At 42.8% G+C, this 65524-nt stretch overlaps 1 protein-coding gene across 8 annotated transcripts; it reads left to right on the plus strand.

Annotated features, from left to right (window-relative positions):
• Positions 1 to 5330: 5330 nt before the first annotated feature.
• On the plus strand, positions 5331 to 54613 carry TRIM36 (tripartite motif containing 36). Of its 8 annotated transcripts, none has more exons than XM_081880421.1 (11): positions 5331 to 5471; positions 20831 to 21068; positions 31496 to 31839; positions 38088 to 38234; positions 40407 to 40502; positions 43243 to 43496; positions 44390 to 44514; positions 45411 to 45704; positions 47879 to 48176; positions 49287 to 49379; positions 52718 to 54613. In XM_081880421.1, exons 1-11 carry the CDS (start codon positions 5409 to 5411, stop codon positions 53082 to 53084), a joined length of 2319 nt encoding a protein of 772 aa, XP_081736547.1. In that variant the 5' UTR covers positions 5331 to 5408; the 3' UTR covers positions 53085 to 54613. The 8 variants fall into 8 exon arrangements, with proteins under 8 accessions (XP_081736547.1, XP_081736551.1, XP_081736548.1 ...); XM_081880422.1 differs by having other exon boundaries at positions 5334 to 5471; positions 31514 to 31839; XM_081880423.1 differs by lacking the exon at positions 5331 to 5471 and adding an exon at positions 18063 to 18246.
• The last annotated feature ends 10911 nt before the right edge of the window (positions 54614 to 65524 follow it).

Here is a 65524-nt window from a genome sequence, read left to right on the forward strand (position 1 = left end):
GATGGTTGTGCTGGGGAGCTTCTGGTTAACACCTCGGCTGTGGACCTGTGGTCTCCACAGAGTTTCTACTCTGTCTCCTTCAAGACTTAATTTCCTGCAGCAGTTGAATGTAGAAGTTATCTAGAGTTTGGAGCCATCAGTATGCAGAGAAAACCCAACTCTATCGCTCCTTTCCATCACAATTAAGGAAACTCAATGTTCTGAATCAACTTCAGTGAACAGTAACAGACTAGATGAGAACAAATTAAAACTTAATTCATACAAGATGGGCTGCTTGAAGGATTGATTTATTTTATATGAGCCTGCCCAGCTGTTTGTTGAGAACAGAAGTGCGTTTGTAGGGAATTTTGTTTGTTGTCTGCAGAACATTTGGGAGACAACATAAAAATTGTATATCTCACCTACAGTCTGACATGATACATCCCTTCGTTTGTTCTATGAGTCCATCACCTCTAAGCTCAGCCTTGGTGATGGTTCCTATCTCCAACACTTTTTTTAAAAAAGCAGATTATTTGCAGCAAAACCAATGATGACAAGTAACTGCATTATAGGATAAGCTTTTATGGACTCGTACTCACTTTGTCAGATGCATGTGATCAGGTAGGCCTGAGTCCATGAAAGCTTATGTATGTCCCAATACATTTTCAGGTGCTACCTCTGAAGAGGTGGGCTTAAGACAACAAAAGCTTAGACCACAATAAATGTGTTAGTCTTGAAGGTGCTGTTATCTTGTTATCAATACCAGTGTCTTTTACCAACCTAGTTATATTTTGCTTACATGATGCGTATTTGGTTCAGCTTTGCTCTTGATGCGTATTTGGTTCAGCTTTGCTCTTGATGTCTGGAAACTTCTGAGTGTTGCTAAAGTGCAAATAATAATAATAATAATAATAATAATAATAATAATAATATACTTATACCCCACCCATCTGTCCAGGCCTCCCCAGCCACTCTGGGCAGCTCCCAACAGAATATGAAAAACACCATAAAACATCAAACATTAAAAACTTCCCTAAACATGGCTGCCTTCAGATGTCTTCTAAAAGTCGGATAGTTGTTTATTTCCTTGACTTCTGATGGGAGGGCATTCCACAGGGCGGGTGCCACTACTGAGAAGGTCCTCTGCCTGGTTCCCTGTAACTTGGCTTCTCGTAGTGGGGGAACCGCCAGAAGGCCCTCGGCGCTGGACCCCAGTGTCTGGGCTGAACAATGGGGGTGGAGATGCTCTTCAGGTATACTGGACTGAGGCCATTTAGGGCCTTATTATTTACACAAACACCTCTGAATTCTAGTTCTGCAAATTTGCAGGGTACTCCTTTGGATGCAAATATCTTTCAAATAAAACAAATGCAGTTTGATTTGCAAATCTGAAAAAGAGAAGAGGAAATTACCTCAGGGACAGGGCACCTTTCAACATAACATTCAAATACAGCTGAAGTATTGATGTAAACCCCACAACACAATGGATTTGTGTGCTTAAAGGATAATATTATGAGGAGTCATCCTTACTGTGCAGTTCAAACATGTGTATCTGTAAGTAAGCACCATTGTATACAATAGGGCCTTCTCATAAGGTAAGTGACCAGCCTCTTTGAGATGGCCTTGGCTTAGTTCTACAGATTCCTCCTCGTTAGTAAGGAATGCCCACTGAATCAGTGCTAGCCATCCATGATAACTGAATGGCAAGTGCACAAAGAAGAACATTTTCAGCAGCTGCTCCACAGCTCCATGCTTTCTTCTCTATGAGGGTCACAGCAGCCTTAACAAACTACAGTAACCAGGATGCTTTGGGGGAAGTTGTTATTTTAAAGTGATATAACAGACCCTCCAAGTGTCCCTATTTTCCAGGGACTGTCCTGGATTTACAGAAGCCATCCCAGTTTCTGATTTGATCCCACTTTTCCTTTGGATGTCCCTATTTTCATTGGAAAAGCTGAGACTCCAATACTTTGGCCACCTCATGAGAAGAGAAGACTCCCGGGAAAAGACCCTGATGTTGGGAAAGATGGAGGGCACAAGGAGAAGGGGACGACAGAGGACGAGATGGTGGGACAGTGTTCTCGAAGCTACCAGCATGAGTTTGACCAAACTGCGGGAGGCAGTGGAAGACAGGAGTGCCTAGCGTGCTCTGGTCCATGGGGTCACGAAGAGTCGGACACGACTAAACAACAACAAAAGGCTGAACGTGGGCATTTTCTAGTCACAGTCTTGATATCTAGGGAGTTCATTTTTAAAAGCGAACAACCCACTCTGGGGCTTTAATCCAAAATACCAACAACCTTGCAATTGCTTATAAGTTGCATGCATTTTGGGAGGATGAAAACACTCATTTATTGGAATGCACGGTTCATATAACCATCTGCTTGATATTGCTCAATACACTGGCTACTTTTCCTGTGGGTCATGTACAACTGATATCATTTGCATGCTATTTGCATACTTCTGCAAACCTGCATTCTAGAATGTTAACAGTCGTATACAAGCAACAAAACCAGTTCTGCATGTGGCAACATCTGTGTGCAACCTTCAGGTTGCAGGCAGGGAGCTAACCTATGCATCCATTTCAAGAATCCACCATGAGCCTTACTGGTTATTATGGGAATCAATCCACACACACCCCTTATGTGCAGTGAAAACTAAGGATGTCCTCCAAAGTATAGTAGAAGAGGATGTCCTCCTCTTCTACTATAATCCTGTTCCTAGGACTGAAGCTGTAGCTGAACAGATTAAGAATATAAATTAGGGCAGGGATGGGAACCTGCAGTCCTTCAGACGTTTCTGGACTCCAGATCCCCTCATCTCTGTCCTCTGGGTATGCTGGTTGCGGAAAATAGGAGCAACATCTGGAAGGGTTCCTCAACCTGTTTTATGGCATTGAGTTACAGTTCTTCTGTTATCTGGGTAATTCCAGCAATGTTGCATATATAAATCTGAGGCTGCAAATTTACCTGGGAACAGGTCCCATCAGTGGGATTTGCCTCTGAGTAAACATAGGTAGGGTTGGGCTGCAACACTATTTTTGAGCGCTGTCTCCATTTTGATGTAGTGCAGAGACAAAATCATTACACCCAGCAGCAGATAATTCTATAAAAGCCATTTGCTACAGTATGTGTGCCTTAAAAAAAAAAAAAAAGGACAAACCACTTTCAGCTCCCAACCATTAAAAGATCTATTCAATCAATACAATGCTAGTTTGACTGCCGTTAAGTGCCTCGTCATTCATTGTGACCTTGTTGTTATTTACTGAATCTTGTCACAGAGCCAGCTTTTGGGGGATGGTTGGACAACTTGTGGCATGGTACCCCTGCTTCTGTGTCTGTGGTGGGCAGCAGCACCATCACACACACACACACACACACACACACACACACACACACCCCGCGTGGCTGAGGGCTCTATTTTCATTTCCTACAGTGCCCCAGGCTGATGCTACACCAGGGAAACTGAACAGTGGGGAATTAAAATACCAGCTAGCTTCAGCAGTCTGGTGCTGCTCAGATCACTAGGCCGCCAGGAAGAGGGGTGGGGCGCAGGACAGACATTAGCCGTGGGCCCTGGCAACTGCCCCGCTTGTCATCCTTAAACTAGGACTCCTGAGGTAATCTACAAATTCTGAACTAATCCAGAGGGGCAGGGGAAGGCCTTGTCAATGTCCAAGGCTGGAATCCTATGCGCATCCCTTACCATATGATGTTAGGCGCTCTGAACCTGGCCTCGGCAGGGGAGGGTGGGATACAAATTAATAACAACAACAACAACAACAACAACCTGGGAGTAGGGTGGCGCTGTGGGTTAGACCACAGAGTCTAGGACTTGCCCATCAGAAGGTCGGCAGTTCTAATTGCCACGACGGAGTGAGCTCCCGTTGCTCGGTCCCTGCTCCTGCCAACTTAGCAGTTCGAAAGCACGTCAAAGTGCAAGTAGATAAATAGGTACCACTCCAGCGGGAAGGTAAACGGCGTTTCCGTGCGTTGCTCTGGTTCGCCAGAAGCGGCTTAGTCATGCTGGCCACATGACCCAGAAGCTGTCTGTGGACAAATGCCAGCTCCCTTGGCCTATAGAGTGAGATGACCACGCAACCCCAGAGTCGTCCGTGACTGGACCTAATGGTCAGGGGTCCCTTTACCTTTTACCTAGGGTGACCATACGCAAAGGGGCTTCTGCATCTTTAACAGCTGAGTCATGGAAGCCACCAAACCCTGGTTTCTGTTTTGATCCTGAAATGTCCCACTTTTCCTTAAGAGGTCCCTATTTTCATTGGAGTGTATGGAGTTATGCAAAATGCACCCACCCCCCAGCCAAGGTTATAAGTAACCATATAAGACATCTGAAGGTAGCCCTGTATAGGGAAGTTTTTTTAAAAAAATAAATAAATGTTTTATTTTTTTATATATATGTTGGAAGCTGCCCAGATCGGGAGGGAGGATAAATAATAATAATAATAATAATAATAATAATAATAATAATAATATGCCCTTTTTAAATGTGTATTTTTTGGGGGGGGGGCTATTGGGTTGTTGTTTTTATTTTTATTATGTATTTTGTGCTTTTATATCTTGATTTTATTCTGTGAACTGCCCTGAGACCCCTGGGGAATAGGGCGGTATATAAATTCAATAAACAATAATGCAATAGGACATCCCTATTATCATCGGGAAAATGTTGGAAGGTATAGGGCTGTAGACCTATGCACATCCCTTACCTGGGAGGAGAGTGGCCAGATCCAATGGGGCTTCTGCACCTTTAACAGCTGAGCCATAGAAGCCTCACCTGCCGAAATTCCCCGCTTTCTTAAGGCGCCTGTTCCGCCTCTGGGCTACCCCTACCTGGAAGGAAGATCCCCCCCAGACTTAAGAGTGAAAGTTGCTTAGGAGTAAACATGAATCGGATCGGGCCGATTTAGGTTCTATATAAATGGGCGCCTATAGATGGGATGCCTCGACCCTCCTCGCCGCCCCCCTCCGCTTGATCCCCGCTTGGCGAGCCCTCTGCCAGGCTGGCGGGGCAGCGAAGAGGATCCATCATCTCGTCGCCTCGAGGCGGAGCTTAAATATCCCGAGATGGGAGTTCAGCTTATGAAAAATTCACATCCCTCCAGCCTCTCGTGTGTTCCTTCTTTCCGTTAGCTCAGCCTTGACCGGCTCGCAAATAGAATCAATTAAGGCAACGGCGTCTGGTTTCCCTCGGAGCGCCCGGGGCGCGCGCGCGCGCGCTCTCTTCCGACGGCGGGGGTGGCTGGGTGGGAAGGAGAGAAAAGAAAAGGGAGAGAAAAAGAAAAGAAGAAAGAAAGAAAGAAAGCCCCGCCAAGTGAAAGGGACGGAGGAGCCTGACTACAATATATTTATTTTTGTGTTGGGGAAGGACGTCGGGGTTGTTTCCTAGCCGCCCCCTCGTTTCTTTCGCTGACGATGTCCGAGCCAGAGGAAGGGAGCGAGTTTGGCTACATAGTGGATCTGCTAGAAAAAGGCAAGGTAAGGCGACGAAACCAGGAACCCCGATTCCTCTTCTTTCCGAGTCGGGAACCTTGCAGACACTCCCCCTTGCAAAGGCGGGACTGGGCGCGCGCCTTTCTTGCTGCTCCGGCCGGGATCGGGCGCAATGGTTTATTTCCTTCCAGTTTGCAATGTGCGGCGGGAGCGGCCGGACTTGCCGAGTTGTTCCCTCTGTATCCCCCCCCCCCCCGTCGAGGCTGCGAATACAACCCGAGAGGAGGACGGGAGGTCTGTCTGGGTGCAAAAGAACGACTTGTTCCTCGTTGTCGCTTTTGTCTTCTTTTTTTTTTTTTTTTGCCGGGCTGCAAGGGGGCGATTTGCATTTGCAAGGGGGCTGGCAGTGGGCGGAAAAACCGGGCGGCGGGCGTGGCAGGCGAAAGGAGAGCGGCGGCCGGTCCCGTGCAAAGCGAGGGGATCAAGCGAGGCCGCGCTGCTCCCTGGGGCAACAGGTTGGGCGCTGCCAAGGAATCGATAAGCCGCCAGACTGCAGCCCAAGCCCCGGCTCGTCTCCCTGCTGCGCCCCGCTCGGCCCAGCCGGGGACTAGACGCGCGGTGGCGCCTTGAAAGCCAAGGAAAAGGATCCGGCCAGTCGAGTTCCTTTATAGATATGGATATATTTGCATGAAATAACCTGGTGGATATATGCACCAGGAGCAATTTCCAAAGTTTGTGTGTGTGTGTGTGTGTGGAGCTTTGCTAATCTGTTGGAGCGGAGGTTTTGAGGCACTTGCTGAAGTCTTTTCGCTCACGGAGTTTATTCCATAAGAAAAGGTGTTCTGTCTTTAAGGCAGCCTTCCCCGACGTGGCGCCTTCTAGAGGCATTTACACATTTGTCGACTTGCCACCCCGTTTTCCATTGTGTTTTTTTAAATATTTTCCCCTCTTTTCTGCACCCTTTCTTCTATTATACCATAACAATACTATAATCTCGAATCCCATCTGTTGTTTATAGTTCAAATCCTGCTCTCGAGTTCATCATAGAGTACATTGGTACCTCGGGTTACATACACTTCAGGTTACATACTCCGCTAACCCAGAAATAGTACCTCGGGTTAAGAACTGTGCTTCAGGATGAGAACAGAAATCGTGCTCCGGTGGCGCAGCAGCAACAGGAGGCCCCATTAGCTAAAGTGGTGCTTCAGGTTAAGAACAGTTTCAGGTTAAGAATGGACCTCGGGGTGGCGCTGTGGGTTAGACCACAGAGCCTAGGACTTGCTGATCAGAAGGTCGGTGGTTCGAATCCCTGCCACGGGGTGAGCTCCCGTTGCTTGGTCCCTGCTCCTGCCAATCTGGCAGTTCAAAAGCCCGTCAAAGTGCAAGTAGATAAATAGGTACCACTCTGGCGGGAAGGTAAACAGCGTTTCCGTGCGCAGCTCTGGTTCTCCAGAAGCGGCTTAGACATGCTGGCCGCATGACCCGGAAGCTGTATGCCGGCTCCCTCGGCCAATAAAGCGAGATGAGCGCCGCAACCCCAGAGTCGACCATGACTGGACCTAATGGTCAGGGGTCCCTTTACCTTTGCCACTGTATTTAAGTAGTCCGGGGGAAAAGGCTTCCATTCTTCCGCCAAACAACCATCGTTCGGGTCTCTTATTTTGGCTGTTAATTTTGCCAATTCCGAATAGTCCATAGGCTATAATTCTCAACGTGCTTGGCTGTTTGGCCATGCCAACAAGTTGATGGGATTTGTAGTGCAAAGTATATGGAGGGCACTGGTTGAGGAAGGCTGCTTTAGAGTGTACCAAACTCTCTGTTATATCCAGAGCCAGCCCAAGACATTTTGCTGTAGGCAAAACACACCGTGCTGCCCCTGCCCCCACGATGCCCCACATGCAGACGTGGGCCCCCTCTACTCAGTGTAGCAGCCGCACTACCACCAGGCCGGTTGCTACAACTGTACCCTCACCTGTGGATGCAGTGATGAGAGTGAAGCCCTGGTGGGGCTGGCAGTGGTGCGATGGCAAGGGTTGGATCCGCCGCCTGAGGCAGAAGGCTTCAACTCACCTCATGCAGGGGTCAGATTTGGGGGTGGAGACAACCTGAAAAGCGGATAAGAACATAATATCTTCATAATAAGATCTTCATTGGCTCCCTGTACGTTTCCGAGCACAATTCAAAGTGTTGGTGCTGACCTTTAAAGCCCTCAACGGCCTCGTTCCTGTATACCTGAAGGAGCATCTTCACCCCGATCGTTCTGCCCGGACACTGAGGTCCAGCGCCGAGGGCCTTCTGGCAGTTCCCTCGCTGCAAGAAGTGAGGTTACAGGGAACCAGGCAGAGGGCCTTCTTGGTAGTGGCGCCTGCCCTGTGGAACGCCCTCCCAGCAGATGTCAAGGAAATAAACAACTATCTGACTTTTAGAAGACATCTGAAGGTAGCCCAGTTTAGGGAAGTTTTTAATGTTTCATGTTTTATTGTGTTTTTCATATTCTGTTGGGAGCTGCCCAGAGTGCAATCATGCATTCAGATGGGCAGGGTATAAATAAATTATTATTATTATTATTATTATTATTATTATTATTATTATTAAATTGAACAATTTGGTTGTTGCCAACTCACAGGGTTAGTATGGTTAGTATCCCTGAGAATAAGCCACTTAGTTCATGCTACAGAGGTATAGACTGTGATTGACAGAGAAAAGCAGACCACTTGGATCCATTTGAGAGAGAAATCTGGGTGCCAGGTCTGCTCTCTTGTACTGGGAGGGCTTTGGTCAGAGAAAAGTGTCAAGGAAGGTGGCTGCTGTCTCTATAGTCTTGGTTTATAGTACAATGGTACCTTGGTAGTCAAATGGCGTGGCTTCTGAAAAAATCGGCTCCCGATTGCCTCAAACCCGGAAGTGAGTGTTCTGGTTTGTGAACGTTTTTCAGAAGCTGAACGGCTGACGCGGCTTCTGATTGAGTCAGGAAGCTCCTGCAGCCAATCGGAAGCTGCGCCTTGGTTTCTGAACAGTTTTGGGAGTCGAACGTACTCCCAGAATGGATTAAATTCAAGAACCAAGGTACCACTGTATTTTCTCCAGCACCCCAGAATTATCTCACCTGAGGGGGTGGTGGAGGAAGCAGCAGCGATTACTGGATAGTTTTGGGGTGGGAGCGGCCTACCTTTCAATATGGTTGTTGTGCGAGGAACGTTGCAAGCAGCTTCTCCCAGCCTCTCTCTTCCATTATTGGGGCTATTGGGGTGTTAGCTACTGCATGGTTTCTTCACCTTCCCTGCTAGTCAGAGCCTGTTCTGTGCTTTTCATGCATTCAAATCAGCACGAGGCAGACTTGCGCTAACCGACAAACTGCTTTCTCCTGGGCCCATACTTAATTCCTCTGTTCTAAAGTGTTGACGGTGACTGCTGAGATTAAATTAGAATTAAGCAGCAATAGATGTAGTTTATGTAGAGAACAAGTTGATTTGAACATGTCTGGGGTAGAGGTTGAGAGAGAATATTCCTGAGCTATCCAGCTGTATTGTGTGTGCCCCCTTTCAAATCTGACTGGCTGGTTAAGTCCAGTCAAAGGCAAAAGAAAAACCAAAAACAAGTCAAACTACAGTGGTACCTTGGTTTGCATACATCTTGGTTTGCATACGTTTTGGATTACAAACACATCAAACCCGGAAGTGCGTGTCCCGGTTTGCAACCTTTTTTTGGATTACAACCCATTTTTTTTATTATTACGAACAATTTTTTTTTTTGAGGCCCTATTGGCGAAAGTGTGCCTTGGGTTACAACCTGTTTTGGTTTACAAGCGGACCTCCGGAATGGATAATGATTGTAAACCAAGATACCACTGTATTGCATGACACAGGGGTTGCCACCCTTTTAGGGCACATTTGTATAAAGCTACGCAGGTGGTGCTGTGGGTTAAACCACAAAGCCTAGGACTTGCTGATCAGAAGGTTGGCGGTTCGAATCTCCGCGACGGGGTGAGCTCCCGTTGCTCGGTCCCTGCTCCTGCCAACCTAGCAGTTCGAAAGCACGTCAAAGTGCAAGTAGATAAATAGGTACTGCTTCGGCGGGAAGGTAAATGGCGTTTCCGTGCGCTGCTCTGGTTCACCAGAAGCGGCTTAGTCATGCTGGCCACATGGCCCGGAAGCTGTACGCCGGCTCCCTCAGCCAATAAAGTGAGATGAGCGTCGCAACCCCAGAGTCGGCCATGACTGGACCTTTACCTTTACCTTTACCTTTACCTTTACCTTTACTAGTGAGGAACTCAAACTATATCATTGTTCTTCCTGTGTGTGGCAGTCATACTGTCTGTGATATTACTTCCTGTCCTTGTAAAATGTTATGTCTCTCTTTTCCTGGTTGTTGCTGTTCTCCATCATGCCTTGGGCAGAGCTAATATCCCATTGTTGTTTTAGAGATTTCTCCATTGCTCCGACATTTGTAAACCAGAGGGGTTGTCATGGTCACAACAAACATGATACAACTCTCTCACATCCCACCTGTAACACCCACTCACCCCAAATTACCTTCTGTGCCGCAATGAGGCTTGAAGAAAAGTCTTCTGTATGCTACGGAAGGCTTCTTTCAAGTGTAATTTCAGCAGGATTTGACCCTCTGGGTGCTTGGAAGGGATACATACATGCTCACAAGCAGCATGTTGATGACCCATAGCACAATTTGTCTCAAGCGCCCTTGAGACAATACCGTTCATTGAGCAAGATTACGTTTACAAAGTTTCTGTTGATAAAGATGACTCTGCTCGAAAACCTATCTGTCCTAATGCTTCCCTGAACACAACTTGATTTCCACAGAATATTTATGAGGTAAAAAGGGTGTGTTGGGCGCAGCAGAAACGCTGTAGACTTAAAACTTTTCTGGCTGGCTAAATTTTCTGTTATTTTCATGCCTACAAATTGGTCTTAGCCTGCGGAGGAGTTGTGTATAAGTTTTGTTAGCACTTACCACTCCCAATGGAAGTTAATTATGGCTATCATGAGGATCAGTGTATGCATAAGCAATAGTCCCATGTTGCTAAGTGACACTCCTAAAAATAATTTCTCATTCTGTGGCAACAGATAGGGAATATGCTAGGGAAAAGTTGTCATCTTTCAGGAAATGATTTGTAAATGGAGCTCAGGGGGGAAACTGAGGGTGTTTGCATCTTCTTCACACTCTGAAAACCAAACTCCTCCTAGTGTGATATCACTTGTTATAGTAACTAGGGTTTTCTCTCTTCGCTGCTTCACAAAGTGTGCAACCAGCAGCCTATAAAACCTGGGGGAATTGAAGTTGCTTTCAATAGTTCAATACTGCATCACTGCCCCTGACTCTGTTCTTGCTCCTATTGCTTGGCCAGAGAATGGACTCCACCAGGGAAGGGACTCAACCTATTATCCCTATTAACTCCTTTTAACCCTGACCATTGGCTATACTGGTGGGGTTGATGGAACTTGGGAGTCCAGCAACATCTCCAGGGCCCACCCCTGAACCAAACATTTCTTGTCGAGGCTCAACCACCTCCATTGGGGCTCTTCATCATTCCCAAAGGGTGTGTTTGTCCTATGAGGGCATTCTACACTAGTTCTGCTGACTCTAGTGAAGCGTAGGTGTCCTAGCGATTGGACTAGCCTTGGTGCAGTGGCTGTGGTCAGTGGACTAAGGGGGCTAGGCTAGTCCCCTAAATGTTCCTGGTAAATTAAAGTATTAAAGCATGGTGCCTCCTTTCCAAAGTCTGGGAAACTTGTGCCCAGCTTAGGGAGGGAGGCGTGATGCTTATGCACATAGAAGAAGGACATTGTGAGGTCAGCTCTCTCCCCTCCCATCGCCCCCATAAGCTGGTTCCTCTGGCCCTGTCACCCTACGCCACTGCTGGTGAGAATGTGAAAAAGGGCAGCAGTGCACCCCGGTCTAGAAAGCGGTTGAAGCACTTCCCCCTGCCCAGTTTAATAAACAAAGTCCATTGGTAATTGTTTGGTAATTGCTCCTTTAGTAATTAAATTTAAAAAAATGAAGTTTGTTGGGGGGGAGGAGTCCTTTGAGCATCCTCTTAAATTGCCAAATTAAACATGCCTCAACTGCACAAATTCATGTAAAAGAGGCAGCAGGAGAGACTGCCTGTAACTAAATGGGAATGAAGCTCTCGGCTAAAATAACCAAAGTGATTACATTTCAAGGTAGCATAATGATATTGCTGACGTTAATTTCTTTGATATTTTTGTGTGCTGTTAAAATCTGGCTCTATATATCCTGTCATCTCTTCTGTGCCGCTCTGAGTTGTCTGTCCATTGTCTAAAAGGCTAGGATTTTGGATCAAGGGGTTGTAATAGATGGTGGTACTCTGTAGAGCAGGGGTCCCAAAACTTGGGTCTTCAGCTGTTTTTGGACTGCAATCCCATTGTCCCAGACCACTGGTCCTGCTAGCTAGGGATGCTGGGAGTTGGAGTCCAAAAACAGCTGGATACCCAAGTTTGGGGAACCCTGCTGTAGAGAAACTAAGACCCAAAATAAAAGACAAGCAAAGTCTTGCTTCATGTTGGAGAGAACTTGTCTCTGATGCTGCTTTGAAGCCTTAGTTTTTTGATGTTAGTCTTCAATGTGAATTGTGGCTAAGAGGGCTAAGGGAGAAACCACTTCCTCAGCTTATTCATAAAGTATACTTGCAGGGGAAAAAAGTTTGCTTGTCTGGAATGTTGTTTAAAATTAACGCTGCTCTTTGTGTTGCAGCAGGAGTTTAAAATGCACACCATATGATATGCACTGTCTTGTGGAATGACAGCTCATATTCCGGTGCACTTCAGGATAGAGTGTTTAACTTTGCAGCACAGAGAGCAAAAGAAAAGTTTTGCATAATGTCACCAGCAAAAATGCAACATATTTCATTTATTATTATTATTATTATTATTATTATTATTATTATTATTTAACTAAGATTTTACACCCGCAAGAAAATTCTGTCCACTTCTGCCAGAGAGAGAAGCTGCTTCCAAGTTTTCCATATCAAGATTGGGCATGGGCTTATGGGGTTATGATTCCGGAAGTAAAACTCTTGACAAAATATTTTATTTAGGGCATGTGTTAACCACAAGCTTAACTCTATCCAGTAGGAGCCAGAAACAACAGTAGCAGAGAAGCAGAAAAAAAGTTGTTTCAAATACAGGAAGCTTGGTTAAGGCTTCTGGGCTATAACTGCTTCCCCAGTATTATGCAATCAATTTAAATATTTTTAGCCGACGTATTGTGAAATGTTGATTCCAAATTATTTTAGCAACTTCATATTAGAGAAATATGATGTATTCTAAAATACCTGTGTACTCAATTTGACAAACAAGGGTAATAAACAAAGAGCATAGTAAACTGGCTACAAATAGAAATGATGTCTACTCCGAGTTCTCTGATGACATTTAGATTAATATTTCAAAATCCAGCTGAATATATGAATGCAGAATCTCTTCTTGAGTGAAAGTCAGAGACGCAAGATAGAGATTTCCCCCCTTCCGACTTATGTCAAAATGGAAAGTTTATTTATCAAAGGCATTTTAAATAATTTCTTGCTTACTCTTTGTGACAATATAATATATCCGAATATATAATAAAATAAAATAAAATAATAAAATAAAATAATATATCCAAATAAATATATTGCCTGACAGTAGATCTTGGATTTTTTTCCTCATGAACCAACACAGCTACCTTTGCTTATTGTTCCTGTAAATAATTAAGTTATAGATACAGCTCTCGTCAAGAATCTCTTTCTCCCTCAAATGGCTAGTGCCCTGAGACTTTTGAGTAAAGATGGACAGATTGTGCTGTCTGTGTGTCTTCTGCCCTGGATGGTGTGTGTATTCTGTGGTTTCCTGTGTCTTCTTACGCCAGCCTTCCCTTCCCCCAAGGGATACAAATGCTGCTCTTAATGTAATAATTACAACAGAACAATCAGTGTATGTCTCCAGGACCTTTGCTGAATCAGAATTGCTTTGTCGAATCCCAATAGAAATTAGATGTGTGTGTCCAGGGTGGGGGTGGGAGCTGAACTTTAGCCTGCAATTCTGTATATCTATGCTTACCTCTGAGTAAGCCTCATTGACCTCGGAGGGGCTTGTTTCTTTTTGTAGGATTGCACCATTCATTGTATTCTTAAAGCTTTTGCAGGATTGTATTGACCTCACTGGTTTTACAGCTGCTGCTCTGATATTTTGTATTATTTTGGGGGGAGGGGTTATTGTACAGTGGTACCTTGGTTCTCGAACTTAATCCGTTCCGGGAGACAGTTTGATTCCCAAAACGGTTCGAAAGCGAAGGTGCAGCTTCCAATTGGCTGCAGGAGTTTCCTGCACTCAATTGGAAGCCATGGAAAGCCGCATTGGGTGTTCTGCTTCCAAAAAACGTTCGCAAACCAGAACACTCACTTCCAGGTTTGCTGCATTCGGGAGCTGATTTGTTTGGGAGCCAAGCCATTTGAGTACCAAGGTACCACTGTATTTGTTCTGCTATTTTAAATTACTGTATACATCTTCCTGGGAGTCTTGTGCTGAAAGGTGGTTTTAGTTATCCCTACATAACAGTCAGAAGTCACCTGGTGTGGACTAGAAGATCAACCTGCTGATTAAAACCCTGAATTGGTTTCAAATATGACACTAAACAATAGACAATAGAAATATTCCATCAAAATGCAACCCAAGGATTGTGCCTTTGTTCTTCTTAGGGAAGTTTTGTAGGTGCTTTGTTCTCCTGGGGCAAAACAGGATAATTGACTATCTGGCGCATCTGAGAACAAGAAAAGAATTTGTAACTACTTGGTTTGTGCTTAGTCTTTCTGCTGAGATAATAGTGGATTGCCAAACTTTTCAAGGTATTATATTACAAGTAGCTTTGCAATTTAAATTATATTACTGCTAAAACAGTTAAGAAGAGTAGATACACAATTGCCCTGGTCCTACCTAGGCGGTTTAAAATATGCTTCTGTTACCTATGAAAGTAAAATGACCTTTAATTCATTGTGGTTTTAATCTGCGTAGTAGAGCAAGATAATTGAACTCTTCGTTTGAAAGCTCCTTAAATCCAAAACAAACAAACAAACATATCAACAGGTTAATCCTTTTGATCTGTTAGTGAAAGGACTGAGCAAGCAGTTTTTCACAAAGGAGTCATGACAATAACAAAAGTTGGGAGGGACCGCCAAGAAATCTGCCAGTTTTATAATGAATCTACTTTGTGCCTGTGTGCGTGCAAAAGCAGCTATTGTTGCCTTGTGGTCAGTGAATAGATAGATACTGGTTGTGTTAGTCTCAAGCAGCCTTTGTGCACCTACCCACCCTGCAGTCTAAGAAAGACTTGTTTTTAATGGTCCCTAACAACTGAGCAATGATTCTATATCTATTAATTGTTGCTGTTAACCTTGAATATTATTGGTAGATCAGCAAAAACTAATAGGCGGCGTATGGTATCTATGGGTACTACTTATGTACAGTGGTACCTCGGGTTAAGTACTTGTTCCGGAGGTCCGTTCTTAACCTGAAACACCACTTTAGCTAATAGGGCCTCCCGCTGCTGCTGCGCCGCTGGAGCACAATTTCTGTTCTCATCCTGAAGCAAAGTTCTTAACCCAAGGTACTATTTCTGGGTTAGCGGAGTCTGTAACCTGAAGTGTATGCAACCTGAAGCATATGTAACCCGAGGTACCACTGTACTATGAAATAATCCCACTGGAATACTCTGGCTATTGGAATACTCTAGCATTCTCAAACTTCTGGCAAGTTTACAAGTAAGACTATATATGCACTGGATTTTTTGGGAATGGGCTGCTTGTTTTTCTTGAAATAAGACATAAACTAATTCATTTTTGCATATGAAAGATTAAAACTACGAGGCTTAATGTGGAAAGTCTGTTCCCCCAACCTCTTCAGCCCCTTCCCCCATTATTTTGAAGCAGTGGTGACTAATTTCATTCTTCTGAGACTGAACATGGCTCTGGAGCCAGTAATATTTTTAGTTCATCTCTTTATATGTATGTAAACTTTCAAAAACAAACACTGTGCTGGACAGGGAAGCTTTGCCAAACAGACAAAATGTTAATAAGAAAGTTGAAGTGCTTTGTTGCAGTGTGGAAAATATATAAAAAAAACTACGCTATCTCTTGTGACCCTAAACAATGTATTTTTAAAAAATCATCGTCCTGTGGTCTGGGTAGGAATTGCAAAGCAATGGTGGAATCAAGCACCCCTACAATTTAAATACTTCACGGAGCAGGCCCTGATTGAGTGGGGCAAGGGGGGGCATTTGCCTCAGGCGGCAGGTTGTGGGCGGCAGCAAAAACAGCATCCTGTTCTAATAGGCAGAACCCAGCTGGAATGTCGCTGACCATGTATTGCAGGCCAATGGAGTGCCACTCTCACACGCTGTAGTGCTCCTTTCTTGCTGAAGCAACAGGAACGTAAAGGGGAAGTGAGAGGGTGGCTGGTGCTTAAAAGGGGTGGGCTGCCCCCTGCCATGCTGAAGATGCCAGGCATGCAGCCTTTAATGTCTGCCATGCAGGAGGTAGCCGCCCCTTCTACCACCTGGGTCACAAAAATGTCCCACAGCCTGACACCTGTCCCTCCCAGCATCTGTCCTGTCAGGATTCCCACAAGCTCAACTGTCTTGCCCTGGGTCTCATCTGTGAAAACAATGAAGGCAAGAAAGAGTTTCTTCCTTTGCCCACCCCACTTTGCTGCTGCTGCTGGCAGCTTCTTGCCTTCCTGTTCCTCTTTTATGAAAGCCTGCATCTCCAGCCCTCCCCTTCTATGCTTCTTTCAGGGGCAGACGGTGGAGGGCAGCTATGCAGAGCTTTGCTCCTTAAGGCAAAATTTGTTGATCCAGCACGGCCAAGGAGCGTGAACAATCTGAATAGTTGTAGAAGGAAAAGAGAAAACTGGCAAAGGAAAATGCAACGCTATCAAAACAATGAATTCCATAAAGAAATGTCTAAGTCAAGATGAGTAGTCAAGTCCGCTTTGTGTTAAGACTCTAATTCAACATGCTTTAATTAAGCCTTTCCCAAAAATGTGAGTCAAATACAATGGCTCTCAGTCTAAAAAGAAAATCTAGCCAATGTGATTTTAGAAGCTGGACCCTATGGAAGCACAGATGGTATTTCCTTCTCCTCCTGATGGAGAGACTCAGTTTGCTGGATGTAGATAAAGGAGAGGTCTGCTGCCTAGTTTCAGATAGAGTTCCCTGAATTTGTTTCCCTCTGTTCTGAATGGTTAATGATAGCTTAAGAATTAATCTAATTGAACTGACAGTGATAGAAACAGACAAGTACAGCCCATTTGCTCCTTATTCTCTTTTTGGGCTCTCTGAAGTTGGTAGCCCTGCAAAACTATGTATGTTTACTTAGAGGCAGGTCACTAGATACAGTAGGGATCATTCCCCGGGAAGCATTGTTGAGAATACAGTCTTATCAATCTTACGTTTGTGTGACTCACTTGAACCAACTCATTACTCTTGTGCAGACACAGCACAAACTGTTAATAAGGTGATTTAAAAAGCTTCACCTTTGCCTCCATGGTTCCATGATCATTCTTTTGTGCCTGGAAAACAGGCTTGCCAAAATAATTTGACTTCATTTGCAGAGGAACTACAGCAAAGATAACCCGCCACCTGGGATATATTGTCTTGAATGAAGGGGAAGAATCCCCATTGCCCCTAAGGCAACCGAGCCCTTGTGGTGCTTTCCAGCCAAGCAAAGTCGATGGCTCACCATGCCCAGAAGCACCCATTTTGCATGGGGCTTTCAGGGCTGCGCCGATTTTCCCAAAGCCCAAACACTACAACACCCTCCCCCTTGCAAGTTCCAAGCCTAGAGGCTGGACTCTCCTGGGCCCCTAAACCCTAAACTGTAGTAGTAACGACTGCAGCTCAGTTCACGTTTATATATCGCTTTTATATGTATATCACGTTTATATATCGCAAAGCAACCTGAAAGCAGTTTATGTGGCTTGAAAAGCTCCAGCCCCCTCTGGGTCCCAGCTCAGCTCCCCTGCAGTTAACCCATCTGCACGTGGCGTCAACTCAACAGGTGAAGCAGCAGCCCTCCCTGTTGCAACTCAAGGCCGGGGAGAAGCAAGACTGGCCGGCATCTTGCTTTGGCTACGAGTCGCGTGTGCACGTGCGTTTGGTGATTTGAGAGCAAGAAAGAGCGAACAAGCCACTTTTCTCCGGAGTGAACGTGATTCTGGCACTTGTTTTTTTGCGAAAGGGGACAGACGGGGCGGGGCGCAGCTCGCTTCCCCTTTCCGCCACCCATTTGGCTCCTGCGTGTGTACGCGCGTACACGTGTCGTCCCCGCCCCGCCTGCCTCATTTCCCCTCTCGAGGAGTCCAGTCCCTCAGCCGCCGACGCCAACCCGCCTCCCGGCGGAGGTGGCCAACAAAGGTGCCAGGTGCCGCCCCGCCCACATTGTGTCGTGGGCGTGGTTGCCAGGCGGCCCCCGCCCCCGCCACCGCCCTGCTCCCCGCCCCCCTCCCGCGCCAGGCCCCTCCCCCTCCCCTCGCGCCCCGCCCTCCAGGCCAGCGCCGGAGTTTCCTCAGGGGGGTAGGCAGCAGTCGGTGTGGCAGCTGCTGGGCGCCTCGTAGCTGCTTCGCGCGCGCGCCCCTCTCTCCCCCTCTGTCTTCCTCCCAAAGCGGGGAGGGCGGACCTCGCCGGTCCCGAGAAAGGCAGCGAAGCGAGCAGAGAGAGAAGCAGGCACACGCGCGCGCCGGGCACCCTTCGGGAGCAGCGGAGGCGGCGGCGGGGCGGTGGCGTGTCCAGGATGGAAGGGGACCGGCTGGAACCCGCCGTGAGTAGCCCTGAGAGAGGGAGGGAGGGAGGCAGGGTGGGGGGCACGTATGTATGTGTGCGCGCGCGTGTGTGTGAGGGAGATTTGCAGGGACTGAGGAGGAAATGCTCTTCTCCAGTTTTAGAGTAGTTGAGCTACCTACCTAGGTGCCTCCCCCAAAGCCATGGGCAAGGGGGGGGCCCTCAAAGGGACAGCTGCCCTTCTACCCCCAAATCAAGTGAATAAATAAAAAATACTTAGGTTCTGCCCCCGCCCTAATATGAATCCTGCCCCCCCACCCCACGACATAAACCCCAGCTACGCCCACGTGCCTTGCTTCTTGATCAGGAGTGCCAACTTGAATAAAACATGGGGGGTAGGGATGACCTGCATAACCCATCACAAGACACAGCACATACTATTTAAAAGGGAATAATGACCATCAACCTGGGGGGGGGGGAGGTGCTCCCATCAAATATTTTATTTGAGGTGGGGCTGGAGGGATCTAGGCCCCTCGGAGTTGTGTTGGGTCCTCTGCTCTTGATGCAGGAGGAGAAGCCCACTCCTCAGGTGGAGTCGTATTTTGTCAAGCGAATCTCTTCCTTGTCTCCTTTTAGTGCTTCAGCCTTCCTGGTCTGCCTGCAAAAAGATATCCCAGCCTCCTCCTCTGTCCTCTTTCAGCATTTGCTTTACAGCTGCTGGTTTTGTCATTTATATATATATATATATATTCATTCTCTCCTACGTGGGACGTGACTTCTCCCCCTCCATCTCTTCTTCGATTTGACACATACAATAAGCAGTACTTGGGTGTGTAACCTCTCGCTATATGTACCGTGCGCCCAGAGCGTTGTGCAAACTCATGCTTGCTGCAGTTGACCGCTGGGTGGACTCTGCCCCCAAGGAGGAGCTGTCAGCTGCTGCAGTCTGGCCAGGGGTCTCTTCAGATCTCTTAAGGGATTTCTGGGTGTGGGTGGGATCAGACAATGGTGCGCATTGGAGAGGACGAGGGGCGTGCCAAAGGTGCTCGCTGCACATGCTGAGAAGCTGTGAACAACCCCTGCTTTTCTCTGTGTGCGGAATAAAATAGATGCATTTGTGTTAGGGTCACCTGTGGAAGCTTCGTAATTGAGAGTGGCAGGCATGGGGAAAACATAGCAGTGATAATGCGCCTGATCTGGTATCCATGGGCTGATGTCTGTCATCCACGTTAATTTGGAATGTCCTGTACAGGCTGCATTGTCTCCCCTCTGCCCCCTTTCTGGGATGTACTGAAAATGTAGAGGGGGGAGAACACCTCAAAGAGCGGGAAAGTATTTTGACTAATGAATCCATATTAAATTATCTTGTGTACCTTGATAGATGGGTGGTAGCTTAGTAGTCACTTACAGTTGGATCTGGAATCATCAGTGTTGAACTATGACTCTGGAATGCTTCACAAATCTTTTTAGCTAGAACAATAGTACCACAAGAGAAATGAGTCTGTGCAGCATAAGCAATGCTACTCCATTCAGACCACTTTCAGCTGGCTTAAAAACTACTCTCTCTCCAGTCAGTGTGTTACGACTAATGTTCAGCGCCATCTCTCTTCTCCCTCTTCTTTGGATGAGAGGAAGGTGCAGCTTTTGTTTCTGAAGAATGAATGGAGGGTTGATCATCACTCACTGTGCTTTGGCAGCACAGTTCGCAAAGCCCTATTCCCCAAAGGCGAAGAGCCGGGCATTGCGGAGTCTGTCTCCTAATTTATTCAACCAGGCTATAACTTATTCTGACTGAGCTGCAACTGGGACAAACATCTCTTCTCTCTTACCTAACAATGTGCTTTTTTGTTCTTCAGAGTCCTTTTGGAAGAGAGGCAAAGCAAACTGCAGCATGCACAGTAGAGTCTATTTAAGGGGCAGTTTTATTTCAAGTGCTTTGGTTACCAAATACAACTTGCCTTGCAAGGAAATAAAATTTAATGAGATAATTTACTATAATTGCATAAATGGAATATTTGAAGAGTAATTGATTATACAACTGCTTTAATATATAAAGTTGTTCCTATATGTAAAAACATTTTGGTAGTACGTACAGTAACTTCTTATGGTATTTACTGACATACCATGGCATCACTGAAAGTGCAACCCTCAGAATACATAGGAATTGCTGAGATTTTCCTTTGGATATTTGTCCTGTCTGTGGCATTAAGATTTATTTTAGTGCACTCATATCCATAAGTTCAAGGGACGCGGGTGGCACTGTGGGTTAAACTACAGAGCCTAGGACTTGCCGATCAGAAGGTCGGCGGTTCGAATCCCCATGACGTGGTGAGCTCCCATTGCTCGGTCCCTGCTCCTGCCCACCTAGCAGTTTGAAAGCACGTCAAAGTGCAAGTAGATAAATAGGTACTGCTCTGGCAGGAAGGTAAACGGTGTTTCCGTGCGCTGCTCTGGTTCGCCAGAAGCAGCTTAGTCATGCTGGCCACATGACCTGGAAGCTGTACGCCGGCTCCCTCGGCCAATAAAGCGAATAGCAAATGAAATGGGTATATGTATTTTGTTTGTTTATGTAGTTGCCTCACTGCTGCTTATAATTTTTTTCATTCCTTGTTGTTTGCTTCCAGGTTACCATTAAGAATATTGAACGAGAGCTCATCTGCCCAGCATGCAAGGAGTTATTTACCCATCCACTTATACTCCCTTGTCAACATAGTATCTGCCACAAATGCGTAAAAGAAATCCTCTACTTTACGCTTGAAGATTCGTTCAATGATGCTGCCTCAGAGACCTCCAATCAAAGTAGCCCTCGCAACCGAATACATTCCCCTAGCTTGGATAGAATTGACAGGGTTAATAGATCAGGTATGTAAAAGTAACGCTGTGATTAGTGGATTGCAAAAATTATTTGGAACAAGCCAAGTCTTTTTTTTTAAAATTGTAACATCCATTAGTGTTCTATAGGTAGTTCTTATTATAGTCAAGATGTATAATATTATTATTAGATTTGCAGTGAAGTGGGCTGGATCACATATGTAGTGGTGGCTGGTCCCCAAAGGAACAGAAGGCAGGGAGACCAAAAGTAATGAAGTCAAGGCCAATGACAGGCCAATTTTGTCCCCATCCTCCTCCCTGCTGAAATTTACAAGAGCATTGCTGCGACTTAAGGAGGAGGACTGGTTGTAGGTAAGAAGATAGGCAGGTAGAGACTGACTGGGGGCAGTCCATTTTGGCAATTCCCCATTTGCCCTAATAAACCAGAGCCCACTGTATATTTCTAGTAGTATTTTAATTGGGTTTACATTCCCTATAATTGACTTTGCTAAGCATATATTTTGTTACAGATAGGTAGCCGTGTTGGTCTGCCATGGTCAAAACAAAATAAAAAAATTCCTTCCAGTAGCACCTTAAAGACCAACTGAGTTAGTTCTCTTTAAGGTGCTACTGGAAGGAATTTTTTTATTTTGTTTTGACCATATATTTTGTGTTTGTGCTGATTAAATTTCTAGACCCTTTATAGCACCTCTAAATCCATCTTCCTGGAAATAAGCCCTGCTCATCAGTTATTCGAAAAAGGAGTGTTTAGGATCATGGCTTTAATGCCCCACTCAGTTCTACGCTCCGCTATATCTGGTTTGCCGTGTGATGCTGGAATTGTTCACAAAGCCAACTAAAATTGCCAGATACATTTTAGACATGTACTGTACTGGGTAAGACAATTTGTCCACCTGCCATTTATGTAGACAACAGTTTTGCCTACTTTGATTTGCAACAGTTCTTCAGGATCTGAGGCAGAGGTCTTTCCCATCACCTGCTATCTGATCCTTTTAACTGGAGATTTCCCAGGGATCTTGTGTTCTTCCTTGTACTTTTGGTAGTTGCACTCCCGACACACCGGAAACTAAATTTTACTAGTATTGTTACTGGGGTGGATGCCATAACTGGAATACCTTGTGTTTTCAAAAGGGCTTATATGACTGTTTGCATATGTTAAACTTTTACTTAATAAATCTATATGTGCTGCTGCTGTTATAAAGTGCCTAAGTAGGGCTATGAACTAATGGCTAGTTTAACTGGTTCTGGGTTTGTGTTTGGATATAGAGTTATGAATAATCTCCTTATGGTAAGTACGTCTGAGGTTACATTGATTGTCCAAGACAATATAAATGGTATTATAAGTAACCAATAATAAATGCTTCAAAATGTAACAGTTATTAAAAGAAACAAGATCTGTACTGTATTAAAATAAACCCTCATCTTTTAATTAGAGATATTGACAACTTGATATTAGTAGTCATGATAAGATGAAATCAAGCTCTCTTCCCCGCAATGCCTCATAACAATTGTGCAGCCTGATCTGGTCCTTATTTACTCAGAAGTAAGTCCCCTCAAACACAGTGGAACAAGTAAGTGTGCATGCAGTTACAACCTAATCCATTTTTCTGTTCTGCAGTGGGAAGAAGGGGACCTGATCCATTATTTTAAGTATACCGTAGTAAACCAGCTTCTAAAAACAATTTTTTGTTCATTGTTTACAGCCTCACAGAGGAGGTCTCTTGGGTGCAGAGGTAGAAATGCTTCACTTTTGTATGGCAGTAGTTAGTATTTGGCTCTTGTAATAAATATGTTTGCCTATACTTCTCTTAGACATCAGTGGTCAAGTCCAAGCTTAGTGGGTGGATAAAGGTAATATTGTTGAGGACCTATTTACTCTCATCTTTGCGGAACAGATATGAAGGTCAACTGGATTCAAGAGTGCAACTTGGTAGCTCTTATTGCATGATCTAAAAAAAATCAATACAAATAAAAGAATATCCTTTAGGAATAACTATAACCACAATGCAATTCTCTGTGTTTCTATACCGAGGAGTAAGTCCCATTGAATTTAATGGAGTTTACTGCTGGATAAATGGTATAGTATTGCAGCCCCATTGGCAAGGTCACACTTAGATTGCTGGCTAAACTGGAAATCGTATTATTGTTTGTTGGACAAACTCTGCTTAATCTTAACTATTTTTAGTGTACACAAGCCAACTTAAAGGGTGGAATTCAGCATAGCACTAAGGAAATCATTCCATCAGAATGGAAGCATTTCTGCTTGCCCAGTGCAATGTCCTCCGCCAGCATGCTATATTGGGGCTTCTCCTCCTGAGCAGATCTGGGGAGGGTGCAGGGGGAGCTTGTTTCACTAACCCCACCTTCTCCACAAGAGGTCTGGAGGGTAGCAACAGGAGAACAGGCATTTTCTGCTGTGGCTCTCTGTTTGTGGAATGCTCCCCCCCCCCAGAGGCTCGCCTGACACCTTTGTTACATATCTGTAGGCTAACAATTTTTCTCCAAACAAGAGAATTGCTTGTTCTTCAGTCTCCCCTTCTCATTAAAGACTGTCAGAAGTACCGTATTCTTCCGTGTATAAGACGATGCTTTTTGCTTAAAAAAAAAAAAAGAGAGGAAAAATTGGGTGTCGTCTTATACACGGATAGTGAATGCGGAGGGAGGATGTGCGATTAATGGGAGCAGCAAGCAGGAGATTGGCAGCGGCGATTGGGCGGGTGATTGGTGGCTGCGGTAAGGCCTGCTGGTGATTGGATGTGGCTGTGGTGATTGGGGGCTGTGGCGAGGCAGGCAGGCGATTGGCTGTGGGCGGGTGGGCTGTTGGTGGTGGCGAGCGGGCAGACTGTTGGCGGCTGTGGCGAGGTGTGCGATCGGCAGTGGCTGTGGCAAGCGATTGGCAGTGGCGGGCAGGCGGGCAAGCGATTGGCAGAAGTGACCCCCCCCCCAGCTAAACAACTTAATTTCTTAATTTTGGGTTTAAAAAACCAGGGGTTTTCTTATACATGGGGGCATCTTATACACAGAAAAATATGGTACTTTCTACTTCACTGATATCCCATGTTGTGCTTGAAAATACAGATTACAAAATATTTGACTTACCGATACATATATATTCTCCTTTTAAAGTGCATCTTGTGAGGATGAATGCATTCCAGAGTGACATGAATGGAACTGGAAAAGGGTTCCAATGCTAGATCGATTAGTAAAATTTATTAACCGTCAAGGAAAACAACATTGCCATAATGTAAATAAAGGTTTCTCAAAGTTTGATTCCTAAATTGTCACTGAATACCTGCGTATCCTAAAGGGAAATATTTTATCTGAGGAGAGCAAGCATTCATTTTTGAACTTGAATCCAGCTGACCTTAAAACATAGTTTTGTTTCAAAACACACCATGGAAATTTAAAACAAAAAAAATTCCTTCCAGTAGCACCTTAAAGACCAACTAAGTCAGTTCTTGGTATGAGCTTTCGTGTGCATGCACACTTCTTCAGATACGAAAGCTCATACCAAGAACTGACTTAGTTGGTCTTTAAGGTGCTACTGGAAGGAATTTTTTTTGTTTTGACTATGGCAGACCAACACGGCTACCTATCTGTAACATGGAAATTTACTCTTTATTCTTCATTATGCTGGTGATATTGCTTATTAAAAAATGTAAGTTGAATTAAAAGATGTGTTATCCCTTTTCTAGTTCTTCTGGCTTTTGCTGTAGGAAATCATACTTTTAAACAGCGAGAATGTTTTTTCTTGAGAAAAACACCCACCCACCCACAAACCTATTGTGGGGACGAGAAGGCTCTGTTACTCACGTGAAACTCATTGCATATGTGTAAAAGAGCATGAATTGCAGCTATTAATACTACCCTTGCCATGCATGTGGGAAGAAGATTAAAGTAGGTGGTAGTAAGGACCTATCTGCAGCAAAAAAAAAAATTTTTTTGTCAAATTCTGCATTTATATTTGCATGGAGGAAAAAAGTGGGCAGAGTACAGTTATTGCAATATTTTTCCCCTGTGTTTAAAATACGCACATAGTACTTTTCTAATCAAATTTCCAAAGCAATTTACAGCAAAATTAATTATAAAAAATAATAAAATTGGCGAAACAAAACCCTGTAAAAAGTGATTTTAAATCATATAAAGCAGAGCAAGGCAATAAAAGTAGTACCGTATTTTTCGCCCTATAGGACGCACTTTTCCCCCTCCAAAAATGAAGGGGAAATGTGTATGCGTCCTATGGGGCAAATGCAGGCATTCGCTGAAGCCTGGAGAGCGAGAGGGGTCGGTGCGCACCAACCCCTCTCCCTCTCCAGGCTTCAGGAAGCTCTGTGCAAGCCGTGGGAGCCCGCAGGAGTTCCCCCCGGGCTCCCATGGCTTGCGCAGAGCTGCCTGCACCCCGAAGCCCCGGTGCGCTCAGCAGTTGCGCTGGGGTTTCGGGTAGCTCCGCGCAAGCCGCGGGAGGGCTCCCCCGGCTTGCGCAGAGCTGCCTGTTCTGGGGGCTGGGGTCAGGGGAAGCTCGGGTTTTCCCCGCCCCAGCCTCGTGCCTTGGGGGGGAAATAATTTTTTTCCTTTATTCCCCCCCCCAAAAAAAAACTAGGTGCGCCTTATGGGCCGGTGTGCCCTATGGGGCGAAAAATACGGTAGTCACTGAAACTTTGGAAAATAAAAAGGTCTTAGCTTGTTGCCTAATGATAAAACATTTGTTGCCGGCCAAATCTGCCTGCAAAAAGTGATGACCTTTGAAAACTTCCTCCCTGGTTGTTACTTACTTAACCCCTTGAAGGTTGGTGCACCTGAGGATACCTAACAGAGTAACTGTACTCATAAATTTTAGACAGGTCCATACGTATGAAAATAGTCCTTCATGTACCAAGATCCCAATATGACATGGCTTGCCTAAGTTAAAAATAGGGCTGCTGTGTTCTGAACCAGTTGAAGTTTCTGAACTCTCATCAACCAGATATGAAAAACGTTTAGCCTTGTTTTGGACTACAACTTGCATAGTCCTCGCAATTGGCCATGCTGCCTGGGGCTGATGGGAGTTGTAGTCCAAAGCACCTGGAGGGCATGACATTGGCTAGCCCTGGTCTGCAACAAAAGTCATGTGATACTTAAAGAAAAATGTACCCATTTGTTATGGCATAAGGATTTGTGGATTAATGCCCACTTTGCCATTAAGGTGTTACAGACGCTTCTGTTTTTGGATGTGAAATATGATTGAAGGCACATAAGGCTAATATAACATGAGCACTGCATATTAACATTAAATTCTACCACATTAATCATATCATATTCTCAAAAGCAAATAACGAAGCAAAGGAAGTAGCCAGTGCCTTCCCTACTAAAAGTGGAGGATTGCCAATTTTGGTGCTTTTCCCCAATTTTTTTTTTTAATGGGCTCTTTTGCAGCTGTGTGAACCAGAGTAAAATGCTATGTAAAAGTTTTGTCTAAGCAACGATAAATAGACTACATGAAAAGGGATGGAACATCTTAGATCTTTTATATTTACAAATCATCAACATGGTGTCATCAGTATGTATGTAAAAGCATGCCTTCATTATCATGCTTCTCCTTATTTTTAATTAATTGATATAAAGACCACATAACTGTGTTATCTAACTCTGTATTTTAGCCTGAACTATAGGGTTCACACCTGCCAACACTTCAGAAGCATGCTGCTGGCTACGCATTTCAGATAGCATTGTTTAAACTTGACCACTGCATTGCAGTTATTTATTTTTAAAAATTTGATTCTGTTTTTTTTACATTTGCCTGCTTAATTGCCATTTTAAATAGTCAATAGTTTGAATATAAGTGGTATTAGTTGCCTGCCGCACTAGCCAACACATGACTGCTGCTTTTAATTGCATGTTGCATGTTACATTCTTTTTTTACTTTAAAGGTCTTGAGTTATTCAGTGTCTGCAATTAATATATTGCATGTATGCCTTGTTGTAGGGCATGTGGCTTTTGAAATTAAACTTGTTTAATGTACGGGCATGCTTTAGGGTTCTGTGATCAAATTATAATGCACTCATCACTATAATTGCATATTTTTCTATGAATCTAAGGGTAGACATCTTTCTCTGGAGTGCGGTCTTGGATGAGCTGCATTCACCTCTTTACCCTTGATAATTCACATAAAGGGAGTTTTGAGTTCTGAAGTATACCTACAGCTAATAGAAAATATTGTTTTGAGGAGTAACTTTCTACTAAAAAATATTTCATACGGCCAATTCTCTGTTATAGGGTTGGATCCAGATCTCTTTTTGTGTCAGGGACGAAGGAGTCCTCAAGATAAAGCCTAATGTTCTTAAAATATAGCTTTAGAACTAGGAGAAAGTTATATTGGCTTCTACTCTGCGTACTTTAACCAACTAATTTAGAGGTAGCCACTTTGTGGCTGTGATACTAGTATGCGTAGGGGTGACAGTATGTTTCCTGTATATAGGGTTGCTGCAGAGTCACAGAAGCCAATCCTGAATTTTATTTACTTTTACTATTTATTTTTACAATTTATATACCACTTTTATTTAAAGTAATGTCTAAGCGGGTTGGAACCTAGATTTAAGACATTTTAAATAAAAAACTTAACACAAAAAATACCAGAGAATTTACACATTATGTAAGACACAATTAACTAAACGGAGTGTCTTCTTTAGCATAGAAATCAGCCGCAAAATACAAAGAAAAGTGCATATTGTAAAACATAGTAATGCTAAATAAAGTATTTTCTAAACATCAGCAGATAGATTGCATCTGAAAATAAATATAATGTCCAATAATGATATTTAGGCAAAAGAAAAATCAACTCATACTTCCCAACCACCATACGCCAAATCAGTTAAACGATTAAACAAACCAATCCCATCTAATTCCCAGCCCCATGGAATCTAAATACAGTTTTGTCCAGCTTCCTTGCAGGATCAATGCACTTGCATCAAACACATAAACACTCGAATTCACGATTCTAGCACATCCTCAGTTTGCACTGCACACAGCAACGACTTACATAATTCACTCTTGCATCCCAGAAGCGGTAGCAGCAGTCAACTCAGCCCTATGATAACAACGATGTGTCTCCTGAATCCAGTGTAATATCACCTTCATTTTCAGTTGGTTGAATCACATGATTTTTGTATAAAGTTGTATCTTGTTTTTGAGAAATGGCTCCTCATTTTTGAGAGATTGCTCCTATGCAGAAGAAGCAGAATTGCAAAGCATCTGCACTCTTCTCAGTACCTCAGCTTGCTTTCGAGAAAGATTCTTATACAGAAATGCTCTATATCTGAAAAATATTTCCTGCCACGTTTTGACATCCCGAGACCCCATAATTTCATGGTTTAAGAAAATAGAGCCCTTACGATTAAAGAATGGCTAGTTAATTTTTGGAAACTGGTAGAAATGTATAAACTCAGAGTTGGTTCGACTGCATAATGGAAGACAAAAGAGGAATTATTTTAAAAATGAATGGATCCTGTTGATTGAATATATGAAAAATAGATATAATATGGATATTGAAAAATATAATAGCATCTCTATATGGTAAGAATACATTGTCAAAACTGTATTGATTATTGACTGTGATAGTGGATTTGTATATATGCTGAGTTGATATTTATTTTAAATGTGAAATAGTGTTATATTTATTTTTTATATCTTGAGATTTTTATAAATATTTGGAAAAAGAAAAATAGAACTTAAGTGCTATGGGAAAAGCATAGAGAATGAAAAATAGGACTCCACAGGGCTTTTGGTGTCTGACAACTTCCTGATTTATTTTCATAGTATACATCATTCATTTTAATATTAATTTATATTCTTCTGTTCTCCTAGTCCCTCCCCCCCATCAAAATTCTTTGAAAGCCTTGATCTTGGAAACAAATTGTTTGAAATGTGTGAAAGTTGGTGACACTTATATAAATCTGCTTATAGAATTTAGATGTTTGTTATGTGTGTTGGAAAAAGTCAGGGTTTTATCTTTGCGTAGAGAACATGTGTAAAGAGCTTAATACTGAAGAGGGCTCTGTTGCAGTTTGTTCCAAGTCACTATTATTATTGCCGAGCCAGAACGTAGTCATGAAAGCGACATATGAATATTTCTCACTCATGTATAAAAGTCTATTATCAGTTGAGGTGACTGAGACATCCAATAATCTGGATTAATGCTAGGAAGGCATGACAAGCATTTGGGCCAGCCATGTAATCCTAAGCTCATCCCTCAGTTGGTTCCCTGCCTTGACCCAGGACCCATTTTCCTTGCTGCTCCTTTCTCTCTCAGCACTTAACTATTATCTTTACTCTTTTCTGATTACCGTCTCATGGCTTGCTCATTTGCCTAGCCTACTTCCATGTTCCTTTCTTCAAAAGGAATAGTTCTTTTCCTTTTTGCTCTGTTCCTCCTCCTCCTCCTCTTTCCTTCCTCTTCCACAGCTCCCTCAGCCAAGCAATTAACGTGAGCTACAAAGAATATATTAAGTAAATTAAGAGTAGTGATGCAGGAAAGATAAAAGATGCCTACTTCAGCCACAGTGGAGCCAGCAGCTGAGATTTTCTTTCATAGATACAGTAGGTATCAAACGTGCCTTTTCCCAGCAGATCCTCAGTGGGCCACAAAAACTTCTGAGGGCCCTTTATGGACTACAGGCTTTAGCCTTCTTCGTCTTCCTTATGGATAAGTGTTTTGTTCAGTGCATGAAATAGGCAGCAAACTAATACAAGCGAAGGAAATGGGATGTCATTAGAGGTGAAGAAACTGTCCTGTTGGTTCTAAACCTTCTTCCTCCCACCAGTAGATACCAGCTGTTCCAAAGCTTTAGGATCCCATCCACACCTATGACGCTTCATGAAGGAGGCATCTCTCCCCTGCCCTCTGGTGGTGCACAGATTTCCCACTTGTACCTGCATATGATTGTCAAGGCTCTCACAGCACCTCCCTTTGCAACTTTGAAGGATGATCCATTAAGACTGCTGTCCCCAAAGGTCTCCTTTTCTAATGGCAATTACCACCACTTGCAAGTTCTTAGATCTGGAAGTTCTTTTGATCAAAGAACATTGAGCACATTTTTCAGATCTTTCAAATGGATCCACTGATGGTTAACTCTGCCTTCCTTAGGGAACAAGAGCTGAACTTGCCTGCAACCCTCTCACCTAAGGGAGAGAATCTGGCACTAGCTAGGCATTAGGAGGGGCCTACAAACTTCTATTGAACAAAAACAGCCAATCAAACCTGCTCTTTGTCTCTTTCCACTAAAGGTCATTGGGGGAAAAAAATATCTAGTACTGCGGTTGACCAGATGGTGCAAAGCATGCATCTTTTTGCCTTACAGTTCACAGCACCTCCCAAAACCTCAACATATCATGGTCCACTCCAGCAGGATAGCATACTCTTTGGCGACATTTTACACTAATGACCCCTACCTAGAAATCTGCTGGAATTTTACACTAATGACCCCTACCTAGAAATCTGACCATGGAAGTCCCTACTGCCTTTACTAAACATTACATATCTCAGTGGTCATTGTCCCTCAATCTCCAGCTTGTATTGGGTATTCTCCTGTGAACGAGGATTCTGCATCACCTGTTTTTTCTAGGTTCACATTGTGGTTTTGTTTCTTTTTTGTTCTGGACTCTTCTCGGCACTTCTGTCTCAAACATTGCTATGAGATGGAACTGGTGGAGAAGCTTAGGGTGACATGGCTGGCCCAAATGTTTGTCACGTATTCCCTGCCTTCCAGGGTGATAGGAATAGGAGAATAGGATAGGAGGAATTAAACCCTGCCAGCATATTGGATGCCTGTTCAACATAACTAGAAAGAACCTTCAAGGTAAGTGTCCAGTGTTCCTTTTCTCTTTTGTAGTTGCAATTGTTTTTATTATGCTTCAGCCAAGATTTGCAGTTGGGAATGAATTTAAACTTAAGCCTGCTGAGCATGTTGGAGGAGCTAGCCTCTTCTTGCTATTCAGGATATTTTTACAGTTGGGTTTTTTTAAAATTAGATTTGCATCCTGCCCTGTCTTGCACTCAGCATGTGCTATAGCAATATATTCATCAACTCATCAAAACAGTAATGGATTATGGTGGGAGACAGTGAGTTACAGAGGATGTTAAGTGAAATTCAGGCTGAGCAAAAATTGAACAGAGACTTGCCATTCCCAGACCTCTCTCCCTTGAATTATAATGTCTCTTCCAGTAAGGTTCTTACTGAACAAAAAAACAACTCCAGCATTTTTCAAGTTGGTCCATGGATTGTCAAAAGATGAAATATCAAACATTTTGCTCTAGCTTCCATATTATCTTTCTTTTGCAAAGTTGTGCAATTTATTTACAAACATTACTAAGTATGGCAGCCACATGGCATATGCATTAAAGGAAATTCTAAATAAAGATCTAGTAGCTTATCGTTTATTCACCTGCCAAATCATTTTCCTTATCAACATTGCAACTAAATCAGGTCCTGCCATCTGCACAGGTTGGAAACGCAATTCCTTGACTCCTAAGACAACTACCTTCCCTTGTCCTGGATGCCGGCATGACATAGACCTGGGAGAGCGTGGCATCAATGGCCTATTTCGCAACTTCACTTTGGAAACTATTGTAGAACGATATAGGCAGGCAGCAAGGGCAGCTACAGCCATTATGTGTGATCTCTGTAAACCTCCACCGCAAGAATCCACAAAGAGCTGCATGGATTGTAGTGCAAGTTATTGCAACGAATGCTTCAAAATACATCATCCCTGGGGAACTGTAAAAGCGCAACATGAATATGTGGGACCAACTACGAACTTCAGGCCTAAAGTAAGTGAGTTTGTTTAATGTGTAATAGAACTGGCTTGCCTTTGTGCACATACAATATGTATGCTAGCTGTTGCTGCATAACAATTACTTAAGTATTCTTGATTTTAAATTCCTGAATTTTTGTCTTCTGATTCTGTTGCTATGACTGTTGATGAGCTGCATTTTAGAGAGAACTGTGTAATATAATTTCCAAACAGAAATTGGATGTTGAGCATAGTGCTGAACATTTTATTTTGAAAATAGTACACCATTGTTACTGTTGAATTATTCCGCATAACTGTCTTCAGATATTAAGAATCTACTAAAAGTTTAAATTCGTTGTAGATATTACTTACGTTGGTAGAATGAGTTCTAAGTATTATTGTTGTTGTTATTATTATTGCACATCTAGCATAGCATAGTTTATGCTGAGTGGGATATTTTGGGGTGGTGATGGTAACTCTGTAATTTTAAGTATTTTACAGGTTTTTTTAACTTTATAAATGAGGATCGGGCAAACTTTTTTTCTGTATTAAGAGCCATATTCCCCCCTAGGTAATCAAGTGGGCCAGAGCCACATTGACACTCTTTAAGACAGGTTGGGGAACCTACGGCACAACCAGATGTTGTTGGGTTGCAACTCCTGTAATCATCTCTGACCATTCACCATGCTCATTGGGGCTGATGGGAAAGGAAGTTTGAAGAGCGACATGTTCCCCACCTCTGCTTTAAGTCTTCCAAGTTGGTGGCAACCACTACTACTTATGGGAGCAAATTCCATAGTTTATGGACTGTGTGAAGAAGTGCTTTATTTTGTCTTTCTTGAGCCTTCCAACATTCCTCTTCATTGGATATCCACAAGCTCTAGCATTATAAGAGAGGGAGAAAAATGTTTCTCTAATTTCTCCACACCATAGGTAATTTTATAATGCTCTATGGTGTCTCTTCATATTTTCTCTATATTGAAAGTCCCCAAATGTTGCAACTCTTCCTTTGCATTTTCTGAACATTTTCCAGCTCTGCAGTAACCTCCTTGAGGTGAGGCAACCAACACTGTACTCCATATACCAAGTGTGAGCTCACCATAGATTTGTACAATGACATGATATTCGCATTATAATATATTATATAATGTATTATATAATGCATTATATGTATAATGACATGATATTTGCAGGGATGCAGGTGGCGCTGTGGTCTAAGCCACAGAGCCTAGGGCTTGCCAATCAGAAGGTCGGCGGTTCGAATCCCCGTGACGGGGTGAGCTCCCATTGCTCGGTCCCTGCTCCTGCCAACCTAGCAGTTCGAAAGCACATCAAAGTGCAAGTAGATAAATAGGTACCGCTCCGGAGGGAAGGTAAACGGCGTTTCCGTGTGCTGCTCTGGTTCGCCAGAAGTGGCTTAGTCATGGCCCGAAAGCTGTACGCCGGATCCCTCGGCCAATAAAGCGAGATGAGCGCCACAACCCCAGAGTCGGTTATCAGGATTTGCTTCTGTTACACGGTGTTTTTAGTATCTGGCTTATGGTGTCTGACTTCCTCACCTCATTTGCAAAGTCAGTTGGTAACTAGCCCCAAGGCTCAAGTAATCAAGCTAAGTGGTACATGACAGGGAAACAAAACTACCGTATTTTTCGCCCTATAGGACGCACTTTTTCCCCTCCAAAAATGAAGGGGAAATCGGTTTGCATCCTATGAGGCAAATGCAGGCTTTCGCTGAAGCTTGGAGAGCGAGAGGGGTTGGTGCGCACCAACCCCTCTCACTCTCCAGGCTTCAGGAAGCTATCAGCAAGCCTGGGGAGCCCGCGGGAGTTCCCGCAGGGCTCCTAGGCTGCGGATAGCAGCCTGCTGCATGGAGCGCGGGGAGCGCTGAAGCAGAGCACCCCACGCTTTGGGCAGACATCGGGCAGCCCCACAAGCTCGGGGGACAGCGGGGAGGTGCAGCCGCCATCCCGCTGTTCCCCGACGTGGTTTTGGGGGGGAAATAAAGGAAACATTTTTCCCCTTTATTTCCCCCCCAAAAAACTAGGTGCATCCTATGGGCTTGTGCGTCCTATGGGACGAAAAATACGGTACCTCTAAGTTGCTGCTCAGCATTCGTTTGGGTTGGCTGACTTTTTTTTCCAGCACTGTGGTTGAGAATGCTCTGTGTATGTGCAGTGTTTAAAACTAATTTGACACAGGTCCGCCCATTTTCACATTTTTAAATGTGACAGCGTTTAATGCCAAGGGAAAAAAGAGAATTTGCAATCCTATTTGGTGCCTCCACTATAATTGCTGTACCCCATGGGCATAGCTGGATCTTAATCATTTATTTCACTTCTGGAGTTTTCATTGCCTGTCACCTTCACTGTATTACTTTCATACAGTATATGGATATCTTTACTTGGGACCTAATTTGATGTCGGAAATGGCTTTGTGAATGAGAATGAGAATCATTCTTGCCCTAAGAGGCTGTCTCATAACGCCTGAGGTTAAAATTAGCTGTACAAAACGTATAGCCTTTTCAGCTTAGGAAAACAAATGAGGTTATTTGCTTTTAGCTTTATTGGGGCTGTGTTCCAGATTTTAATTCCCTGGATAGTTAACAACTTCCTTCCAATTTCCGGCTTATAAATCACTCAGAGTTGATTTATTTGTGTTTGCTTTCTGCTTTTCCCAATCCAAACATATTCTTTAGACTAAATATAGACTTGGGTCCCAAAAAAACCCCCATTGCAAGGCATGGTGTGAATGCAATAGTGCTCTTCTATCCACTGAAAAGCTGAAAAGTTTTGTGAGAGTTGGGGAATTCTTCAGAATGAAATGTGGTGCAGTGCAGGAGTTACAGTTTGTGTTTGTGTGTGTGTAAATTGGTACATCCATTTGTGCTAGTGAGAGTGCCTTTCATTTGCACAAATAGAGTATTGTATTCAGCCGCATCATTGTAAAATTATAATTTTAATAGGAAAACTATTTTTAAAAGAAAGCTACCTACAGTATTTCAGGCAAGATAGTGGTATTGTTGAGCTAGTTTCCATCCACAGCACCTGCAGGATAACTGTTTTAAATGGTTATTTGTCCTTTCTTCTGTGAAGAAAGAGAAGCAGATGGAATCCTGTAATTGCTTGTAATCTTGTTAAAGTGAATTAACCTTAAAATGTTAAATTCAAGGCTGCTGTGGGTTTTTAGTCCAATCTAATTATAACGTCTCTTATATTAGCTGCTATTTAAAATTGTAAACAATCATATGAATCGCTGTAACTGAGTAAGGTGAAAAAAGCAAATCTTTGTAACGTGCAAAACAAGTAATTAGGTGAAACAACTAGCTTGAATTTTGCTTTACTTTTTAAAGAAAACCAAATGCAAGAAACAACATTTTCCATCCCTTTCCACTGCCAGATGGCTTGCTTCTAAAACACTTTTTTTGGCAGTTAATGCTTCCATTTGTTCACCCGTTTTCCTTCACAGTCTTTTAGCATCCAATGCCATCAGCAGTGATATCTTTTTAAATTGTTTGGCAGAGTTGGCCATCATATCCTTTTGGATGGCTTTTTATGGTGACTCTAGTTCTTTCTGAAGGCTTGATTTCAGAAAGTGGTGCTGAGGACTCTTGTTTGACTTCTTGGCCATTGGCCTATGGCAGGGTGTGGCAAATGTTAAGAACATGGAAACTGCCTTATACCCAGTTTTATTTTATTATTATTCCATTATACGTATATTTAAAAATACACTCTTTTATTTCTCTTTGCCTGTTTTCCACCCACTCTTCCTCTGGGCCTTTCCCCTCAGGGGATGCCTCCCTTCCTCACACTGAATTTCAGATTCCTTGCCACATTTGTTCAGCATGCTGGGAATTGTAATACTGGCATGGCTTCATCCAAAAGACTATGACAGGACCAGGGGATGAGGCAGACAAGTGAGGAGGCGTTGGTGGGCTGTGGCAGTGAAGCCCACCTGAAAGTGAACTGAGACTCGTTGGCGGTCCCCAACCCACTGCTTGAAAAATGTTAGCATATGGCAGGCTTCCTCAAGCTCGGCCCTCCAGATGTTTTGGGGCTATAATTCCCATCATCCCTGACCACTGGTTCTTCTAGCTAGGGATCATGGGAGTTGTAGGCCAAAAACATCTGGAGGGCCAAGTTTGAGGAAACCTGGCATATGGTATCTTACAGGGGTTGGTTTTGTTCCCCACGCTGCTTAGCATGAACAACGCTGCTTAGCATGAACAACTTAGGTGAACAACTGGAATTTTGAGTGCATTGCCATTAAAATGCAGTTCTGTTTCCCTTGACATCAGATTCTGGAAAAACTATTTGGATTGTATTCGACAGTGTTAGCTGATAAGGCTTCGGTCAACAGAACAGAGAAACTTCTGGCATCTCCACCTCTCCCTTGCCCCTCCACCTCCCAAATCTGCTCCAAAGGGCTGGGGAATCTCCCACAGCAGGGGGGAAATCTCTGAAGATTGCTTCTCTTTGTTGCTCTGTTGACAGAAGCCTGACAAGTGAGCAACACCATTGCTTCAGAGCAATGCCTGGAGGCATTACTAGATGAGGGCCAATAAAGTGGGGCTTAATTCAGATAAAGGGAGACTGGTGGCGCTGTGGGTTAAACCACAGAGCCTAGGACTTGAGGATCAGAAGGTTGGCGGTTTGAATCCCGGCGACGGGGTGAGCTCCTGTTGCTCGGTCCCTGCTCCTGCGAACCTAGCAGTTTGAAAGCATGTCAAAGTGTAAATAGATAAATAGGTACTGCTCTGGTGGGAAGCTCAACGGCGTTTCCATGTGCTGCTCTGGTTCGCCAGAAGCGGCTTAGTCATGCTGGCCACATGACCCGGAAGCTGTACGCCGGCTCCCTTGGCTATTAAAGCGAGATGAGCACTGCAACCCCAGAGTTGTCCGCGACTGGACCTATACCTTTACCTTTAATCCAGATAAGGACGTAAGTGCTACTGATTAGGGAATAGGGATTCAGTTTGTCTTGAATGATGCAACACTTTCTTTGGGGGGGGGGAAGGGTTTTCAGTTTGTAGGTAGTGGGCAGGGACTTAACAGTCCTGGCTTTGCATTTGGATGTCCAGATTGCAGCTGTGGCTAGGGGTCCTTGTGTCCAGTTTATGCTAGTTTGTCATCTGCACCTATTCCTGAAAAGATCTAACATGCCTTGTTGACACATACCTTAAGAAGCTGATTTTGAAACAGAGTTCTGGAGTCCACAAGAGGGAAACACTTCAAAATCTAGTTGAGCAATTAAGGCATGGTTTTTGAGTTCTACAGAACTTTTCATTCAGCTAGAAGTTTCTCAAAGCAGGGATAAGAAATTATGCTGGATGTTGAAGCCTTGATGAAGATTGCAGTCTGGATTGATCTCAGCTAGCTTCTTGCAGGTATCGGGTATACCTGGGATAAGAGCAGCTGATTCCCCATTTTTGTAAACACAAAGCCCATCTCTTACCCAGATTTCTCTCATGCATTTTGTAATGCTCCTGGTTAAGGAAAAAAAAACAACAACAAGTAGAAACAGCAAATTGATTTTAATCCTAAAGTTCTCATGCATTGAGTGTAAGTAATGTCCATTTATGTGTGGGTCTGTGGGGTCTGATTTTGTCAGTCCCTCTTCCTGCACATAGCATCCTATTCATAACCAAGCCCAGTGGATTTTCAGTGGGCACAGGGAGCTGCAGATGGAGAAATGAGGTGGAAAAGCCATGTTCTCTGCATGGAACAAATAAAAGAATCCAAACCTATGGGGCTTTTAAGAACACACAGTAGTATTGGAAGTATATTTTATTCCCCTCTTATTTTTTCTCAACTAGTAAATAGTTGAATTTCAGTAAAATTAAATTTGCTGCTATCCTTCAAAATTCCTATTTGTTACAGTGGGTCATTCTCTAGGCAGAAATTATGACATTCAGATATTTATCACATATGGTTGGCTTCATTTGATTGAAACATGTTTGTATCTCTTCCCCTCCATATTGTCGACTTTTGATGGCTACTAGATTTAGTCTTTTTAAATCATGTTTCTGAAATGTTCTTTTTGCAAGAAATTGGTTGGATGAACTGAGGTAAGATAGCTATATGAATTCTTGACTTTGTGCTTTTTAATTAGTTTTTATCAAAAAACTAAATATATTTTAAAATCTTACATTTCCCTGATACTGTGTGCATAGTCTAAAATCTGAGCACAGTCATACACAGAAGAGTATATATAACATACTGAATAATAAATAACCTGTGTTGCTGGGCAGTTCGTGAAAGACATTTTATATTATTTTATTCTTGTCAGATTTTGATGTGTCCGGAACATGAAATGGAAAGAGTAAACATGTATTGTGAAATATGCAGAAGGCCTGTTTGTCATCTTTGCAAATTGGGTGGCTCACATGCAAACCATAGAGTGACTACCATGAGCAGTGCCTACAAAACACTCAAGGTAAGTGGGAATGCTCTATTTTTTCATCTTTGGTAACAAAAGCATCATGAAGTTTTTTCCTGGTGTATTTTAACACACACACACAGATTATTTGCATACAGGCTCATTTTTGCAAATGTAGGCACCATCTGTTGAAATGGCACCCTTTTCGTTTATTTTGTTTATCAGTTTGCTTTTTATAACAAAAAGTCTCAACGCAACATGACAAGAATAAAATGCAACACACAAAAACAATTTCAAACCTGAAGTATTTTTAAGCACCGATAATACACAGTACATAAAATGCTCATCAGGATGATCAAGGGTCTGGAAACCAAACCTTATGAGAAACGGTTGAGCGAGTTGGGTATATTTAGCCTGGAAAAGAGGAGACTTGAGAGGAGATATGATAGCCATCTTCAGGTATCTAAAGGGCTCTCACATGGAAGATGGAGCAAGCTTGTTTTCTCTTGCTCTGGAAGGTAGGACACGAACCCATGGTTACAAGACAAGAGATTCCAACTAAACACCAGAAAGAACTTTCTGACAGTAAGAGCTGTTTGACAATGCAACAGTCTTACAGAGGTGGTGAACTCTCCTTCCTTGGATGTTTTTCAGCAGAGGTTGGGCAGCCATCTGTCATGGATGCTTTAGATGACCCTCAGAATCCCTTCCAACTCTAGAGTTCTATGATTCTGTGATCCACAACATGTTAATAAGAACCAAGCCCCACCCCCCACTAAGACATTTGCACCACTATAGGAGGCAGCATTAATTATCTAAAGGCCTGGGTACACAGAAAGGTCTTAGCCTGGTGCATGAAACATGGCAAACGTGGGGCCAGGTGAGTCTCGCTGAGAAGGCCCTTGCACAGCCCCGGGGCTACCCTGGAAAGGCCCGTTCTCCTTAGGTTACCCTCTTCTGACATCTTCCCTTGGCTGGGGCACACTAGGAAGGGCCTGTGTTGAAAACCACATCGGATTCTATTCTTGAGATTATTGCTCCAGTGGGAATGGGAGGCAAAGCATCCACTGGGCAGATGTCGTGTTTGTATTAGGCAGTGGCTCTAAAGAACAGTCCGCTTGCGTATCACATCCTTCCAGAGCCAGTACCTGGCATTGCCTCCTATGGCAGGAAGCACTGCCATTAGCCACCTGGTGTCTTGTAGGAGATTTGTAGAAATGGGTGATAGCATAGATAGATTGGGCTGTAGAAGAACAGATCTGGTCTCTGGGGAACCTTAAGGCCTAGGAGCAGCCCTGGCTGCAGCCTGCCCAACACATGCTCTCGAAATAGCCATGGTGGTGCCATTTTGATAGCTTTAGAGGTAAAATCGTTTTTGGTTTTATTTAACTCACTAAATTACATTTTTTTTTTACAATTGGACATTTTTAATTGGATGTTGCCAGCCTTAACCCATAAAACAGAGGTAGTGGTTATTGCTCATAAAATGTTTAATGTTCTTGAAGCATGGAAGTTTAAATTTGATTAACACTGTTGACCATTCCTAGCATGGCTCATACCAGCTGTTCAAACAGACAAATCTTTTATGATTGTGTTTGTGGAACAAATGACATTTTAATTATTGAATTCACTTCATTCTGTAGGGACTTTTTGTCACGATGGGTTTTTATGTATGAATCATACTTTGAATAAAGCAATATTCTGATGACAGGAGTGGATTGGTACTCCTTTATTCAGACTCTCAGTTACTCTTGTTTCAGACTGAAGCAGTCTAGAAGTGATTACAGATGTTCTGATAGAATGAAGTGACATTGGTTTCCATGAATGAAAGCTGGTTTTCTTCACCTGTACTGCAGTTGCAGAAATGACTTTCAGGGCAGTGCACATGTGGATCATGACCAGTTCTACCACACACTCTTTCCCATCATGCTTTAGCTGTACTTACTTGAATTATACATTGTTTTGTATCTCACAGCCAGTGGCAATTAGCTGTAGTAGCACCTAAACACTTGCTTGGATGAGAAGGTATTTTGCACGACACTGTTGCTTGTTGAAGGGGATTTGCTTACATATTTATTTAATGTCCTGATATTCCTCTGAAAAGAGCCCCCAAATTCCCTGTTTGCTTGAGAGATTCTGCTTCAAAAAGCAGCAGAACATTTAGCCTTAGAATTCCTATGCAATGTTTTTACTTTTTTTTCTAACCAGAATTACTGCTGTTTTTAATAGGAGAAACTTTCAAAAGACATAAACTACCTCATTAGTAAGGAGAGCCAGGTGAAAAGCCAGATTACAGAACTTGGTCTTTTAATGAAAGAGGCAGAGGTAAGAATTATATATTGGCATGTGTTAAACTCTCTTGTGATGTGTGTTCATTTTTAACAATGCTCATTTTAATGTTAATTTATGCATGTTGGCTAGGTGTTGTGTTTTGTTCAAGGCAGTAAATAAATGATTTTTAATAAATAAGCTTTCCCTAAAAACCCCCCATGTATATTAGCCATAGATCAGTCACATATATTTAAAATACTTGCATACAAATTTCTTTAAAAGAGGAGTGGTTCCTAGATAGGTACTGTATAATTGTTAAGCTGTTGTGCTAGGAGTGATGAGACTCGGGTTCAGATCTCTACTCAGCTACAAAGCTCAGTGGATTACCTGCAACTCAGTCGCTATCTTTCAGCCTAACTTAAGTTTACACTACAATGTATTTACACTACCCTGAGCTCCTTGGAAGACAAGTGGGGTGTAAATGCACCTAATATGAATCCATCAGCTATTCTCTCTCCTTCTTCCTCAGGTTTTAGTTGGTTGTTTCAAAACTTACTTCCCTTTCCCAGTTATTTTTTTCACAGAGATCCAGTTATTCATCCAGTTATTTGGCAGAGTTGCCTCTAAATGTGTTTCTAAAGAACATAATAAACAAATTACGTAAGCTGAATAAGAATCTGGCATATTTGGTTAGTAGGTGGGTAGAGAATATTTATCTTCATTCTAGGAATTGGGGTGAAAAGATCTGCCACAGTAGGCTGGTATTTATAATGCAGATTTTTTTTTAAAAAAATGTTGACTGTGATGAAGGATATACCACAATGTGGTATTGCATGCAAAGTGTTCAGATGGCAATACAAAATCATAACATGGGTTAAAGGAAACCAGTACGCATTTCTTAAAAGCAAGTAACGGTAAGTTACATCCTGAAGCAGATGAGACTGCGGGGAGAGGCTTATATTGGTGATGGTAGGAATTTTGCAACCATTTTGGCTGAAGGCAAGTTTAACATTTGGAATACTGGAATGTGTGAATACATTTTGGAGTTTCTAAGAAAGTGGTGCTTCGTAAAGAAAGAAGTCTGAAGAGTAATGTGAGAACAATGTTCCAAGAGCAACAATGACTTTAAATAAATCTTAAGGCAAGAAAATACGTAGAAACATTATCCATGGAGCCTTTGTACAGATTCCATCGGATATTGATGTTGCAAACAAGAGTATCTGATGGTAAAGTTGCAATCTCACAAGGAAAATCATTTCACCTGTGTGTGTGCTCACATGAGACATTGGAGACAGTGGTGGATTTGTGTGTGTGTGAGGTTGTACCCAGTTTGGGAGCCTGATGCACTTTTGCAAGCAAATTCCCTCCCCCTCCCTGATACCACCAATTTTGGCGGCAGTGACAAAATGATGATTATAATGTAGACACAGTGGTTGGGGGTAGGTAGAACCCAGAACCTGATGAAGATCGATCATAGTCACCACCAGATCAAGCATTTGACGAGCAAGGAGGGGACAATAACCTCTTCTCAGCTGGTCTGCATTGATAAGCTGAAGATGGTGGATTGAGCTCTGTCTGTGCACATATCTGCCTGCGTGTCCTTTGTGCATGCATGTGAGAGTGCAAGACTGGGCAGCACACATCCACTTTTGACCACCCCACACTGTTGCCATGAGATCCCCAGAGGGTTGTCCAAGGGTGAATTTGACCATCTTGCCCCAAAAGGTTAGCCACCCCTTCTGATCTGCAAGCTCTAGGCTCTGTGGTTTAGACCACAGCGCCACCCGCCAAGCTAAACTTATACTTTTACCTAACAGGGCAAATATCAGGTGGTAAGTAGTGGATTCACACTAGAAAAAAATGCAAAGAGGGATGTAATTTTCCATTTAGGTTGGAACCAATATTTTCAGTGAGGTGCAGATACTTGCATATTTGAAAACCCTCCAAAAACCAACTGTTATTGAAATAGTTTTGAAATAAGTACAGTGGTAACTTGGTTCTCAAATGGCTTGGCTCCCGAACAAAGTGGCTCCTGAATGCCGCGAACCTGAAAGTAAGTATTCCGGTTTGCAAATGTTTTTTGGAAGCCGAACGTCCGACGCGGCTTCTGCAACTTCTTATTGAATGCAGGAAGCTCTTGCAGCTGATTGGAAGCCACGCCTTGGCTTTTGAATGGTTTCAGGAGTCAAATGGACTCCTGGAATGGATTAAGTTTGTGAACCAAGGTACCACTGTATCCAAGTTATTATTTTATCTTTATTGTAGCCAAAGGGACAATGAAAGTGATTTTAAAGGCTTGCATTATAAATACTGCTATTTTTTAAAGTCCCACACCTATCTCTTGATAAAACAAAATAGTAAATTTAGGAGTTTTCTTTGAGTTTTTGTTAGAAATTTATAATTGGATGTATTTTCACACAACTAACTTCAGGTGAGCCTCACTGTCACCTGAAAATGAGAGCAGCTCTTCACACATTTTGCAACATCTGACTTGTCAATAACAGCTCTTATATTCAGGCCAGGAAGTGTTAATTAACCTAGCTTGGAAGTGGTTCTTTGTAACTTTGAAAATACAGTATGTAAGTGCACTTTGCTCCAAAAGCTTAGATTTTCAATGTCATTGTTTTGCTAAAAGCAAGAACAAGTCTTCTGGCAGACTACAAATTTTATTACGGCTCTTCAGATCCTTGAAATGTTAGCAGGTATGGACTCTTGTTTTTGCTGCAACAGACTGACCTAGCTACCTTTGGAAATTGTTCTGGTAGTTATTGAAAAATATGTTCCTGTTTTTCAGCATAATGGCGAAAGAGCTAAGGAAGAAGCATCTCACAGCTTCGATAAGTTGTTCGATGTTTTGGAAGAGAGGCGAGCAACTGCACTCAGGGCTATTGAAGCTTCCAAAAACCTAAGACTGGAGAAATTGCATTCTCAGATAGAAGAGTATCAGGGACTTCTAGAAAATAATGGCCTTGTAGGGTATGCCCAAGAAGTTCTTAAAGAAACAGACCAGTCTTGTTTTGTTCAAACAGCGAAACAGCTTCACGAAAGGTATGCCATTTATATTCTAAAATGTGTAGATGATGTCCTTCAAAACATGCCTTGTTCTTCACCATAATTTGAGTATAGACATCTGCATGTGGGGCAACTTCCCTTATGTGGAAGTAAAATTATTTTCTGCCCACTTTCTGTATTTTGAATCTAAGTGATATGTTTTGAGATCATGGGTCTCAAGTAGCTCCAATACACTTATAATTTCTTTGCAGAGGAGAACATCCTAGTAGATCGTGTCCCCACTTTCTTTCAAACTATCTTATGTCAACTATGCATCATAAAGTTTCTGATTAATTGAATAATCAATATATAATAAACTACTGGGGATTTCAATTCCACTGTTACATAGGAAAGTCAAAGAAGAAGAATACTTTGGCAGGTGACTCGTTTTATTCATTCTAAGACATTAGCAAAAACTAAAAGATCATATATTTTAGTATGGGTCTCTGGAAGGTATTGTTCATTTGCAAGATCTTTTCTTTCTCTCACTTGTAAGAGGCTAAAGCAGTCGTACTCAAAGAGTGTGGTGCACCAGCCACACTGATGTGGCAGTAGAAGATAGGAAGTGTGCTGGGCAGATTCAAGGACAATCAATATTATATTTTGTGAATGATTCATGTTCTTATGTAGCTGCATTGTTTTATGCTTTCTGAATGTCTTACAAGCATATTACAAAGTAGTTGTATTCTATGTTACAAATCAAGCACTGCTAGAAGTTGTTTCTTTTCGTTTTCCAATGCATTTCTTATCAGTAAAAAAATTAGTGTGGCGCAAGGAAATTTTTATTCTGAAAGTGTGGCCCAGAGAGAAAAGTTTGAGAACCACTGGCTAACTGGTTAAGAAAGAATGCATATGTATATATCTAGCTAGTAAAACTTTTCCACATACAGAATTCAAAAAGCAACTGAATCTTTGAAGAGCTTCAGACCTGCAGCTCAAGCTTCTTTTGAAGATTTTGTTCTTGACATAGCAAAGCCACAGGAGGCACTTGGGGACATGTCTTTCCTTTCGAGTGGTAAGTTGGAAAGGAAGCTCTGCTTAATCCCGCCCCTCTCCCCCACATAGTCTTTCCAAACACAATTTGCTCTCAGTTGAGTTTTCAAAGTTCTTCAAAAGTCAGTTGTATACCTGTAACAACTATGGGAATTTCTTAGTACTAGAAAATACCCTAATAGGCCATGTTACTATTGGGAATTTGGGGGAGACAGAACAGGTCCTTTGTACAGTGGTGCCTCGCAAGACGAAATTAATCCGTTCCGCGAGTCTCTTCGTCTTGCGGTTTTTTCGTCTTGCGAAGCACGGCGCTTAGCGGCTTAGTGGCTATTAACGGCTTAGTGGCTATTAATGGCTTAGCAGCTTTAAGAAAAAGGAAACAAACTCGCAAGAACTCGCAAGACGTTTCGTCTTGCGAAGCAAGCCCATAGGGAAATTCGTCTTGCGGAACGACTCAAAAAAAGGAAAACTCTTTCGTCTTGCGCGTTTTTCGTCTTGCGAGGCATTCGTCTTGCGAGGTACCACTGTATTGAAGAAGTAATCATAGTGTGGCAAGGTCAAGTCAGTATTTGACACAGCTGTGTGTGCTGTCATGCACATGCCGGAGCTGCTTTTTCTTGTAACCTAGTTGATCTCAGAGCATATTTAGATTGGGAATGAGTCCAGGAAAGGTGTTAGCAGGAGCAGCCAATGATTTCCCTGGAGTTTAATGTATTGTTACCAAGGGATTTGGTAGACGGTATGAGCAGCACTGCTGTTGAGTGAGTGACAACCAAGGATGAATAAGATCCAGCATAAATTCTGTAGAATTCCCTCCCAGCCCAACAACTATCAACTTGGAGAAGTCTTTGTTTTAATCTAGTGAAGTTAAAAGCTTGTTTGCAAATCTAAAAAATTATTCTTGTATGTTTAATTCAGGTGTTGATATACCAGAAATCAATGAGGAACAAAGCAAAATGTATAACAAAGCTTTGATCTGTTGGGATCATCCACAGAAAGCAGGTTCAGCTGATACTTACATCCTTGAATACCGTAAACTGAACAGAGAAGATGCTAACCCAGCCTGGCAAGAGACTGAAGTCTTCGGCAAGAGTGAGATCATCTCTGATCTTGACACTAACAGCAGCTATGCCTTCAGAGTCAGAGGATATAAAGGATCTATCTGTAGCCCTTGGAGCAGGGAAGTTACCTTGCACACACCTCCAGCTCCAGGTACAATTCACGTATTTTTGCAACTCCCAAACTGGTGGCTGTGGAAGGTTGAGGTCTTGCTGTGCATACATATATGAACACTCACACAGAATTATATCCATCACCAAAGTTATAATAAAATTCCATTTAATTAATATTTTAAGTTCCCCACTCCGCCTGCTTTAACCATGAGCCCCAATATTTAGCCCTAGGTAGCTCTAGCAATATTTCTGAAATGCGCACAGGTTTGCTCTTTGGCAAGCTTTTAAGGTGAACTCCATAAATGGGGGCAACTACAAGAAGTGTTTCCATATCCTATTTAAACTTGATGCAGTGATTTGTATTGTAGAATGACACACTTGGTTGATCTTAGGAGGAGGCAGTCTTAAGCTTCTGTTTTATAAACCACTTAACATTTACAAACACTAAAAATGCAGTATCTTTTTGCAGAGATACAACCTGAGAAACAATACCAAAACAAGCAAATGCAGATACTTAATTGTTTAATAAAGCTACGTAAATGTGACCAGGTGCAATGGCTATTGAAGGAGACAGTTTTAGGAGAGGAAGGACCAAAAGACAAGTATTCATAGTGGAACAAATGAAATACAAAGGAGAAGTTACGATAACCATTTAGAGCTCTATTAATAAAAGAGAGGTCTCTTTTGATCACAAAAGCATTAGTACAGTGTGGTTCTGATGACTCAGCTTTGTTAAAAGGTGGGCAGTTTCATTCCCCTGCACCAAGACTTCTGAATAGTTTCCAAGGTCAGCCCAGTCACCATGTCTCAAGGTAATGACTGATGAACACCAGGGCCTCATCAGAAAGAATAGGCTGCAGTTTTCTTACCATGCGTAGCTGCAGTGGAAGCGATGCCCTTGGCTGCTAGTAACATCTGAGCTTCCAGGTACAACAGCTAGTCCTGAAGCACTCAAGACTTCTGGGTGTGAGGGGCTGGGGGCAGGTGGGTGGTGAGGTTGGCACTGGCAGAACCATTCCAGCACTATCACCAGTGTGCCCTGACATGGCCACTGTCCCTTCAGGTAAGTGACAGCAATACTGCTGTGGTTACCCATCCCACATAAGTCTTGTGGTCTGCTAGCCAATCTTGTTTGGATTCAGTTTTGGGTTGGGAGTAACCAATAACAAATGCAGCTGTCACTACACAACGGCAAACATTGGAAACATATTCAGATAACGTGTTTGTGTCTAAAATAACACATTCTATTTGGTCAGTGTGTGTACCAATTGTGCATTCCTTCGCTGTATGTAGTAGAACAAAATCTAAACCTTGAGTATTGAAAATTAGTCTCAGTTGGTCTTTATATACTTGAATTTGAATGGTGCCTACATATGTTCCTCTATAGGTACTTCCTGGAAGGAGATATGTAGTGTCAAGTGTAAAGAAATATGACCAGATTGAATCATTTGAATCTGAAAAAAGAAAACATCCTTTGATGCCAGCCGAATAATTTTTTTGGGAGAAACGAAACTAATTATATTTAATTTAAAGAGCATAGAATGCACAAGGGATGAAGAAACAGATGACTGAAAAGTTCACTCTGCCAAAAGTTGATCCATAATGGGAGGACTGGGTTATGGAATCAAGGGAATGGGTCTGTGAATGAGAGGAAGAGCCGGAGCGTCGTACCACAGAGATTATTTATTAGTAGAAGGCTGCATTAATTGTGAATATAAAATTAAGTTAGTGCTGATGGTCTTCAGCACCTGAGAGCTCATACTGCCTTTCCCTTCTTGCTAAAGAACCAAGGAGGAGATTGTAAACCATAGCAAGCAAAACTATTTAAAATATTAGAACTTCGTAGCAATCACAGTTTCTTAAAATATCAGATATTTAAGGGAAGAAGTGACAATGTAGTGCCCCAGTTGTTGGCAATTTCAAAATTACGATATAGAGAAGCCAATACCATTTGGCCCACAAAAAGAAATTAGCATAATTATGGTGTCTTAAGGAGAAGGGCATCCTTTGCATCATGCTTATTAAAACAAACAAAATCTTGGGAGGTGAAGTTAATTGCACTTTAAGAGGATTCATGGTGCCACTAATGTGTTCTAGTAATTATGTCTGAGATTCCTTGTCCAGTCTGCTGATAGAGTAAAAAAGTGAATTAAAAAAATAATAATTAGGAATATCTCAATCATTAGATGCTGATATAGGATGCATATTTTTCAGTTTTTAGTTTCCTTTTCGATGACAAGTGTGGCTACAATAGCGAACACCTCATGCTGAATGCGAGGAGAAATGCTGTGGAAAGCAGGGCTGGATTTCCTTTGCTTCTGGGAGCTGAACGTATCCAAGCCGGTTGCTACACTACATTAGACTATGTTGTTGGAGACACCGGTATTGTGAAAGGGAAGCATTTCTGGGCTCTCCGCGTGGAGCCCTATTCATATTTGGTGAAAGTAGGAGTTGCATCTGATGCTAAGATCCAAGAATGGTTCCAAAATTCTCGTGATCTAACAAGCCCAAGGTGAGTAATACTTTTCGTCTCTTTTGTAGAAGCTAATGCGAAGGTTATATAAGATAAAAGCCATATTGGTTGAAGTAACAGCTGGATTGCTGCCTCAGCTGCCTTCACACGGGGAAGGCGGTCTGCCTTTTTCTCCTGGTTTTAAATTCTCAAGTTTTAAATAAAACTTGGGATTCCCCCCAGCCGTGCTGATACACCCCACTTGCTTCTCGGCAGCCATCTTTCTGGTTCCATTTCCAAGATTTCACGATTAGAGAGTGATTGTTTCTTTTTAGAGATTTTGTTTCAAGTGATTTCAGTTGGAGTTGGTCTCTAAAAAAGCGACATCCTCTTGATTGCTTACTCATGTCCATGTCAACATGACATTTGTTCCTGCCTTTCCCCCCTTGTGAATATTGGTCACTGTAATGTACATTTCCTACAACTTGTATAGGGAAGAGGAACACAGATTTGATGCTAGTACTTGTGTATCAGAGTTGGTGCTCGCATTTGTGTATCAAATATCTATATATGCATTTCCAAGAAGCACATGGGCATAAAAGGACAGATTGCTGATTTCGTTTTGACTTGCGTGCTTGTACAAGCTAAATTTCTACTCAGTGCGCAGCAGCAACAATAAAAAAGCATTCAGCTCAGAAGTGCGATAGAGTGTGATTCAAAAGCAAACTGTTACAGATCATTGCTCAGCACTGCAGCAGCTCACACTAGCAGGCAAGAAGCCTCCTTTTTACGGTATTGTATACATTGCTTAAATTGAGCAGAAATAATATGTGCATGCATGCAGACAGCAATGCATTCACGGCTACTCTTCTAACTCAGCTCAGACCCTTCAGGTCAGTCTCCTTTGACCTCCTGCTTCTAGCAGGAGGGGTGGAAATGAGGAGGACAGGATCTAAGCTGCCTTTTCAACTTCTATTAGCTTCTTTTCATGTTCAGCATCTGGGGAAACTATTCCTTCTGCACTGGATGATGATTCCAATGCGGCTGCTGTGATGGGTATTTTGCTAATGCTGGCTGCCCATATTTGTCCTGAATCAGTTGCTTTGTTCATAATCCTTGTTTTCCCTCTTCACTAGTACTGACAAGTGCCGTTTTAATTTTTTTTTTAAGATTACAGTTGCGTGACACTGTCGGGGAGAGAAAAATCTTACAACATGAAGAAAAGGGCCAGAAAGAGGAGGAGGGGGGAAGAATGGAAAAAAGGTGGACAATTTTTTAAAAAATTAATACAGTTTGAAATTGCACATTTCTCAGAAGCACAGTCCAGATTGTTGCTAGTAGAAATAAACATCTGCCCAGCTACTTTACATCCTATGTAAAGCAAAGATGCAAAGACTTGTCTCTTCAGCATGTGTAGATGGGGGCTATTTTGGCTTCCCACCTGTTGCTTGATTCCCAAGGTTGATTCATGCCTTAGGCTCAACCTCTGTATACCTGCATTTTTTGCTGACTTTAAATATCTTCCTTCATAGCCTTGGTTCTTCAATTTTTATTTATCATACACTAGAACACATCACAGTAAACACAAACTTACAATGAACTACCCAAAGCAGGAATTTGAAGTGTTTGCTGATCTCTATTATACAGCCATCTTTCCATCCCTCAGACAATTTTCCTTCAACCTCCTGCCCTGAACCTGAAAAAAGGAATTATTATTATTATTTGCAGAGTGCTTTCTTCTTCTTTTTGAGAGTCTCAAAATGATTTCCTCCCCCAAATCCTGACTCAACTGAGGGTGGAGGTGTATGTTAGAAGAAGGTTCCAACTCACTCTCTATATGATTTTGTAAGGCGAACATGGGTGCATGGGATTTTGCAAGAGAGAATTGGAAGGTGAAATGGAATAGTAATACTTCCTAGCTCTCAAATGCTGCTGCTAGTAATTTCTACCATTACTGCTACACTCAACGGCAGTGTTTTTTCCTGTTGCACACTTAAAAATGGAAGTGAAGCCTGTTTGGGAGAAGAACTGGAGGCCAAAGAGATTTCATGGGTGTGGGAGGTGTTACATCAGCAAGTGTGAGCTTGGGAAAATTTGTCCGCAGGGATATAGATGGAAACTCTGTAACCAGTATGTGGGTAATAACCTGCACAGAATAAATCCATCATCATCATCATCATCATCATCATCATCTGCCTTAAGAAACAAAGAGTTGTATCCAATGGTGACTTGGCATAGAAGTGCTTCTGCTGGGGCCAACCAAGACTCCTTCTTTGTGCTAATCCCCCTTGCCAATTGCAGCCCTCTAACTTCCTCAGACTCGGCCCTCCAGATGTTTTTGGCCTACAACTCCCATGATCCCTAGCTAGCAGGACCAGTGGTCAGGGATGATGGGAATTGTAGCCTCAAAACATCTGGAGGGCCGAGTTTGAGGAAGCCTGCTCTAGTCCATACCATTCTAGAGTGTCCCATAACCAGTGCTTTTTTATTGGGAGGGGTACGCAGGGGTACGCATACCCCTAAACATTTTGTGAATCTCAGTTTGGCCTCATTGACGGCAGCATTTCAGTATGGGTAGGAAAATGAGAGTACCCCTAAACATTTTTATTTATTTTTTTAGAAAAAAAAGCACTGCCCATAACCCTTGGGAAAAACTTTTGGGAGTCATTGGATAGGGGAGGATCAGTGAAAATTTTGAGAGAGAAAATGTGAAGAAGATACCGTATTTTTCGCACCATAGGGCGCACCGGACCATAGGGCGCACCCAGTTTTTAGGGGGGCAAATCAAGAAAAAAAATATTTCCCCCCCCCCGCCCCAAAGAGCAACGTACAGGCTGCACACAACCTCTCCCTGCCGGAGGCATTGCGCGCAGCTATGGAAGAAGGCAAGGCAGCGAGCAGGATGGATCCTGCTCGCTGTTTTGGCTTCCCCTTTAGCCCCGTGCAGCCTCTCCTTGCCAGGAGACGCTGCGCAGGGCTAAAGAAGCCATAGCCCCGTGCAGCCTCTCCCTGCCTGCATTTGCTCCATAGGATGCACACACATTTCCCCTCAATTTTTGGAGGGGAAAAACTGCGTCCAATAGAGCGAAAAATACGGTAAGTTACGACACACAGACGCTTATAATTTCCAATTTAGACCTGGTCTTTCTGCTCTTGGCTGTTAAAGTTCATGTTTTCTGGTAGCCAACATCCAGCAGCTCATTTCTAAGAGTGTAGATTCTAGCATTAGGGTTTCCTGCTTGCCAGGAATAGGATCCTACTTTACCTGCTGGGGATTCCTTTGTTATTTGCTCCACCTCAGTTCACGGAGAGCAGTAGCCTCTAGCTGTAAGGTTCTTGAATCCAGATAATTACTCTCATTTGTGCTCAATTATCGGGAAGCCATGTTAGGGCTGACCTAGTTCATAGTGATTTTTTGCAGATGAGAACTTATCGCTGGAGGCCTGCATATGGTAAGTCCAGCAGAATTACAAAGGAAAGGTGTTTAATATTTATAACATTTGGCATAGAACAAAATGGTCAATGACACTGCAAATTTTAATTCAAGAAAGTTTCTTTCCACAGAGGAAATAGTTCAGGGGATGATGGTGACCAGGTACATGCTCTCTATAAAATAGAAAGAAACAACTTGTAGTTGTCATGAACTGTACCATGTATTCATGTTGCCAGAGCCTGTTTGGCTTCACTTCCTCAAACATGAGAACACTGCCACTGAAATACTATTTTCAGAAGAGGAATTACTTTCACTGTTTCAGAAAGTTAGAATCCTCTTTTGATTCGTTTGTTTTATTGAACGTTGCTGATAGACATTACCCTGTAGCATAGTAGCATAGTCCTCTTGGTCTCAGAGGTACCAAAGTTGCTACTTTACGCAATGCCTCAAACTTTGACCTCGTATACTATTTTCTCAACTGTTTACATTTGTACTTGGCCTTCCTCAGGGGAAATCAAAGCAGCATTTTAGTCTTACAACAGCTTTTGAAGCTGAGAGACAAGTGACTCTTGTCCAGATTTCCTGAGCTTGCTTCACAGTTGACTTACCTAGATTTTCATTCTTCAAACACGTTTTGACTTCTTCCATCCTGTGGAAGGCACATCAAACAAGATGTGGGGGGGGGGGCAGGATGCCCTATATGCATTGTAATTGCTGCTTGCCTTGAGTCTTGGCCTTTGGCAGTACAATTTAAGAATGTGATATCACTTGAGATGGATGTAACATATCTCCAAGGACACAAGCCAAGATCCTGCTCCAAGGACCTTGCTGTGGTCGCAAGTCATACTGGCAGGATCACGGAGGAGGGCCATTTTTCCATTGTGAAAAAATGTGGTTAACTCGCATGATCATGCATGCAGTTCTCATTTAAATCTGCACAAATCTTCCTAGTGTTGATGTTATGTAGATTCTCAGCACACCTTCTCCCTGCCCTCTAGCATACTTTGGGACTGCATGGCAGAGGATCTGGTTTCATGCACAATGTTTTAAGGGTCTGTGCTTTATTGTGTGAAATTTACTGTGTTGGACTGTGAGAAAACTTTGAAGATTTTAGGAGATACTCCAGTATGTCTAGTATACATCAATCAATGTTGTGTTCTTCTTCCAGATATGAACAAGACAGTGGTCATGACAGTGGGAGTGAAGACATCTTTGTTGAGTCCCTGCAGCCTTTCACACTGGTAACCTTAGGCATGAAGAAATTCTTTATTCCTAAGGTTTCTCCTGCTCCAGCTGCTTCCAAAGATTCTATGAACAGAATTCTTCCCATGCCATCATGCATTGGAATCTGCCTTGACTATGACAAAGGCAAAGTTGGATTCTATGACGCAGACAGGATGAAATGTCTTTATGAGCGTCAGGTAGACTGCTCTGGTAAAATGTATCCAGCTTTTGCATTGATGGGGAGTGCAGGAATTCATCTGGAAGAAACGATTGCAGCAAAATATTTGAAATACGAAGATGAAGACATGTAATGCCCAAGGATCCATCTTTAGCATTATGTCTTAATTACATCATATCTCCTAAGTGCTTTTGCTGCAACCCTGCTTTTGAGTCTTTCTGTTTTCGTTTCGTTTTTTAAGTGTCACAGAAATTTTTCCATCTCTACCAGATTTCTTTTTGTCCGGAAAGAGCTTTCTGGGGCCACTGCTTGATCTGTCTTTTGGCATGCCTTTGGAGCCTTCAGAAATCAAATGGATTAGCAGTCCCATTGCCTTTCATAAGCAGGAAGTCTGGTGGCTATCTGGTTTTAAATTCTTACTTAGCTGATGCTTGCTGGCATTCACATTCCATTTTAAAATGGAAATGGGCCCTATGTAACAGTGCATTTCTTATGGTTATGCATTATGTATGCTCCTTGCTTGAAAAGGAGTTTATTTCACTACATTGCGAGTGGTTAGGTGTCTCGGTTACTATATTTGCATGGGAGCAGAGTACATTGTGAATCTACACTGCAATAGAACACATAATAATTGGGAGATAGATGTGAATCACAATGATTGCCTCCAAGATGGATTTATTGTGACTCAAGGCAATTGACTTTTACAAACCTGTCTGTCTATCAGTGATCAATAGCAAGGTTCTTATGTGTGTTTTCAGTGTTGTTGGTTATTTCCTATATACTGTACTTCAGTATATTTAAATATAAGTGCAATTTCTCTTGAAACATCAGACCTTGCTGTTGAAAACTGCATAGAGAGAGATTTAAAAATGCAGGCCCAAATGGTAATATTATAGATTTTTTTAAAAAAAGAAAAAGTGAACATTTTTTTGTTTGCATAGTTTATACTGTAACTTCTTTTAGAAAAAGGTTTTTAGTGTGTTTAGAATAAAGTGTACTGACCATTAAGTTTGGAACACTTTTGCCTTAGGGTGCCCTTGTCAATTAGATGTGTTAGCTAGAAAGTAATCCATACAAAACTGACTGAAGCTCCATATAGTCTGCTTAGCTTGTGGCAAATGTCGCTCTTAAGCAGAGGTTGGTGAAGCACTGCACTTCTGATCATCATTTTCTTTTGGCAGAATTAAATTTGTGTAATATGTTTTGCTAAATACTGTTTAAAAATACTGCAACAGGTTTCCCAAGGTTTGGCAGCTGCTGATCATTCGGGATCATAAAACTGTAGCCCAAAGCGTTACTTTTAGCTTGTGTTTATTTATGAGATGCTGACTAAGCCATAACTTATTTATTGTACAGTGAAGTGATATTCTGCTTTTTAAAAAGAACCCCCACCCCCACCATAATTTAATCAACAAGTGGATTTGGACATTTCTGCTACTTTTATGCACCATACTCTTTCAATCAGTACTGAGAATTAGTGGATTGTTTGGGACCTATTCAATATAAATGTGGTGCTTACACTTCAGCTGAAGGGACCAGGGGCAAAGATACCCCTTGCCTGTCTATGCAGAGCTTCTTGCTTTAAACTAAAATTGAAAAGTTTTAAACCACCCAGGAATGTTGTGTCATGGTTTCGTTTGGTCTTTTTTTTTAGAAAAGGGGGGGGGGAATCCATCCAGTTTCTACTGAAAAGAAAGAGCACTTTACATTCAGACTAAGTGAAACCTTGTGTGGATCATTCACATATAGCTGCTATAACTAACAAACCTGTTAGGGACTACTGTGTGATCTGCAAAGCTCTATACAAGTGTACATCATGTAGACAATTTTCAGAAGATAATATTTGAAGCTTTAATGCAAACCGTAAGGCCTTGTTTGAAAATATTGTGAAGTGGAAATGTAACTTTCTCAAGATTTTTTAAAAATAAAGTATGTCAAATAAAAATGTCCTTATTAAACACTCTTGGTTATTACTAAAATAATGGCAACTCCCTAATAACAGTTGACAACTGGATTTTAGGTGTGGGGAAAGCTGATATTGTATTGCTTTCTGGCTGCATTTCAAAATGTGAATGGTATGAAAACGAAGTAAAGCAACTGATTTAATTAGCTCAAGACAAATTTCCAAAACACACTCCAAATTTGCTTATTATTTCGCACTGATTGTGCAGCATTGTGATTCATACTTGTTTTTTAAATGTGTAGAAATAAACAAGTAAAATATTTAAAACAACAAAAAACAAATAAGGACAATCACAGCTCATAATTTCAGGGTTGCCTGGAACAGTATCAAATGTAGCTCTCAAATGCTTGAGTAAACAAGACAATTTAGCAAGTTCCTCCTGAACATTAATAATGAGAGAGGGGTGCATATAGCCAGTGAGGACATTCCACAAATGGGGAACTACCACTGATAAGTCCCTGTAACAAGTCAGTGCCAGCTGAGCAGCAGCCTGCAGTGTCGCCACCAAGACGACCTCCCTTGCTGATTATAGGGCCCAAGTTCACATTTTGGGAACTGCTCTTTTGGATCCTTGGGTCCTAAGTGGTTTATAGCTTCTGAACTGGGCTCACTGGCAGACAGTGCAGCACTTTCAGGGTCAGTGGTGCAAGAACAGGCTGTCTCCTACTTGCTGCAGCCTCTAGACTATCTTCAAGGGCAGTCTGGTGCAGAATCTGTTACAGTAGTCCAGGTGGGATGTACTGAGAGCATGGGCAAATAAGGTCAGGCTACTGCACAGCTGTAGCTGACAAACCAGCCTAAGCGGTGCATAAGTACTCCTAGCCATTGGAGATTTCAGTGCCAGTAGGAATCTGGTACTCCTAGACTGCACCCCTTTCATTCAGGTGGAATGCAACTTCCCCCCAAATATTATTAGGAACTCCAATTCCTGGACATGAGAATTCCTGGACATGCGATCTCATGTCCAGGAATTGGGGCAGGGGGGAAGCATATTCCTTCCTCATTGTTGGCCTGCCAGCCCCGAACCTACTGATTGAACCCATAAAAGAGATGTTCTTTACAAGTTTGGGCTTGACTTGAGCTGGAGACTATTTCTAGATCCTTGGCCCTGCAATAAGGCCTTCTCTGTGCACACTGCCAACTCCAAACAGTACATCAAACCAGTCCAACTATTTATGAAAGGATTTGTTTGTTTAGCTAGACATGCCCTGTCCCAGAACTCTCAACCCCTTCCCTTCTCCATTTGCTCAGATAACCCCCCTGGCTTGTCTTAAAGATTCTAATACGCAGTTTTATTTTCACTTGCTCTCAATGCATAAAAGCTTTTGTTTGCTGGTCCTGGTTCTGACACTATCTTAAATCATTTGCAAAGGATGATTACACATTTCCCCTTGTCCTATTAAGAGTTGGTTTTCAAGACAATGGATGTCCTGAATTGGGGCTGATAATGTGTGTATATATATATATATAATCTTTCTTCATCCCCAACTCTGTATGTTCCCACTGTTAATTGTTCATCTTTGTGGAATTTTTATGTTGATCATAGTGCTGTCCTGTCAAGCGATTTGAGTACAGTATTTGATGAAGAAAGCCCATCTCTTAATAAATTATCCAAACTGATTGTTTCTTGAAGCTTTTCATAGATATGCTAGCTTTGTCATTAAAGCTTTCCCCCATATTTTTTCTTAACTAACTTGTTATAATTGAAGGGTTTTTCCTTTTCCATATTTGGGCAATGCAGAGTTTGTCTCCAGTCAATTGGCTTCTTATATGCTGAAGAGCTACATTTCTTATTTATTATAGCAGAGGAAAGAGACTCTCTCATTTATCTATTTTCCCTGCGGATGCGGCCTTACTTGGCTTTGGGAAGGCGTGAGAGCTCTGGCAGCACATTGGAAATAATGCTTGAGGGCTTTGGCAGGGTTCTAGAACCAGCATATTTCCCAAAGTTGGGCAAGGGCTTCGTGGGATTTAGGAAGGTGATGGGAGGGCTCTGGAACATTGTCAGAGCCCTTGCACCTTCCCAAAACCAGGTAGGCAGACCTCCACCTTGTGGGGTGGGGTGGGGTGGGGGTTGGTTCCAGGTGTTCCTGGCTTTACTTTTTGTGTGTGTACAGTGGAACCTCCATTGTCAAACGTAATCTTTTCTGGAAGACCATTTGACTTCCGAAACATTTGACAACCGAGGCACAGTTGCAGTTGGCAATTGCAATGGAGAAACACGCCTCAAAAGCTGTTCAGCTTCCGAGGCGCGTTCGAAAATGGAAGCATTCATTTCTGGGTTTTGGGCATTCGGATTCTGAATTGGTTGACTTCTGAATGCTCGAAAACCAAGGTTCTACTGAATATACATGGACCTGTGAAACTGAACTGTTGCATAAGATATCTTAACATTGGGAGAGCATCGCAGAACAACTGATAAAGTGAAATGAAATTTGGATAGTCCAGTATTAACCCACCTCTAATGCACTATTATTGCATCAATGACATGCCAAATAATATACCCACAACGCCATCCCAGTCTGGAGGGGCGCTTATAGCAAGTGTTCATGGAGGAAGAGGACAGATTTAAGTTTGGGGAGTGTGCTGTGAACTTTAAAGGCTCCCTCATCCCATGCAAGATGTTTCAGAAGGAAACTTTTTAATCTCTTCTGAGATTAAAACTAAGGCACATCTGCACAATATTTTTAAAGCACTGTGATGTCATTTAAGGGTCAATCCTGGGAACTGCATGCTGAGTGGTGGTGTTGTTTAGTCATTTAGTTGTGTCCAACTTTTTGTGACCCCATGGATCAGAGCATGCCAGGCACTCCTGTCTTCCACTGCCTCCAGCAGTTTGGTCAAACTCATGCTGGTGGCTTCGAGAACACTATCCAACCATCTCGTCCTCTGTCGTACCCTTCTCCTTGTGCCCTCCATCTTTCCCAACATCAGGTTCTTTTCCAAGGAGTCTTCTCTTCTCATGAGGTGGCCAAAATATTGGAGTCTCAGCTTCAGGATCTGTCCTTCCAGTGAGCACTCAGGGCTGATTTCCTTCAGAATGGATAGGTTTGATCTTCTTGCAGTCCATGGGACTCTCAAGAGTCTCCTCCAGCACCATAATTCAAAAGCATCAGTTTTTCGGCGATCAGCCTTCTTTGTGGTCCAGCTCTCACTTCCATACATCACTACTGGGAAAACCATAGTTTTAACTATACAGACCTTTGTTGGCAAGGTGATGTCTCTGCTTTTTAAGATGCTGTCTAAGTTTGTCATTGCTTTTCTCCCAAGAAGCAGGCGTCTTTTAATTTCGTGGCTGCTGTCACCATCTGCATTGATCATGGAGCCCAAGAAAGTAAAATCTCTCACTGCCTCCATTTCTTCCCCTTCTATTTGCCAGGAGGTGATGGGCCTAGTGGCCATGATCTTCGTTTTTTTGATGTTGAGCTTCAAACCATATTTTGCTCTCCTCTTTCACCCTCATTAAGAGGTTCTTTAATTCCTCTTCACTTTCTGCCATCAAGGTTGTGTCATGTGCATATCTGAGGTTGTTGATATTTCTTCCAGCAATCTTAATTCCGGCTAGGGATTCATCCAGCCCAGCCTTTCGCATGATGAATTCTGCAGATAAGTTAAATAAGCAGGGAGACAATAGACAGCCTTGTTGTACTCCTTAGGTGACTCCTATTTCCTTCACAAAACTGCAATTCTCAAAAGTTCCCTGGCGGGAGTGTCAAAGCACTCTGGAAATTGTAGCTCTGCGAGGGGAATAGGGTTCTCCTGTTGACCCTAAGCATCCTTAACGAAGCACAGTTTCCAGGATTCTTTGGGGGGAATGCCACAGCTATTAAAATGGTAGGATAGTGCTTTAAATGTATATCACCCCCCCCCCCCGGTATAGCTCTATAGCAGCTTCTCACACATAAGGGCTCCTCTTCAGGTGTCTGAGCTTAATGCCTGGGAATTGGGGCTAAATCAGCCACATGACAGTGTGGCATCCTCATTCCTCCTGTGGCTGAGTGCCTCCATGTGAGTAACAACTGTGAGGAGAGCTTCTGTCTTCACCTTCAAACATCCTCCATGTAACTTGTCCAGTAATATTGGCTCAACAACCGTGAGATGCTTTTCTTTGCTGTTCTTCGGTCTTGCCAGTAGATGGTGACCATCAACCATGCAGCAAGCAAGGAAGAACGATTTTCATTCACAGCCATTCCTTCTGTCTAGCAGAGTTGCTGCTTTTTGGTATTTATTGCCACACGGAAGAGAGAAGCATATCTCAATCCTTCGGGACAAACAAACAAAACTGGCAAATTCTAAAGCAACCACTGGGGTTAGGTTGCCAGACAAAAGAATTGTGTCTTTTAAGGTTTTTAAATAGTTTGTGGAGAAATCATAGCAACAAACAACAAAGTCTCCCCATATTTTATTTTTTTTAAAAGGCCTTTGTAGTAATAGCATTTCACTCATGATTAATTTTCAGAAGTTGACCAAGGAAACTTGACTTGATGGTTTTATGCTAGATAACGGAGTTGGGAAGGGAGGTGAAAATCCCAGAACACTTGATAGATTGAAAGTTTCCATTTGCAAAGTTGATCAAAAGAATAATGCAATCCTATACATGTCTATGGATGACATACAGCAAGGAAACTCTGTGCATAGGACTAAGCAGCTTTATAGTCTCTCTTCATTGGAGTCCAGGATGAAAAAGGTTTTGTTTATTTCCTTGTTTACGGCTTTGTGTGTAGTATAAAAAGTGCCTGCACAACCTCTAGTACAGGGGCAACCCTCCAGTTGCTGTTGGATTGCATTGCCCGTCAGCCCCTGCCAACATGGCCTGTGGTTGAGAATAATGGAAACTAGTTCATGAACATCTGAGGGAGTCACACTGATTATCCTTGCTCTAGTACAACCACCACTAGGGCCAGATGGGGATTGTCAAGCCCATCTAGGAGAAGGAAAACTTTGATCCTAAACCTCCACTGCCTTGCAAGATGTCTTTGGGAGAAGAAAAGGCTAAGGCGTAAACCCTACACAAATCCTGAGTGGAGTCCCTAAGACAACTGGATGGTGTATTGTACACCTCCTTCTGGCAACTCTTGCAGCCAAGCTGGTGCCAAACGTATTGCTCTGCTTTCCTTTGGACCACATCAGCCAGGCCAAGAGAGGGGTCTTGTTCTCTGCCAGCCCAAGACCTCCACGCTGCCCAGACTTGTGCCCTGGTGAGGTCACTTCAGTGCTGCTAACACAGCAGTTTGACCTCACCTCCATTGTCTCTCAAGATATATAGATGCCAACAACACCGTACACCCACCACATTTTGAATCCTATATCATACCAACCAATGAGATCCATGGGCTATTTCAGTTAAACTGAGCTCTGCTCCCCACCCGCCCCACCCTAATCTGCAGCATCTTCTCCAGGGACCCAAGCAGGTGAAGAGCTACCTGCTTTTTTTGTGACAGCCCAGAGACAGCATCACTGTCCCACTGTACAGTACAGTGGTACCTCGGGTTACAAACACCTTGGCTTACAAACACTTTGGGTTACAGACTCCGCTAACCCAGAAGTAGTACCTCGGGTTAAAAACTTTACCTCAGGATGAGAACAGAAATGCAGTGGCGGTGTAGCGGCAGCAGGAGGCCCCATTAGCTAAAGTGGTGCCTCAGGCTAAGAACGGTTTTGGGTTAAGAACGAACCTCTGGTACGAATTAAGTTTGTAACCAGAGGTACCACTGTAACTCTTTAACAAACCATTTGGTGGCTTTTCTAACCTCAATCTTTCATTTCATCTGGCTGCTTTTATCCACCAAACTATTTGATTGCCTTGGGGCCAAATTTCATTCTCTGCTTAATGTGTAACATGCAGCCGTTTTGTCTTGTTTTTCTTGTGTGTGTGTGTGTGTGAGATCATTTTCAGGCTTGCCACATCCAGGGTGGGGAGGGCACAGCCATTAAGATTGTGAGACCAAAGAACTAGGACTATTAATATTTAGAAAAAAACTGCTGTAAACAGCTGTGAGACTATGGGAGAAAATAGGAAACACGTCAAACCAACCAAATAGCCAACAAACTCCTGTATCATTGGGCATCAAATCCAGTGTCCTTATCAAACAAAACAGCCAACCTGCTCAGGGCAAACCCAGTTCTTGACCCACATCTGATGTCAAGCCAACTTTTTTACTTTTTGTTGTTGTTCTAAATGTGGTTGGCAGGATTCATTTGTCCCGATGTCCCTGTAATACAATGTTTGGATCTAAACGCGCCGAAAGTGGAAAGAGTAATAGGGCTTTTTGCATGCTATAAACCCCGAGGCCTTTTCTGTACCCCCACCCGGATTATCTCTCTCATCTCAAATGCATTGGCATCTGATGAGGTTGCTCTCTTGAACCTACCTCTTTCTCTATTGTTACACACATTGGAAAATGGGAGGGATAACCTCTGTGATCTTGTTTTCCTGCATGAATGCAACACCTATGTTTAATTTATTATTCTTTGGCTATTGCTGTTGCTTCTGAATGTGACTTGAATATTTCGCGCCACAGTATTTAAAATAGTCTCGACGTACTGAATGGCTTCTTGCTTTTCGTTGATACAGAAATAATTGTTGTTATTCCTGATTGGCATGCTATCTTATGCTGAACCAGGAAATGGAACTTTTTTTAAAACAACGTCTCCTTAAACTGTGTATCTTTCCTGCACTTTACCTTTTTATATGCAGACTTATAAGACCTTTTAGTGCCTATGTTAAAAAGTTTAAATATCAGGAACTTTTCTTTTTTAATTTTTTTATTAAATTTTCTGTTTTACAATTTCAAATATTCATTTTACATCCTTAAAATATCAATGACTTCCCTTCTTCTCTTTCCATGGTTCATTTTACATATCTTAAATCCCTGCATATTTTACAAAAACTATACCAATCAGTTTTCCATTATTGCATCCATCAAAACTTACCTACACTGATGAATTTATCTTAATGCAGCCAGCGTTTTCAGCTGTATACAATTATCTTCCATATATTCAATAAACGTTTTCCAATCTTCTTTAAACATATGTTCTTCCTGTTCTCTTATTTGATATGTTAAGTCTGCAAGTTGTGCATATATTGTCAACTTAAGTTGCCATTCTTCTTTGGCTGGGATATGGCTATATCAGGAACTTTTCTATCCTCTGTTATCACAGACCCTCCCAAGTGCCCCTATTTTCCAGGGACAGTCCCGGATTTACAGAAGCTACCCCAGTTTCTGGTTTGATCCCCTAATGTCCCACTTTTCCCTTGGGACTTCCCTATTGCAATTGGAGAAATGTGGGAGGGTATGGTAGGATGTCCCTATTTGCCTTGGAGGGTATGGAGTCAGGTGACCCCCAAGCCAAGGAGATAAGTAACTGACTTCTCTGGTAGCATAAACAAAATGTCTAAGGAGGAATTTTATTCTTCTAAAGCTCTAGTGAACTCAGAGAAGAAACACTAGGGGGCACTTTAGTCCATGTACAAAACATTACTTCTGTCTCAGCAGTGCCTTTCTTAGTAGAGGTGGAAGTGCAACCACAATTTCTTGCCACAATTTCTGAATGCAGCTCATTTCAGTTTCTGCAGATGTAAAAGGCACAAAGCTGAAATACATATCAAGAAGAGTCGGACTGAAATATCTCAATGGAACAGGAGTCCAGCATCCTCTATATCTGCTGATATTTTAAAATATTCACAAATTTACGTAAAACCACTAAGTAGAAATGTGGTTTCTGGAAAAATGGCCATGAGGGGGAAAAAAAGAGGAGGACGATTGACACATAGGTGGCTGAAAACTCCTGACTAGATTTTTTCCTAAAATATTGACACAAAGGTTGACATTGGGTAATAATAATAATAATGCCCATTATTATTATTTCCCCAACTACTCTGGGCGGCTCACAACAGAATATTAAAAACACGATAAAACATCAAACACTAAAAACTTTCCTAAACAGGGCTGCCTTCAGATGTCTTCTAAAAGGTACCAGATACAGTGGTACCTCTGGTTACATACGCTTCAGGTTACAGACCCCACTAACCCAGAAATATTGCTTCAGGTTAAGAACTTTGCTTCAGGATGAGAACAGAAATTGTGCTCCGGCAGCGCGGCAGCAGCAGGAGGCCCCATTAGCTAAAGTGGTGCTTCAGGTTAAGAACAGTTTCAGGTTAAGAACGGACCTCCGGAACGAATTAAGTACTTAACCTGAGGTACCACTGTACTTGTTTATTTCCATGACATCTGATTCTACAGGGTGGGTGCCACTACCAAGAAGGCCCTCTGCCTGGTTCCCTGTAAACTCACTTCTCGCAGTGAGGGAACCGCCAGAAGGCCCTTGGCGCTGGACCTCAGTGTCGGGCTGGACGATGGGGGTGGAGACGCTCCTTTAGGTATACTGGGCCGAGGCTGTTTAGGGCTTTAAAGATCAGCACCAACATTTCGTTGTAGCCAATGAAGTAATTGTGCTCATCTAATGGAGGGCTAGGGTTGAGGGAAGTCCCAGAGCAGATTTGGGGGTGGGGTCATGGAAGGGAAGTTTGTTTGTCTTATTACATTTATATTCCACCTTTCCTCCAAGGCACTCAAGATGGTGTACATGGTTCCTCCTCATTTTATCCTCCCAACAATTTCATAAGATAGGTTAGGCTGACAGACTGTGTCTGGCCCAAGGTCAGTTTCATGCCTGTGCGGAGATTTGAACCCTGGTCTCCCAGCTTCTCACTTTAACACTCTAACCATTATACAGTGGTACCTCGGGTTACATATGCTTCAGGTTACAGACTCCGCTAACCCAGAAATAGTACCTCAGGTTAAGAACTTTGCTTTAGGATAAGAACAGAAATCATGCTCCAGTGGCGCGGCGGCAGCAGCAGGCCCCATTAGCTAAAGTGGTACCTCAGGTTAAGAACAGTTTCAGGTTAAGAACGGACCTCCGGAACGAATTAAGTACGTAACCAGAGGTACCACTGTATACCACACATTGTGTGAGCACTTTGACTTCATTAGATACAACCGGTTGTGGGGTTGCCTCTATCCGGCAATAGGAAACGGGTTCGAGAAGTGGGTCTTGCACTGCGCATATAAGTGGGGGGAAACTCTTTCACCTGGCCTTAGGAAACGGTGCAAATAGTTGTCCTATCTTAAACAGAGCTGTGCACACCCATTGAAGAAGTGGCTGGCAATGTCGGCTGTCAAAGCACCAATCACCTAATGAGGAAGTAATGTAGGAGGAAACTATCCAGGCACTTTCCATCCATCAACAGATTGACACCGCAACCAAAGCTTAGACCTCTTTTTCAGGGAGATTCTGTATGTAACCTGATACAGAAGTTCAGCACTGAACCTGGCCTTATATATTCAGATATAATAGTTAAAGAAGGCTCAATATTTCATTTAGACCAATATGTTTGCAGAGTTACTGGTATTTAAATAGGAAGCAAGACTATAAATTCCCTCTCAGAGGACAGTAATTAAAAATGGTTGGAAATTTTTTATCAGTTCCTAGCTGGAAAAATGAGCAGCAAGAACCACCTTCTTCATCTTACTAGGTACTTGACATCCATCTTCCATTAGTGATATTAAATTAATGGAAGAAGCTGATTTGCCAGCACTTCACTTGCTGAGTCAAGACTCTGAGCGTTTAGTTTAAGCTTCCTTGCAAGGGATTTTGCATTGCGGTACCAAAACTCAGTCAGCTTAATCTAAAAAACCGTTTGATCTGAAGGACATGGAGTCAAGCCTATGCTCACTCACTGAAATGAACAGCATGGAGGCACTGTCTCCTCGATAAGAACCAACCACAGGGAGCCAGTGTGGTGTAGTGGTTAAGAGCAATGGACTTGTAATCTGGTGAACCGGGTTCGCTTCCCTGCTCCTCCACATGCAGGCATTATGTCTCTGAATAGCATCTAGCAGGGGGACAGAGGGGTCATCTAGGCATTATATCTCTGAATAGCATCTAGCAGGGGGACAGAGGGGTCTCGTCCCCTCTAAAGGGGACACCCCCAATAGTCTATGGCCTGCAGCAGGCCTCATGGGGCCTACTCATAGCCGCGGCAGGCCCTGTCCGGCCTCACTGCAGCCACAATGGGCCTCACGGCCTCCTCTGGCTGCATGACGTCACCTCACGCACTCGCACTGGGTCTCCCCAAAGTTGGGTGGAAGCCGGTGCCTGTGGACTGTTGAATGGCCTCTTTAAATGTGAAGGTTCATTATTGTTCCACAAGATGTGTATGTCTTTAAGGGCCAGAGCAAATAACGAGACCCAGTTTTACAGCTGTGAAACAGTATAGCAGGTGCTGCTAAGTTGCAGTGGCGTAGCGTGGGGGGTGCAGGGGGGGCCGGCCGCACCGGGCGCAACATCTGGGGTTAGGGCAAATCCACGGGTTGGGGGCGCAAATCCACGGGTTAGGGGGCGCAAATTACTTGCCTTGCCCCGGGTGCTGACAACCCACGCTACGCCACTGCTAAGTTGTGTTAATTAAGCTGTGTCAGCAATTGGGTATAGTATATAAAGAGCAGCACCTAGCTCTCTCAGTACCTTGGGGGATGGGTTGGTGGTTGGGTCGTGCTTGTTGATATATTTGGTGTAAAAAGAGTTTTTGCTTTTGTTATTAAAAC

The sequence above is a fragment of the Podarcis erhardii genome (assembly GCF_964252035.2).
Source record: "Podarcis erhardii genome assembly, chromosome: 11".
Classification (NCBI taxonomy): domain Eukaryota; kingdom Metazoa; phylum Chordata; class Lepidosauria; order Squamata; family Lacertidae; genus Podarcis; species Podarcis erhardii.

Coding starts and splice junctions, on each gene's coding strand:
- TRIM36 (XM_081880421.1), top strand. CDS start 5,409: ATGTCCGAGCCAGAGGAAGGGAGCGAGTTTGGCTACATAGTGGATCTG. Junction 5,472..20,830: donor ATCTGCTAGAAAAAGGCAAG/GTAAGGCGACGA, acceptor GTTTGCTTCCAG/GTTACCATTAAGAATATTGA. Junction 43,497..44,389: donor GCGAAACAGCTTCACGAAAG/GTATGCCATTTA, acceptor TTCCACATACAG/AATTCAAAAAGCAACTGAAT.